Source organism: Triticum aestivum, chromosome 2D (genome assembly GCF_018294505.1).
Source record: "Triticum aestivum cultivar Chinese Spring chromosome 2D, IWGSC CS RefSeq v2.1, whole genome shotgun sequence".
Taxonomy (NCBI): domain Eukaryota; kingdom Viridiplantae; phylum Streptophyta; class Magnoliopsida; order Poales; family Poaceae; genus Triticum; species Triticum aestivum.
The window spans coordinates 478911702-478983790 of NC_057799.1; the positions used below are offsets into that span (position 1 = coordinate 478911702).

Sequence of the window (72089 nt, forward strand, 5' to 3'; positions counted from 1 at the left end):
TTAGGCACGAAAAATTTCATCTTGAGATTTTCCACATCATGAGCAATTCTATCAACACTTCTAGACAAATCATCAATCTTATTCAACTTTTCTTCTATGGAATTGTTGAAAACTTTTTGTGTGTTGATAAATTATTTAATATTATTCTCAATATCAGATGTGTTCCTATTATTATTTGTAAGATTTCTTCCCATAGGAATTACCATAATTATTTGAGGAATTACTAGGAAAGGCCTAGGATTAAAATTACCTCTATAAGCATTGTTATTGAAATTATTTCGAGAGATAAAATTCACATCTATGGCATCACTATTTTGCTCAATCAAAGTAGACAAAGGCATATCATTAAGATCAATAGGAGCACTTCTACTAGCAACCAAGTTCACAAGAGCATCAACTTTCACTTAAAGAAGAAATTTCTTCAACCGAATTAACCTTTTTACTAGTAGGAGCCCATTCGGTATGCCATTGCGAATAATTTTCCATGATATTATCAAGTAATTTGGTGGCTTAACCCAAAGTAATTTACATAAAAGTACCACCCGCGGCGGAATCTAAAAGATTACGAGAAACAAAATTTAACCCCGCATAAAAAATTTGTATGATCATCCAAATATTTAACCCATGAGTTGGGCAATTTCTTAGCATCATTTTCATCCTTTCCCAAGATTGTGCAACATGCTCATGTTCAAGTTGCTTGAAATTCATGATCTGGGTTCTAAGGGAAATAATTTTTGCAGGAGGAAAATACTTAGTGATAAAAGCATCTTTGCACTTATTCCAAGAACCGATACTATTGCGAGGCAAAGAAGAGAACCATTTTTTGTAGAATCACGCAAAGAAAACGGAAATAATTTCATCTTGACCACATCATTGTCGAGATCTTTTTTTTGCATATCGCATAATTCCATGAAGGTATTAAGATGGGATTCGACATCCTCATTAGGAGTGCCGGAAAATTGGTCTTTCATAACAAGATTAGCAAAGCAGTATTAATATCACAAGTCTTCGCACTAGTGGCGGGAGGAGCAAGCGCAGTGCCAATAAAATCATTGTTGTTGCTATTTGAGAAATCACATAAGTTGGTGTTCTCTTGAGTCATGATGACTACACAACAATATTGCACTCAAAAACAGATCCGGCAAGAAAACGGTGAACGGAAAAAGAGAGAGGCGAATAAAACGGCAAATTTTTGTGAAGTGGGGGAGAGGAAAACGAGAGGCAAATGGCAAATAATGTAAATTGCGAGGAGATAATATTTGTGATTAGGAACCTGGTTATGTTGAAGACCCTCCCCGGCAACGGCGCTAGAAATTCCTTTTGATGTCGCTTGAAGCTACGTCGGTATTTCCCCAAAAAGGAAGGGATGATGCAGCACAGCGGCGGTAGGTATTTCCCTCAGAACCAAGGTTATCGAACCAGTAGGAGAACCAAACAACACAACGTAAACAGCCCCTGCACACAAATAACAACACCTCGCAACCTGACGTGTTGAAGGGGTTGTCAATCCCTTTCGGGTAACGGTGCCAAAAATTGGCGTGCGGACGGGAATAAGTTGTAAATATTGATAGATCGAACACGGACAAAATAAATAACGATAAATTGCAGCAAGGCATTTTTGGGTTTTTGGTTTAATAGATCTGAAAATAAAAGCAAATAAAAGTATATCGCAAAGGCAAATAATATGAGAAAGAGACCTGGGGGCCGAAGGTTTCGCTAGTGGCTTCTCTCGAGAAAGATAGCAAACGGTGGGTGAACAAATTACTGTTGGGCAATTGATAGAACCTCAAATAATTATGACGATATCCAGGCAATCATCATTACATAGGAATCACGTCCAAGATTAGTAGACCGACTCCTGACTGCATCTACTACTATTACTCCACAGATCGACCGCTATCCAGCATGCATATCTACTGTATTAAGTTCATGGAAAAACGGAGTAATGCAATAAGAGCGATGACATGATGTAGACAAGATCCGTTTATCTATTGCATTAGATATAGATCCCATCTTTTTATCCTTAGTAGCAATGATACATACGTGTCGGTTCCCCTTCTATCACTGGGATCAAGCACCGTAAGATCGAACCCACTACCGGGCACCTATTCCCATTGCAAGATAAATAGATCAAGTTGGCCAAACAAAACCCAAATATCGGAGAAGAAATACGAGGCTGTAAGAGATCATGCATAAAAGAGATCAAAGAAACTCAAATACTTTCATGGATATAAAAACATATGACTGATCATAAACTCAAAGTTCATCGGATCCCAACAAACACACCGCAAAAGAGTTACATCATATGGATCTCCAAGAGACCATTGTATGGAGAATCGAGAGAGAGAGAGATGAAGCCATATAGCTACTAACTACGGACCCGAAGGTCTACAAAGAACTACTCACGCATCATCGGAGAGGCACCAATGGAGGTGGTGAACCCCATCTGAGATGGTGTCTAGATTGGATCTGGTGGTTCTGGACTCTACGGCGGCTGGATGAATATTTCGTCGAATCCCCTAGGGTTCTGGGATTTTTGGGGTATTTATAGAGCAAAGAGACGGTCCCGGGGGCACCCGAGGTGGGTACAACCAACTAGGGCGCGCCAGGGCCTGGCGCGCCCTGGTGGGTTGTGCCCCCTCGGGGCACCCCCTAGGTGCAACCAGGGCCCATTGCCTTCCTTCTGTCCCATAAAAAATCTCCGTAAAGTTTCGTGGCATTTGGACTCCGTTTGATATTGATTTTCTGGGATGTAAAAAACATGGAGCAACTGGCACTTGGCACTATGTCAATAGGTTAGTACCAAAAAATGATATAAAATGATTATAAAACATCCAAGATTGATAATAAAACAGCATGGAACAATCCAAAATTATAGATACGTTGGAGACGTATCAGCATCCCCAAGCTTAACTCCTACTCGTCCTCGAGTAGGTAAGTGATAAAAACAGAATTTTTGATGTGGAGTGTTGTTCATCAAGTCATATCATATTCTTTTGTTTATAGCATGGACATTTGGACTTTTATGTTATTCAAAGCAATAGTCCAGTTTTGACATAATAATTTAGATACTCAAGCATATAAACAAGCAACCATGTCTTTCAAAATATCAACGCTGAAATAAGTTATCCCTAGCCCATCATGCTCAAACATTGATCCATTCATGAAACACACTCGAATATTAACTACACCCAATGCTTGAGCACGATCATATTGCCTCCTAGTTGGTGCTTTTTATAAGAGAAGATGGAGACTCAAATTTCAAAATAAAAATTGCATACAGTAAAAGAAAGGCCCTTCGCAGAGGGAAGTAGGGATTTGTAGAGGTGCCAGAGCTCAAAGCGAAAAATTTGAGATAAAAACATTTTGGGAGGTGTATCCATCCCACCAACGAAAACGACTTAGAGTTCCAAACAGTTTCTATGCTAGATATGCCATAGGCGATTCCCAAACAGAAAATAAAATTTATTCCTTTTTCACCATAACTTTCACTTTCCATGGCTAGCCGTATCCACGGGTGCCCTCCATACCAACACTTCCCAAGGAATTTATTATTTGACAACATAAAGTAAATTCATTTTTGTTTTTGCATTTCGGGACTGGGCATCCCTAATACCATTGCCTTACTCTCGTGCAATGACAAGTGAATAAACACTCATCTTGAGAATAACACATCTAGCATGGAAAATATTAGCCACCCATTAGCGTTCTGTGAGCGAAACAAACACACAAAAGAGAAGTTTATTTTGAAAATTAGAGGTGGCACATGCAAATTTGCTTAGAACGGCAAAAGAATAATGCATATAGGTAGATATAGTGGACTCATGTGGCAAAACTGGTTTAAAGGATTTTGGATGCACAAGTAGAAGTCATACTTAGTGCAAAATGAAGGCTAGCAAAAGACTGGGAAGCGACCAACCAAGAAACCGATAATCTCATAAGCAAGCATTAAGCATAATTAACACCGAATAATGCACCACAAGTAGGATATAATTTTCATTGCATGATTATCGACTTTCGTGCATGCATAGGGAATCACGAACCTTAACACCAATATTCTTACTAAAGCATAATTACTCATCAACATAACTCACATATCACATCATCATATCTCAAAACTATTACTAAGAATCAAGTTTTTTTGTCCAATGATCTTCATGACATTTTTTTCTTTATCCTTCTTGGATATCTATCACTTTGCCACTAATTTTTATGTGTTGCTTTTCATAATCTCAACCAAATATAAGTGAAGATCATGAGCATAACAAATTTTCCTTCTCTCAAAATAATTTAAGTGAAGCAAGAGAGAATTTCTTCAAAATTTTACTAACTCTCAAATAAATCTAAGTGAAGCAAGAGAGTATTTCTTCAAAAATAACAAAGCACACCGTGCTCAAAAAGATATAAGTGAAGCACTAGAGCAAGTCCTAGCTCATAAAAGATTTAAGTGAAGCATAGAGAGCAATTCTAAAAAGTCATGACATAATTTGGCTCTCTCAAATAGGTGTGTCCAGCAAGGATTGATGACTTAAAACACAAAATAAAACAAGAAAAGACACATATCATACAAGACGCTCCAAGCAAAACACATATCATGTGACGAATAAAAATATAGTCTCGAGTGAAATACCGATAGTTGTTGGAAGAAAGCGGGGATGCCACTTGGGGGGCATCCCCAAGCTTAGTTGGTTGCTCATTCTTGGATAATAGCTTGGGATGCCAAGCATCCCCAAGCTTATGCTCTTACATCCTTCCTTCATCCATCGTAAGATAACCCAAAACTTGAAAACTTCAATCACACAAAACTCAACAAAAACCTTCATGGGATCCGTTAGTATAAGAATAATAAACCATCACTATAAGTGTTGTATCGAACCAATTCATATTTTGTTTTTGTATTATATCTACTATATTCCAACTTTTCTATTGCAAAAATTCATCAAAGAAAACCATAGAGCCATCAAAATAAGCACACAACACAAAGGAAACAGAATCTGTCAAAACAGAACAGTCTCTAGCAATCTGACTACTTAGAATACTTCGGTATCTCCAAAAATTCTGAAAAAATAGGGCGACCTGAGAAATTTGTATATTGATCTACTTCAATTGGAATGGCTATTTTAGCGCTCTCTGGTAAAATATGATAAATATTTTTGTGAGCGAAAACTTTCTGTTTTTTTCAGCAAGATCAAACAACTATTGCCCAAGAAGATCCTAAAGGCTTTACTTGGCACAAACACTAAATAAAACACAAAAAACACAATCATAACAGTAGCATAATTGTGCTAACACACAAGAACAGGAAGCAAAAAGCAAAAATAATTTTATTCATTGGGTTGCCTCCCAACAAGGGCTATAGTTTTACGCCCTTAGCTAGGCATAAAGCAAGGATCTAAGTTTTGTCATCTTTGGTTCGAGATCCATAAGATGCCCTCATAATTGATTCATAAGGTGGCTTAATTCTAGTTCTAGGAAAGTGTTCCATACCCTTCCTCAAAGGAAATTGGAACTTAATATTGCCTTATTTCATATCAATCACGGCATCGATAGTGCGTAAAAAGAGTCTACCAAGAATAATGGGACAAGACGGATTGCAATCAATATCAAGAATAATAAAATCTATGGGCGCATAATTCCTATTTGCAAGAATAAGAACATCATTAATCCTTCCCATAGGCTTTTTAATAGTGGAATCTGCCAAGTGCAAATTCAAGGAACATTCTTCAAGATTGGTAAGACCAAGCACATCACATAAAGATTTCGGAATTGTAGAAACACTAGCACCCAAGTCACACAAAGCAAAACACTCATAATTTTTATTCTTTACTTTGATAGTAGGTTCCCATTCATCATACAATTTTCTAGGGATTGAAACTAATAATTCCAATTTTTCTTCCAAAGCTTTCATCGTAGCATCAACAATATGTTTAGTAAAAGCTTTATTTTGTTCATAAGCATGGGGTGAATTTATCATGGATTGCAACAAATAAATACAATCAATCAAAGAGCAACTATCATAATTAAAGTCTTTGTAATCCAAAATAGTGGGTACATCACTAGCTAAAGTTTTGACCTCTCCAAACCCACTTTCATCAATTTTCTTAACAAGATTTTCACCCTCCGAAATATTGGGACGCCTTCTACCTAAAGTTGAATCTTCTCCGGTCCCTTTTTCATCATTCTTAACTTTACTAAACAAGGGATCAATAGCAGAGACACCAATCATTTTAAGATCTTCATCACTTTTGCAAGAATAATCACTAGAAAAAGCTTTTTCTAAAAATTCTCTTTTAGCTCTAAGCATAGCAGTTCTTTTCTTGCTTTCATACATAGAAACATAAAGAGCTTTAATTGATAGATCTACTTTAGGCACAAAAATTTTCATCTTGAGATTTTCCACATCATGAGCAATTCTATCAACACTTCTAGACAAATCATCAATCTTATTCAACTTTTCTTCTATGGATGTGTTGAAAACTTTTTGTGTGTTGATAAATTCTTTAATATTGTTCTCAAGATCAAAGGTGTTCCTATTATTATTGTAAGATTTATTTCCATATGAATTACCATACTTATTAGAGGAATTACTAGGAAAAGGCCTAGGACTAAAATTACCTCTATAAGCATTGTTATTGAAATTATTTTGAGAGATAAAATTCACATATATGGCATCAATCAAAGTAGAGAAAAGCATATCATTAAGATCAATAGGAGCACTTATACTAGCAACCAATTTCACAAGAGCATCAACTTTTTCACTCAAAGAAGAAATTTCCTCAACCGAATTAACTTTTTTACTAGTAGGAGCCCTTTCGGTATGCCATTGCGAATAATTTGCCATGATATTATCAAGCAATTTGGTGGTTTCACCCAAAGTAATTTCCATAAAAGTACCAACCGCGGCAGAATCTAAAAGATTACGAGAAACAAAATTCAACCCCGCATAAAAATTTCGTATGATCATCCAAAGATTTAACCCATGAGTTGGGCAATTCCTTAGCATCATTTTAATCCTTTCCCAAGATTGTGCAACATGCTCATGTTCAAGTTGCTTGAAATTCATGATCTGGGTTCTAAGGGAAATAATTTTTGCGGGAGGAAAATACTTAGTGATAAAAGCATCTTTGCACTTATTCCAAGAATCAATACTATTGCGAGGCAAAGAAGAGAACCAAATTTTTGCAGAATCACGCAAATAGAACGGAAATAATTTCATATTGACCACATCATTGTCCACATCTTTTTTATTTTGCATATCACATAATTCCACGAATGTATTAAGATGGGACGCGGCATCCTCATTAGGAGTACCGGAAAATTGGTCTTTCATAACAAGATTCAGCAAAGCAGTATTAATATCACAAGTCTCCGCACTAGTGGCGGGGAGGAGCAAGCGGAGTGCCAATAAAATCATTGTTGTTGGTATTCGAGAAATCACATAACTTGGTGTTCTCTTGAGTCATGATGACTACACAACAAGATTGCACTAAAAAACAGATCCGGCAAGAAAACAGCGAATGGAAAAAGAGAGGCCAATAAAACGGCAAATTTTTGTGAAGTTGGGGAGAGGAAAACGAGAGGCAAATGGCAAATAATGTAAATTGCGAGGAGATGAGATTTGTGATTAGGAACCTGGTTATGTTGAAGATCCTCCCCGACAACGGAATTCTTCTTGATGGCAGCTGGAACTACGTCGATACTTCCCCGGAGAGGGAGGGATGATGCAGCACAGCGGCGGTAGGTATTTCCCTTAGTTATGAAACCAAGGTATTGAACCAGTAGGAGAACCAAGCAACACAACGTAAACAGCCCCTGCACACAAATAACAACACCTCACAACCTGATGTGTTAAAGGGGTTGTCAATCCCTTTTGGGTAACGGCGCCAGAAATTGGTGCGTGACGGTAAAAAGGTTGTAATAGATTGGATAAATAGATCACGAATAAAATAAAGTGCAGCAAAGTATTTTTGTATTTTTGGTTTAATAGATCTGAAAATAAAAGCAAATAAAAGAGTAGATCGCAAGGCAAATATATGAGAAATAGGACCCGGGGGCCGTAGGTTTCACTAGTGGCATCTCTCGCGAAAAATAGCAAACGGTGGGTAAACGAATTACTGTTGGGCAATTGATAGAACTTCAAATAATTATGACGATATCCAGGCAATGATCATTACATAGGCATCACGTCCAAGATTAGTAGACTGACTCCTGCCTGCATCTACTACTATTACTCTCACACATCGACCGCTATCCAGCATGCATCTAGTGTATTAAGTTCATGGAGAAACGGAGTAATGCAATAAGAACGATGACATGATGTAGAAAAGATCCGTTTATCTATATGGCGGTAGATATAGATCTTGTCTTTTTATCCTTAGTAGCAACAATAAATACGTGTCGGTTCCCCTTCTGACACTGGGATCAAGCACAGTAAGATCGAACCCACTACCGGGCACCTCTTCCCATTGCAAGATAAATAGATCGAGTTGGCCAAACAAAACCCAAATATCGGAGAAGAAATACGAGGCTATAAGAGGTCATGCATAAAACAGATCAAAAGAACTCAAATACTTTCATGGATATAAAAACATAGATCTGATCATAAACTCAAAGTTCATCGGATCCCAACAAACACACCGCAAAAGAGTTACATCATATGGATCTCCAAGAGACCATTGTATGGAGAATCAAGAGAGAGAGAGGAAGCCATCTAGCTACTAACTACGAACCCGAAGGTCTACAAAGAACTACTCATGCATCATCAGAGAAGCGCCAAATGGAAGTGGTGAACCCCTCCGTGATGGTGTTTAGATTGGATCTGGTGTTTCTGGACTCTGTGGCGGCTGGATGAATATTTTGTTGACTCCCCTAGGGTTCTGGGATTTTTGGGGTATTTATAGAGCAAAGAGGCGGTCCGGGGGGCACCCGAGGTGGGCACAACCCACCAGGGCGCGCCAGGAGGCCCTGGCGCGCCCTGGTGGGTTGTGCCCCCCTCGGGGCACCCCCCAGGGGCAACCAGGGCCCATTGCCTTCCTTCTGGCCCATAAAAAATCTCCTAAGTTTCGTGGCATTTGGACTACGTTGATATTGATTTTCTGCGATGTAAAAAACATGGAAAAAATAGCAACTGGCACTTGGCACTATGTCAATAGGTTAGTACCAAAAATGGTATAAAATGATTATAAAACACCCAAGATTGATAATAAAACAACATGGAACAATCAAAAATTATAGATACGTTGGAGACGTATCAATAAGCATCGCAGCCCCAAACTTTAAGAAACGACAGCTTTGGTTTCTTGCCAAACCATAGTTCATACGGTGTCGTCTCAATGGATTTAGATGGTGCCCTATTTAACGTGAATGCAGTTGTCTCTAATGCATAACCCTCAAAACGATAACGGTAAATCGGTAAGAGAGATCATAGATCGCACCATATCTAATAAAGTACAGTTACGACGTTCGGACACACCATTACGTTGTGGTGTTCCATGTGGCGTGAGTTGTGAAACTATTCCACATTGTTTTAAATGAAGGCCAAACTCGTAACTCAAATATTCGCCTCCGTGATCTGATCGTATAAACTTTCTTTTCTTGTTACGATGATTCTTTACTTCACTCTGAAATTCTTTGAACTTTTCAAATGTTTCATACTTGTGTTTCATTAAGTGATATACCCATATCTGCTCAAATCATCTGTGAAGGTTTAGAAAATAATGATACACGCCGCGAGCCTCAACACTCATCAGACCGCATACATCGGTATGTATTATTTCCAATAAGTCAGTGCCTCGCTCCATTGTTTCGGAGAACGGAGTCTTAGTCATCTAGTCCATGAGGCATGGTTCACAAGTATCAAGTGATTCCAAAAATCCATCTGCATGGAGTTTCTTCATGCGCTTTACACCAATATGACCTAAACGGCAGTGCCACAGATATGTTGCACTATCATTTTCAACTTTGTATCTTTTGGCATCAATATTATGAATATGTGTATCACTACGACCGAGATTCAATAAACCATTCACCTTGGGTGTATGACCATAGAAGGTTTTATTCATGTAAACAGAACAACAATTATTCTCTGACTTAAATGAATAATCGTATTGCAATAAACATGATCTAATCATATTCAGGCTCAACACAAACACCAAATAACATTTATTTCAGGTTCAACACTATTCCCTAAGGTAGAGGGAGTGTGCGATGGTGATCGGATCAACCTTGGAATCACTTCCAACACACATCGTCACTTCGCTCTTAACTAGTCTCTGTTCATTCTACAACTCCTGTTTTGAGTTACTAATCTTAGCAACTAAACCGGTATCAAACACCCAGGGGCTACTATGAACACTAGTAAAGTACACATCAATAACTTGTATATCAAATATACCTTTGTTCACTTTGCCATCCTTCTTATCCGCCAAGTATTTGGGGTAGTTCCGCTTCTAGTGACCATTCCCTTTGCAGTAGAAGCACTTAGTTTCAGGCTTAGGTCTAGCTTTGGGCTTCTTCACGGGAGTGGCAACTTGCTTGCCATTCTTTTTGAAGTTCCCCTTCTTTCCCTTGCCCTTTTTCTTGAAAATAGTGCTCTTGTTAACCATCAACACTTGATGCTATTTCTTGATTTCTACCTTCGCTAATTTCAGCATCGTGAAGAGCTTGGGAATTGTTTTCGTCATCCCTTGCATATTATAGTTCATCACGAAGTTCTAGTAACTTGGTGATAGTGACTAGAGAACTCTGTCAATCACTATATTATCTGGAAGATTAACTCCCACTTGATTCAAGCGATTGTAGTACCCAGACATTCTGAGCACATGCTCACTAGCTGAGCTATTCTCATCCATCTTGTAGGCAAAGTACTTGTCAGATGTCTCATACCTCTTGACTTGGGCATGAGTCTGAAATACCAATTTCAGCTCTTGGAACATCTTATATGCTCCGTGGTGTTCCAAACGTTTTTGAAGTCCCGGTTCTAAGCCGTAAAGCATGGCGCACTAAACTATCAAGTAGTCATCATACCGAGCTTGCCAAACGTTCATAATGTCTGCATCTGCTCCTGCAAAAGGTCCGTCACCTAGCGGTGCATCAAGGACATAATTCTTCTATGTAGCAATGAGGATAATCCTCAGATCATGGATCCAGTCTGCATCATTGCAACTATCATCTTTCAACTTATTTTTCTCTAGGAACATATCAAAAATAAACGGGGAGCTATAACGTGAGCTATTGATCTACAACATAATTTGCAAATACTATCAGGACTAAGTTCATGATAAATTAAAGTTCAATTAATCATATTACTAAAGAACTCCCACTTAGATAGACATCCATCTAGTTATCTAAATGATCACGTGATCCATATCAACTAAACCATGTACGATCATCACGTGAGATGGAGTAGTTTCCAATGGTGAACATCACTATGTTGATCATATCTACTATACGATTCACGTTAGGCCTTTCGGTCTCAGTGTTCCGAGGCCATATCTGTATATGCTAGGCTCGTCAAGTTTAACCCGAGTATTCTGCACGTGCAAAACTGGCTTGCACCCGTTGTATGTGAACGTAGAGCTTATCACACCCGATCATCACGTGGTGTTTCGGTACGACGAACTGTAGCAACGGTGCATACTCAGGGAGAACACTTATACCTTGAAATTTAGTGAGGGATCATCTTATAATGCTACCACCGTACTAAACAAAATAAGATGCATAAAGGATAAACATCACATGCAATCAAAATATGTGACATGATATGGCCATCATCATCTTGTGCCTTTGATCTCCATCTCCAAAGCACCATCATGATCTCCATCGTCACCTACTTGACACCTTGATCTCCATCGTAGCGTTGTTGTCGTCTCGCCAACTATTGCTTCTACAACTATCGCTATCTCTTAGTGATAAAGTAAAGCAATTACATGGCTATTGCATTTCATACAATAAAGCGACAACCATAAGGCTCCTGCCAGTTGCCGATAACTTTTACAAGAACATGATCATCTCATACAACAATTTATATCTCATCACGTCTTGACCATATCACATCACAGCATGCCCTGCAAAAACAAGTTAGACGTTCTCTACTTTGTTGTTGCAAGTTTTACGTGGTTGCTACGGGCTTCTAGCAAGAACCGTTCTTACCTACGCATCAAAACCACAATGATTTTTCGTCAAGTGTGTTGTTTTAACTAAAGTTGGAGAAACAGACACCCGCTAGCCACCTGTGTGCGAAGCACCACAGTAGAACCAGTCTCATGAACGCGGTCATGTAATGCCGGTCCGGGACGCTTCATCCAACAATACCGCCGAATCAAAGTAAGACGTTGGTGGTAAGCAGTATGACTATTATCGCCCACAACTCTTTGTGTTCTACTCGTGCATATCATCTACGCATAGACCTGGCTCAGATGCCACTGTTAGGGAACGTAGCATGCAATTTCAAAAAAAATCCTACGATCACGCAAGATCTATCTAGGAGATGCATAGCAACGAGAGGGGGAGACTGTGTCCACGTACCCTCGTAGACCGAAAGCGGAAGTGTTATGTTAACGCGGTTGATGTAGTCGAACGTCTTCGCGATCCAACCGATCCAAGTACCGAACGTATGGCACCTCCGTGTTCAGCACACGTTCAGCACGATGACGTCCCTCGAGCTCTTGATCCAGTAGACGGTCGAGGGTGAGTTTCGTCAGCACGACAGCATGGTGACGGTGTTGATGATGTGATCCGCGCAGGGCTTTGCCTAAGCACTACGACAATATGACCGAGGTGGTAAACTATGGAGGGGGGCACCGCACACGGCTGAGGAACAATTGATGTGCTTTGGGTTGCCCCCCTGCCCCCGTATATAAAGGAGGAGGGGAGAAGGCGGCCAGAGTGGGGGGTCCAACTAGGAGTCCCAATCCTAGTTGGACTCCCTTTCCTTTTCCGGAGAAGGGAAAGAGGGAAGGGAGAGGAAGAGGAGAAGGAAAGGGGGGCGCGCCCCTCCCTAGTCCAATTCGTACACCCTATAGGGAGGGGGCGTGACCACCCATTGTGGGCTGCCTCCCCTCTCACCTATGGCCCATGCAGGCCCAATATTCCCCCAGGGGGTTCCGGTAACCTCCCGGTACTCCAAAAAATACCCGAACCTTTCCGAAACCATTCCGGTGTCCGAATACCTTCGTCCAATATATCAATCTTTACCTCTCGACCATTTCGAGACTCCTCGTCATGTCCGTGATCTCATCCGGGACTCCAAACAAACTTCGGTCATCAAAACACATAACTCATAATACAAATCGTCATCGAATGTTAAGCATGCGGACCCTACGGGTTCGAGAACTATGTAGACATGACCGAGACACATCTTCGGTCAATAACCAATGGCGGAACCTGGATACTCATATTGGCTCCTACATATTCTACGAAGATCTTTATCGGTCAAACCACATAAAAACATACGTTATTCCCTTTGTCATCGGTATGTTACTTGCCCGAGATTCGATCGTCGGTATCATCATACCTAGTTCAATCTCGTTACCGGCAAGTCTCTTTTCTCGTTCCGTAATGCATCATTCCGCAACTAACTCATTAGTCACATTGCTTGCAAGGCTTATTATGATGTGCATTACCGAGAGGGCCCAGAGATACCTCTCCGATACTCGAAGTGACAAATCCTAATCTCGATCTATGCCAACCCAACAAACACCTTCGGAGACACCTGTAGAGCATCTTTATAATCACCCAGTTACGTTGTGACATTTGATAGCACACAAGGTGTTCCTCCGGTATTCGGGAGTTGCATAATTTCATAGTCAAAGGAATATGTATAAGTCATGAAGAAAACAATAGCAATAAAACTCGATCATTATGCTAAGTTAACGGATGGGTCTTGTACATCACATCATTCTCCTGATGATGTGATTCGTTCATCAAATGACAACACATGTCTATGGTTAGGAAACTTAACCATCTTTGAATAATGAGCTAGTCTAGTAGAGGCTTACTAGGGACACTATGTTTTGTCTATGTATCCACACATGTATCAAGTTTTCGGTGAATACAATTCTAGCATGAATAATAAACATTTATCATGATATAAGGAAATATAAATAACAACTTTATTATTGCCTCTAGGGCATATTTCCTTCAACGGGGGCCGGCGCCACCACGCGCATTGGAGTGCGCCTCCGCCTAGGCAGTGAGGCCATCACAACCACGGGCGGCCGCCTCCTTCCCTTCGTCGGCCTCCGGCAGTGGCTCGCTGAGTGAGCGGCCGCACAAGAAGACGCAAGGGCTGCCTGGGGAAGGAGCTGACGCGGTGGGCGCGGCCATTGGGGATCTGGGGAAGAACTAAAGGAATTGAGGGGGAGGCTCGACCTCTGGGCGGCCACGGCGATGGCGGCTCCTGCCTCATCCGGGGGCGGGATGGGCTCTGCGCGGCAACAGCTACGGCGGCCTCTGCCCCAGCCGAGGGCGGGATGGGCGGCGGGCCTCTGCCCTAGTCGAGTTAGATGTGAAGATAAGGCAAGCGAAAAAAAAGCAAGGCATTTTTTCTTTTTTCTTTCAATGACAGGTGGACCCCACATGGCTCCACACATGATCACAGCTGTCATGGTTTTGTCACGGCAGATGTCCTAGAGAAAGGACTTAGTCATGGAGCCATCGCTACGGATTAGCTTAAAGGGGTTAAAGCGGACAAGGGACGCAAGAGAGTTTTATACTAGTTCGGCCCCTTACGATGAAGGTAAAAGCCTACGTCTAGTTATGATGGAATTGATGTGGTTTCGATGACCAGGGAGCGAATACGCTTGGCCTGAGTCTCGAGTTGTTGTCTGTCGTTCCTGAACCGCTGCCGGGTCGTCCCCTTATATACATGGGTTGACGCCCGTCGGTTTACAGAATCCCGAGGCCGGCTCATAATCGTGTCCGGCTCGGTCTCTGCTACTTCTATCTTACAACACAAGTTTACATATCAACGCCGGTTTATGTCTACAGGCTTTAAACCGGCTTTGGGCCCTGGGCCTTCATAAAGCGTCACCGTCTGTCTTCATGGACTTCGGATACAGATGAACTACTTATGGGGTTAACCCGGCCTCTCCTGGCCGGTTTACACCCAGTGGTAATATCCCCAACAACAGCGTTACCATCCGTCACCGTTACCTGCCAGGTGTTAAGTGGTGCCACATCAGCCTGACTGGTGGGCCCATCTGTCATAAACATGCTTAACCGAGACAAAACCGCCAATCAGTGGTTTTTGCAAAATGATTACAGAAGACGTGGTGCTTTTTGCAACAAAAGTGTAGCGTAGTGTTTTCTGCAAACCTAGCCTTCAAAGTGGTGGTTTTGTGCAATTTACTCAACTTGTTCCTCTCATGCTTGTCCGCCTGAACCATTAGCTCCTTTTGCTGCCGCATCATCGCCTCTATCTCCTCATGATCTTGTTTCTCATGCATGGTTTGTTTCTCTTGCTCCTCTTCCTCATACATCTGGTAGAGTTTCTTCATCAGATTCTCCAGAGGAACAGTAATGTCTATGAAATCAAGACAGGTATTGGCATATAGTGGCTCCTCCGTAAACTTCGAAGAGACATAGAACCACCGTTCTGTGAAGCTCAGGACCACGGTGATGGACTGGCACTGCAACGTAAAGAGAATGTCATGAAGTTTCACACCAAGCCCTTTTATTTTATTTTTTCATTTTTTTGAAAAGGAAATATATTAACATCACTCCCTTTTTTTGAAAAGGGGACGACGATAGTCGGACTGACAAACCCAGCCAGACCCATAGAGAACCTTGTCTGCATCCTCGCCCTTGAGACCATTCTCGGCGGCGTTATAGAAGAGCTTCTCCACCTCTTCGACCTTGTGGGCGATTCCGGCAGCGGGGTAGAGGGTCACATTGGCCTTCAGCCCGACAGCGACCGAGTTGGTTTCCTCCACATCCTCAGCCTTGATCCTGCTCCAGACGGCGAGGGAGGTGAACTCCCCGGCTGGTGGCAACATCCGGGCGTACTCACTCATCTAGACTGGAGTCGATCTCCAGGTCCAATCAATCGCGACAAACCTATACAACGTGTATGCGACAGTTCGAGGGCACAGCGAGACTGAGGGAAGCCTCGCATCAGGGCAGCTCCAGATGGGTCGGCCCAGGTGCGCTTGAGGGCACATCCTCGTTTTTTAATCTTTTTTCACATTTTTTGTTTTTGTTTTGTTTTTTTTACTTTTTTACACTCCCGAAAATTATAAAATAAATATTAAATATATATATTTTTTACATTATATTTTGGAAAATGTTAATATGCATTTAAAAATGTTAAATATGTATTATATGTTGACCATGTATACGAAAAATGTATACAATGTGTGAAAAAGTTGATGATGTATTTTAAAAAATGTTAATCAAGTGTTTGAAAAACAAGTTAACAAGTATTTCAAAAAGTTTAGTCAAGCATTTGACAAATGTTAAATATATATAGAAAAATTGTTGACCATATATTCAAAAAAGTTGAACCAGTACTTCAGAAAGGCTAAATGTGTATAGAAAAATTGTTGACCATGTAGTCAGAAAATGTTGAACTTATATTTTAAAATGCTAAATGTGTATAGAAAAAATGTTGACCATGTATTAACAAAAAGATAACCTTGCATTGAAATAATGTTAAATATGTATAGATTTTTTTACCATGTATTCAGAAAATGTTAAACTTGTATTTGAAAATGTTAATAAATCATTTGAGAAAAAATGTTAAATATGTATAAATATTGACCATGTATTCAGAAAATGTTAATCTAGTATTTGAAAATTTGTAATCAATCATCTGAAAAATGTAAAAAATGTTGGCCATGTGGTAAAAAAATGTTGGCCATGTAGTAAAAATGTTAAAATTGTATTTGAAGAACATATATTAGAAAAATGTATTAGATATATAACAAAAATGTATATTGGAAAACGGTGGAAACATGATAGAAACAAAAAAACATATGTAAAACGAGAAAGAAAGGAACAAAACCAAAGAATAAAAAAATAAAAACAAATAAAACCGAAGAAGATCAAAGAAAAAGAAAGAAAAGAAAAAGCAGTGAAAACTGAGAAATAAACAAAGAAAAAACTTTTTAAAAAAGGAAACCAGTGGAAACCTGGCGTCTTTCCTTCAAAAAGTACGCGCCCGAGCTACACTGTACGGACTTGAACAGTCTCATAGGATGTGGTATAATCGTTTCAAAGGTTTCCTTCACCAGAAGGGCTACATGAGCAATGAAGATGGCCCATGTATTTTTATACGGCGACCCTGAGATGGATTCTGTATAATCCCGATGTATGTGCACGATTTAAATAAAATCGGTATACCTGGGGATATTGAGGAAGCGAGTTCCTACCTGATGTCGGAATTCAAGATGAAGGATTTGGGTTTGACATGGCATATCCTTCTAAGAGCTTGATGATCAAGAGATCTTTATAGCAAGACAAGAACCCGTTCAGGCCTAAGGAAGGGCCAACTCTTTTAGAGCTTATGGCTGGTTGTGGAAATAAGCTTCTCTTTCCACGGCTTATTGTAAAAGCTCAAACTAAAATTTTATTTTAGAAGCCTACTAGTCAACCCTTAGTTAGTAGGCTTCTAAAATTATGTTTTAGATTGGGCTTCTAGAATAAGCTAGAAGGGGGTAACTTATTTCCGCAGCCGGCCATAAGCTCTAAAAGAACTTGCTCGAAGAGGGGGAGGAAATTCTGAGACCGGAATTTCCTTACCGGAGTGCTGTTGGAGCACTCATATACCTCTTAAACTGTACACGGCTTGACATTGTGTCCGTCGTCAATTTGCTTGCTAGTATAGTTATGAGCCTCTCATAAGACATTTGAAAGGCGTTAAGGACATTTCCCCTTACCTGCAAGGGATCACATATCTCGGTTTATTTTATAGAAGGAATCAAGACCTAGCTATTATAGGCTATGTTGATGCTAGATACCTATTGGACCTGCATACTTCTAAGTCGTAGACTGGATATGTTTTTCTTTGTGGTGCAACTGTGTTTTTCTGGAAATCGTCCAAGCTAAGTCTTGTATTGACTTCCACGAACCACTCGAAAATCATGGCACTGTATGAAGCATTACGAGAGTATGTATAGCTTTGGTAGATGATTGGCCACATTCAGCAGACGTGTGGGCTGAACACCGTACAGACCCCAAGCGTCATCTATGAATATAATGTTACTTGTGTTGCAAAAGTTCACATGGAATCAGTATGATGAGAGTTGGGGAGATGCAAGGTTCAGGGGAGAAATGCCACAGATTCGTCATTAAAATCTCGGTCCCGATGATCAAGTACTCGATTTGATGGTCGAGTGGATTGTACTTTTTTTTCTCTTGAGTGTATTTTTCTGATGTTTCTTACACTAGTTTTTTAAGGAGGTAATTCGTGCAATACAATAACGTATACTGTGCGCTCTTCCTTCATATTTTTCTCACTCGGTTCTTTGACGCTTTGAGACATGGATATACAAATAATTGCCCAAGTTAAAGTGTTGTGAAACCACGGGCCCATTATCGAGGATGGGGCCCAACTCGCCCCACCTCTTCTCCATTTCACCGAACGTTTCTTCACTGAACATAAAGTGGGCACTTATTCTTTCACCCTGCAGCTATATATAATGGAGGAGAACACCCTTTCCACATAATTGATCAATATATGCTCCGTAACCTTTGAGCCGGGCTCTCCTGCAGGGGTTGCCGAACAAATGCAACTTCTGAGAAAAAAAATATCTGAACCGTGAAACAGAACTGCGGGAGAAGACAAATGCCACGGCAAACCTGTGCAGTGACCTAAGCCATTGACTGACCGTGGCAGTACGAAGCACGCAGTGACCAGGGAGCAAGCCACCGTCATCTCCAGGCTCTCATCAGTACCCCCACACGACGTCCTAACCAGTAACCACCTACCAAAAACTCACCCCACTAACCCAAATAATTTACCACCGCCACCTCTCCCTAACCTTCTCACTTCTTTACTGCCGCAAAATCCTTCTCCTAAGCTTTTCTTCCCCCTCCCTCCATTTTTAAACCAGCCTTCCTCGTCATCTCGCCGCACACCCCAAGGGCCCAGAAGCCAAAAACCCAAGCAGAGCAAACTGCACACACAAGCGCTTCCACACAGAAGCAGCCGTGGCCATGGCCATGGCATTCTTCCTCCTTGCCGCGGCGGCGTCAGCGGCTGTCGCCGGAGCCTCCTGGAGCCCGCGGCCAGAGGGCGACCTCGTCACCGGGCTCCCTGGGCAACCAGAGGTCGGGTTCAAGCACTACGCCGGCTACGTCGACGTCGGAACGGGCGGCGACAAGGCGCTCTTCTACTGGTTCTTCGAGGCCGAGCAGGAGCCGGAGAAGAAGCCCCTCATGCTGTGGCTCAACGGAGGTACGCACGCACGTGTTCATCGCTAGCTCTGCAGATCTCTCGGTTGCTGCCCACTCGTGATTCCTGCTTTCGCTTTCAGTGTTCCATGACGAACATTTCGATAATTTTGGCCTACTCCCGTAGTGGTTACCGTCCGTGCCATGCGAAAAATGCAGGCGCGGAGTGCGGCCGTCGGTTGCAAATTCGCTAACCTACGCTAGTTTTTCGGCACGGCACAGTGAGCCTTTTTCAGTTTTCAGTTCCTAACTTGCTCATAACGTATTGCTAGTTTGCTACCAGTATGTTTCTAGCAACATGTAGTATAGACAAAGCAGTAGGTGCAATACGACGAATTCTAGGCAAAACCGTAGCCTTGGATCGATGTGCTCTTCCATTCTCCATCTTGTTCATCCAAATGTGTTGCTCATTTGGCAAGTCCTATTCGGAGAAGCTCGCTGCAGTTGCATTGCAGGGCCGCGTGGCCACCCTGTCTGTGGCGAAGGAAGAATGGCGCTTTCCGGCAATAAAAAGCTCAAAGGCAAATGCGCCAGAATCCATCCACAGGGAAGGCTAGGAGGCATGCACTCAGATTCAGAGCAGCAGGGAGGAGAGAGCATAGCATAGGCTCGCGGCGCAGAGGAAAAGAGGCTGCAAAAGATGGCAAAAGGAGAAAGGAAGGCTCTCGAGGCAGCGCTACAGGAGAGCAGATCCTGTTCCTGCCCTGCCCTGCAGGCCCGGAAGAAGCTTGCCCTGCGCCGACGGACAAAGCTCGAGGGCCATGGCTCTAGAGGAAAGATGGGCAAATGGGGCACCCACCTCCCCACCCCACCGTGGGACTGGGACCTGCATTAAACCGAAAACAAAAGATTGTACTCCTATCAGGAATGCCCTTGGATCCTTGCGGATTTACAAAGGTTAATAATTCCTGAGCCTCTGCTGCGGCGTGAGCATGTGTTTCTTCAGACTTCAGAGCTACTGCGAGAATATCTCGTAAGCGTTACGGCCTGATGTTACATCTTTGTCCTGGTATCCAGCACGCGCTAGTGTCATCATAGCTGCCAGGTGATAATCTTTTCTACGAGGATACTACTCAGGAGTCAGGAACGTGGATATGCATGGAGATTTTTTCCGTAGGATAAAAAAACAGTGAGAAAGAAAATGTCGAAAATCAGTCGGTTAGCTGACTGCTACTACTGCATGGAAGTGCGGGTCTTCGCCGCTTTGACTGGTAGGGTAGTCGGCAAATCAGCTGTCTCATCCCCCTGTCCTCGCCTTTGCGTCCGATTTCTCAGTAGGAACTGAACGGTAGTGTCATTTTCGCACAGCACCTAGACTAAACAATTCGACAGGCCATCCATCTAGCACTGGCCAGTGGATAAGACTGTCAATATAATGTGCAGAGCAGTCAATTGATCTGCAGTCGCGTCTTTACAACTGAATTATGTGACGGAACGAAAGATAAATAATAAATCCTTGCATGATAACTGTATATATACCGTGCCATGGCAGGGCCCGGGTGCTCGTCCATCGCCTACGGCGCGGCCCAGGAGCTGGGCCCGTTCCTGGTCAGGGGCTACGGCGCGAACCTCACCCGCAACGCCTACGCGTGGAACAAAGGCAAGCACAGTGCCACTTCTCGCTGAACTCCATGAAGAGAAACGTGTGATCGTGTACCTCCAAATTTCACACTCTGCCCGGTTTGATTTTCAGCCGTGAACCTGCTGTTCCTGGAGGCGCCGGTGGGCGTGGGGTTCTCCTACACCAACAAGACGGCGGACCTGGGCCGCCTCGGCGACCGCGTGACGGCGCAGGACTCGTACACCTTCCTCCTCAACTGGCTCGCCAAGTTCCCGGAGTTCAAGGGCCGCGACTTCTACATCGCCGGAGAGAGCTACGCCGGTATGTACTCTACCTTGTACGGGCCCTACGTCTGAAGGACCAGCAGCACTATCCTTCATTATATGTTACTCCATCAGTCTCATAATGTAAGAACGTTTTTGACACTAGTGTAGTGTTAAAAACGTTCTTATATTTTGGGACAGAGGGAGTATAAGCTAAGCTGCGTCGTAAACTGCGGGTAAAGATAATCTGTCGCTGAAGCTGCCGCGATCTGCTTTTTGCTGCAGGGCACTACGTCCCGCAGCTCGCAGATCTCATCTACGAGGGGAACAAAGCGGCGGGCAGAGGCAGCATCATCAACCTCAAAGGCTTCATGGTAAGCTCCACCCCGAAAGGGAAATCGGTCCCGTTTATCATGCTTGCAACCATGCTATTAGGACTGTTAAGTGGCAGGTGAAACAGCTTCTATACTCGCGTGCCTACGATCATAGTTAGTTAGTTAGTGGCATAGAAAGATAAAGAGGAAAAGGAAAAAAGAGCGTGAAAAGATTCAGTGCTGCGGAAAGAAGTTTATTCCAAAGATGGCCACGAGCGTGCCTACGGATCTCCACTACGTAGTATCTTTACCCGCTTTAGCTCGCGGCCAACTGCCAGTGTAACCGCGGTAATAATTCCACGCATGCATCGTGCGCCCCTGCGAAAGCGGACGAACGTATCTGCTTTTGTACTTGAGACTGCGACGATTTCACCTGCACCGTTGTCCGTGCCTCTTTTTTTCCATTCTTCTCTGGTGTGGATTATTACGCTAATTGATTCATGATTGGACTGGGTTGTCGCAGATTGGCAACGCGGTGCTGAACGACGAGACGGACCAGCTGGGCATGGTGGAGTACGCGTGGAGCCACGCCATCATCTCCGACGAGCTGCACTCGGCGGTGACGCGGGAGTGCGACTCCTTCAAGGAGGAGGCCGACGGCGGCAGGCCCGGGAAGGGCTGCTCGTCGGCCGTCCGCGCCTTCATGGGCGCCTTCGACGACATCGACATCTACAGCATCTACACGCCGACGTGCCTCTCCCCCTCCGCCGGCTCCGCCTCCGCCGCGCCGCGCCCGTCCAGGCTCGTCACCGCGCCCCGCCTCTTCTCCCAGCACGTACTACGTCCTACTCCCTCTCTCTCTCTCTGACATCTCTGGTAGTGCATACACTGTGTGCGAGAAAGAAAATAAGTGTCTTGTCGTGGCGGTGGTGCGTACGCAGGAGGCATGGCACATGATGAGGCGTGCGCCGGCGGGGTACGACCCGTGCACGGAGGCGTACGTGACCAGGTATTTCAACCGCCAGGACGTGCAGCGGGCGCTGCACGCCAACCGGACGGGCCTCAAGTACCCATACTCGCCTTGCAGGTTGGTGTTGGTACCCTAGTACCCTACCCTACCCACGCTCTCTCATGTCTTCTCTACCCTGCTCTCCTCTGCTCAACCCATCCCGGCAGCACGCAGTCAATACTGGCACGCTACGATCCTTCCAGCTCGTGGGCTGCACGGCAATGCACTCCTGCCAGTACAAATGGACCCCCATCCACCTGCTACCAGCCATGAAGTGTAATGGCGGACGCCCCGTCCCCAGATCTGATGTCGCAACTTGCACCTGCATTGTATTGCATTCATCCTTCCGTGTAACATAACACGCGTAGTACTGCCCATGCGGTTTACCATCTACCTAGTGCAAAGCTGCACGGTTTCAGTATACTTATAAGCTCTTACGGGATGTACGTAGCAGTCAGTAACCAGACCGGACGAATCGTTTGTTTGTTTGTGGCGCAGCGCGGTGATAAGCAAGTGGAACGACTCGCCGGCGACCGTACTCCCCGTCCTGAAGAAGCTCATGGCCGCCGGGCTGCGCGTCTGGGTCTACAGGTACCGAAATGAAACCTTGTGAAAATAAATACCTTGTGTCAAAAACTATGGCAATCTCCTCCTGAACTCACATGCGATATGTGATGCGACGCAGCGGCGACACGGACGGGAGGGTGCCGGTGACGTCGACGCGGTACAGCGTCAACGCGATGAAGCTGCGGGCGCGGGCGAGGAGCGGGTGGCGGGCGTGGTTCTACAGGCAGCAGGTAGCCGGGTGGGCGGTGGAGTACGAGGAGGGGCTGACGCTGGTGACGGTGCGCGGGGCGGGGCACCAGGTGCCGCTCTTCGCGCCCGACCGCTCGCTCGCCATGCTCTACCACTTCCTCCGGGGCCAGCCCCTGCCGGCCGCCGCTCCACGCTAGCGGAAGTGTGTCTGGTCCATTCTTCTGCTCAGCAAAGCTACGAGCAAGTGCTTCATCATTGGGTGGTAGCGTTGTACTATGCCTGTAACTGATGTGACGATATCAATGTGGGATTTTCATGGGAAGCTAAAACTGTATTTTTACCGGAACTGTGGAGCATGAGCATTGCCGTATATCAGTTTATTACCAGCCATAAGAACAACTCTAGCAGATCAGTAAAACCTCACCGGCCCTTATAACTCCGGGCGTTTTACAACGATCTGTTCGTTTCTCGGCCCGAGCAGATCCGATAAAAAAGGCATGTCACATAATTTTTTTGGGTGTGGCTAGGTCTCAGTCGAGTGACATAACGTATTATAAAGAAAAAAACTAATATATTTTTTTGCACGAATCTCAATGTAAGATCTCACGGATATAGCATCGACTGAGACTTAGCAAGACTGAAATTTTTTATAGGCAGCCCACATATTCTCCCCGTTTTACAACTCACATCCAGCATTTCCCCACCCACCGCCGCCGCAGTCCCACAAACTCCGACAACCAACCCTCCCTACTTTGGTGCCTGATTTCCGCGTGCACACACGCTTTTAGAGCAAACCCATGGCTGGCGGAAGTCGCGTACGTGGGGGGCCACAATGGCTCACCGCCGCACTAGCAGCCCCGGCATGACGCCGTGGCCGGCAGCTTCAGTCGGTCTCCGGTCGAGCCGGGGCGCTCGAAGCAGGCCAGAGAGCGCAGCGCCCTCTCCCGCAGCCGCGGCCGAAAGGCGTGGAGCAAGTTCGACGAGATTGGGGACATGCTTTGGCCCACCACAAAGGGTCTCCACGAGGCGGAGATCGAGCTCCAGGCCCCAAAGGAGGCAGTGGCGGCCTGTGAAGACGACGCCGACGCGCAGCTCATGGTGGTGAAGGAGGGGTACAAATACAACCTCGTGCGTGTCCTCTATAAGTCGGCGACCGAGTTCTACCTAAACATGAAGCCCTAAACTAGTTTAAGGAGATTTCAAGAAAACACGGTTTGGGCAAGATCATTGTTGAAGCTTGCGAAGTTGATCGTGCTGGTGAGGCTGTTTTGGAATATTTGTTACACATGCCAGACCAGGATTTATCTATTATGGGGTTTTAGAATATTCGGAAGATGATTGCCATTACGTCATGTTATTTGTGGTGCGAAAGGCGCAAACTAGTGCATAAAGAGAGCATTCAAGATGTCAAACTGCTTTCAATTGGGATACAAGCTCTTACGGCTAATTATGTTGTTGCTTCATCTCTAAAGCCTACCGTGAAAGGGACGGGGGTTGGATTCGCTCCCAGGGGGATTTGTGAAACAATGTATGACGTGGGCTGTTATGAGGAATGATGAAGGTAATTTTATTGCAGGAGGTTTTTGAAAAATAGTTCGTTGTGTGGATGTTCTAAAAACATAAACCTGGGCTCTTAGATTTGGCCTATCCCTAGCACAACGGGCGAGATGAAATCACCTCGTCATAAATTCTAATGATCTAGAGGTCATTGAAACCATGAATAATGACAGACAGTCAGTAGAAGTAGCGGTGGCAGTTTTTAATGATTGCTATTTTTTAGCTTGTGATTTTCCTATTTGTGTGTTTGAACATTGTAATAAAGAAGCAAATAAAGTTACGCACAAGCTTGATAGACTGGTTAGATTTTCCTCTACTGTTGATTGGTTTGAGGAGCCTATGAATGAAATTGTACCTTTCCTCACAAATGATGTATCTATTATATCGGTGAATAAAGTTCTTACTTAAAAAAGGTTTTATCTACTGTGTTTTTAAGTTTGTACTCCCTTCGTCCCACAATATAAAATCATTTTTAAGCTAAAATAACTTGAAAAACAATCTTATATTGTGGAGACAGAGGAGTATGTTTGAACTCCGGTGGACTAAATATGTAGTATGGTTTTACAGGATCTGGTCTGCCATACATTTTACAAGATCTGCTAGAGTTGCTCTAAACAATAACTTGTCACAGAAGCAGAACATGGTAACATTGAATACTGAGGCTGACATGCACATGCTCATACACACGGCAGCCGCAGCACCGTACTGGTTTTGTGGCACATCATATGGTCGGCCTCCCTTTGTAAAGAAATATAAGAGCGTTTTTAGTGATCTAACGCTCTTATATTTCTTTACGAAGGAAGTATCAAGAAGCTGGATATACCATAGGAAAATTCAGGATTTCGATCTAAGGAAAGCTCCAATAATGCTCAGGTTCGTTCCTAGTACCGGTATGATTTTCTCACTAAATTGCAACGACCACAATAACACAATAAGGCTGGGGAAATTCCTCAACATGGTAACATGACAATAGATCTTTACCCATCGCGTTAGTTGCTATCCGTACTACAAAGCCCTTGTCAACAGATAAAGCTATTATTGTTGCTTCATCTGGCCAACTAAGGCCCAGTTCTTTTGCCAGAATCTGGGGATTCTTCCGGAATCCGACCCCTACCCAGCTTCTACCAGAATCTTTGAGCCCCATTTCTTTTACAATCAAAATAACTGGGCCTAAATATTGTCTAGCCCGCCGAGGACTGAAATTGGGAGTAAAATCGACTACACCAGTTAACTGCAGAAATTCTGAACTGAAGGTTTTCTTCCTAAGGGAAGAAAACCAGTGAGAAATAAAAGTGACAGGCTCACAACACAGCAGCAGAAGCATAAGAGTCAGCAACGACGAACTAGCATAAAAACATGGAGAAGTTATAAACTTGTTAGGCACAGTTTGCTTGACATAACCACATTCTGATTATAACAATCAGAGAAATGAACAACACCCTCAATGAAGTGGTAAAGCCATCACAGAAGCAACACGTCTAGGCCTCGAGAGAAACAAGTCAGGTTTGGTGAGAGAAAAATAGTGAACCAGTGCGGTGATAATCAAAGACTACAATGGTAACATAAAATATCTCGAGACAGACACTAATACTTCAGATTTGACATAGTACAAAGAATGTAGAAGTCCTTGCACAACATCACAAGTCAAACAAAATGCATGTGCAAAGGATCAGGTATAGGAGGCTATCACAGAAGAATAGTGGATTATATAGCACCATCCTAGTTGTTATGAGAACAATGAGGCACATTTCAAAAAAAGAACAATTAGGCAGGGAAAGTGGATGACCTTGGTTAATACTTCTTCCACTGAACCAACTCACCTTTTCTGTTATATCAACATGAGAACACAATTCATTGTTCCAAATATCGGCCAGTTAATTGCTACTCGGTGGGTCACTGAATAGCTGATTAACTGGAAAATTCGCCATCCCTACTCAGCACCCGACCGATATGGTACCAGTTACCGATATCCTGAACAGTGACAATTTGTAACATCTAATCTACTCCCTCCGTAAAGAAATATAAGAGCGTTTAGATCACTGATCGCTCTTATATTTCTTAACGGAGGGAGTACAATTCACCGCAGAAATCAAGCAGAATATGTTTGCAACTCCAGACAATAAAACTTGGTTGAACTGAACATCATGCTGGTGGCTTACACAATTTTACTATTTTAGCTGCCAAAGATTATGCAGTCTATCCTTCCCACAACTGGTGGTGGCTTACATGATTTTACTATTTTATATATGCCAAAGATCATGTAGTCTACCGTTCCACAACTGGAAGTAGGATGAAGGTAAGTTCATGACGTGAGTTGTGAGATGACATTTTCTTTTGACAACGCAAGGCAGCAGCTCTGCTGATTTCATTAAGATAGAAAAAAAATACGGAGTGACCTGGTTTATAAGGGAAACTAGGCTGAAAACCACAAAGCCCGGTAAAAAACTGAGAAAGCAAAAGAACAAAAAGACAAGCAAAACTAGGACGCGAGAGCTTAGGGATAGGGACTAGAGGAACACATGCACACAAGACATCAAGGAATATCACCTAATCCAAACACAAGAGTGCCAAGGCCCAAGACGATCAGATGAAGCTCAAGAGCAACCGATCTAACCAGCACACACTCAAAGAGACTCAGCCAAACCAAGCCTGGCCAAACACAAACTTTTAGATCTAACAGGAGTGCTGCAAATGTGTCATCCAGCTACACGGCATAATTTCTGTAAACTTATAAGGTAATCAAATATTTTGTTGTTCGAAATTTAGGTATGCCTTCAAGGTCCAAACTATGATGCATATGAAGAGTCTCTAAGCATATTTGTGCCATGTGTATATCAAGCATAAATGAGCCAAAGACTGCTGCCAGCCAGGCCAGGAAGCCTCTCATTAGATGATTTATGTCTTGTAGAAAGTGCTACTTAAGAACTGCTAAGAGGTTCTATTATGATTGGATGAACAGATGTACAGTAAACCATCTACAGACCCATGGACCTATATTAAACTCTAATGAACCATTCAAAATTAGCATTATGTTCTGATGAGCCTAAATTTCTCATACCAGATGGTCCATGCTACAGACTTGAATAAATATAAGCTATACTCAAAGCTCAAACAGACAAGGTACTGCTTACATATTATTCCAATACTGGACAATTTCGCAGGAATGTGGTCAATACAAGACACCTATTAAGGAAATAATGGATCCTCAAACTTTATTGCCAGTATAACATACATATATGCTGCATAAGGATGGCACCAGGAGAATGCTAGAAATCTCTGCATATAACAGATGTGATACAAAAATATGGCCAACTGACTACTGTGTACTCCCTCGTTCCATAAATCTTGTCGTGGTTTGAACTAAAACCATGACGAGAATTATGTAACGGAGGGAGTATTAGTTAACTTATGGTTCAATTCATGTAGTTTGACCTATCAAATGCAAAAGCAGTTTGTTACAATGGGTTTGTTTTCAGTGATAGGCTCCATGTTCTTCTATTATAGTAATATAAAGGTAAAGGTACTATTACAGATTAATTCCCTTGAAAGATAGTGGTCATCAGTGATATATTACTAGTAGTATTGAATTAAACAATAAAGTTGTTTCTTTACGGAAGACAAACTGGACAGCATTGATTGTATGAAATTCCAACTGATGGATGACTCTTGGAATGAAATCAAATAATCAAGGAGGCACAACTAAAATTATGGTATCAACTCATTAAATGAAATCACATACATCAACAAGGCGCAACTAAAATTATCGAACACAGGATACAAGAATCAGTAATTAGAAATTTGTTTTATACCATTCCCAACTTGCTCCAATAGGCCAACGAAAAATGTGCCTACTGTTGTAAATATGCCGCGTTTATCCTTTATGTTGGGCTACCCTGATTTCAGACAAACATAACATCAACTGTGATATGGCTATAAGTAAGCAAGCAAGGATTGCATCCATCATCAGCAGCAGATTAATGCAAGTAGCAAAACATCAGCTTAGCTAGTGATAAACCGTCTGCCGCAGAATAACAAGTTGTAACCTTATGTAAGAATTAAGCATTGAATGTTGAAATCCAACGAGACAGCTACAGGAACGCAAAAAGGATTGCACCTTGCAACCACCCATCAAGCTGGAGACGGCTCCTCCGTTCCCTTGTTTTCCCCTCCTCCGCTGTTCTTCGGTGGCTCGCTGCTCACGGCATCAGAAACGAGTGAAATAGGGCGGTGCTCGATGACCTCATCGATGAGCCCCCAGGCGTGCGCCTCCACCGGATCCATAAACATGTCCCTCTCCATACACTCCTCTATGCGGTCGATGGCCTGGCCCGTATGCTTGGCGTAGATCTTGTTGAGGCGGTCGCGCACCTTGAGGATCTCCTTGGCCTGGATCGCAATGTCGGAGGCCTGCCCGGAGGCGCCGCCCGACGGCTGGTGGATCATAACCCGGGCGTTCGGCAGCGCGCGGCGCTCGCCGGGCGCGCCCGCGGCGAGCAGCAGCGAGCCCATGGAGGCGGCCTGGCCGATGCAGAGCGTGGTGACCGGGGAGCGGATGTACTGCATGGTGTCGTAGATCGCGAGGCCCGCGGTGACGACCCCGCCGGGGGAGTTGATGTAGAGGTGGATCGGCTTGGCGGGGTTCTCGGACTCGAGGAAGAGCAGCTGGGCGACGACGAGCGAGGCCGTGTCGTCGGCGATGGGCCCGTGGATGCAGACGATGCGCTCCTTGAGGAGGCGCGAGAAGATGTCGTAGGCGCGCTCCCCGCGGGAGGTGTGCTCGATCACCATGGGGACCAGCCCGTACTCGCGGCGCGGGGCGTGGCCTGCCGCCGGGGAGGGCGAGAAGAAGGCCCGCGGGGCGGCGGCGGAGGCGAGGCGGCGCAGCATGGCGGCGGCGCTAGGGTTTGGGGCCGGGTTTAGGGGATTGGGTCTGGGATTGGGTCCCGGCGCGGCGAGGTGAGACCGAGACGGCGGGGTGGGGAGAGGTGAGGTCGGGGTTAGAGTCAGACGAGTGGGGCCGTGGGGAAGCATGGTGGGGTCGGGAGGGGGTGGGTTCGTGGGGACGCCATTGGTGGGGGTGGCTTGTAGGTGAGAGTGAGGCTACAAAGGCTGCGAGGATGGGGGAGCAACAGGTAGGTAGTGGTGGGTTGCGATGTGTGGGGGAAAGGGTGAGGTTGTTCCTTCTTATCTGTTCAACTTGGGCCGGGCTGAACTCTTATGGACCCTTACCAGAAAGCTTGCGAAGGCGAAAGGAGATGTCTCATTTTTTTTAAGCCAGGATGTGGCGATGCTTAAAAAACTGTGGCTAGCTCTCATCATGAGACCCCCTCAAAAAACAGCTCTCATCATGAGAATTTACCAAGTCTCTTATTATCCGTAGCCTTATTTTGGATGATTTGTCGTTATTTGAGATGAAATAAAGCTAGTCATGATGGCATTTCCTCAAAATAAAAAACAAGTCTCATATGATTCTTAAAAAAACTAAGCCTCGTCTAAATCTTACACTGCTTTTTTAGGAAAAACTCTTACAATTTGTCTAATTCACATCTAGATGTTTTTTAAGGATGTCACATCTAAGCTCCCACAGATATATAATGCAGCAACAAGAAACAAAAAAAACTAGGACAAAAAAATAGACCACAAACAGAGTGGACATCAGCTTAGATGTAAATGTGTCCTAGACAGACCCAAACTCTTACACTACTTGATTTTATGTGAAGATATGTGTGGGTTTTTTCTTTTTTTTAATTGATCAAATAGTATAAGTGTTAGATGTAACTATAGTAATTCGGATGAGAATTAGCAAATTCATTTTCCTTATAGAAAAAAACACCCTATTCGTTGATCTAAAAATAATCCACACAACCACTCTCAACCTTAGAGGCCGCCGCCAAGTTTCTCCCCCACGCTGCCGCATCGGCCTCCCTCCTCTTCCCTGTCTGGTAGCCTCAGAGGTGGCAAGAAAAGTGGGGACTCGTCCGTCTGTTTTATTTTTTTCTCTCCTTATATTTTGTTCCCCAGTGACATCGGCGAGGTAGTGGCGGCGATGACATGTCAATAAGGTCACTTCGATCTCTACTTACCTCGATGATATTCAATCCGGCATCGGCGAAGGGCCTGCGAGAGTTTGTGTTCCTGAATATGTTGGTCTCTTGAGATCTAAGACCTCTTCCAATGCAAAGGTGCTTAGATGAGGTGCTAAGAGCATTAAATACCTTAGCAACTCAACTCCCCAATGCATAGGTGCTTACTTGTTGTTGCTAAGCACACTTTATTTAATGAGTTAGCACCTAAAGTCTTTCATGCATTGGTCAAATTGTTTCATTTAAGCACTTCGCCTAGGTTCTCGCGCCTGGCATTGGTTTTTCCTGGGGTCACCAAAGTACTCTCTCCCCTCCTTAAATGTTGTGCCATGTCATTTTTTTGCTTATGTGGCATGCTTAGCACCTGTCCACGGTGGAGCACTGGGAAGGGCCTTAGCAGTTGGTGTGTCCTTCAAGGAGAGCAATCAGCTGGGCATTGGTGCAAAGACTTCAACATCTTCTTTTGTGTTGTTTTGTGGCATGGTTTGATTTCTCAAACCCTCTGGACCGATGGTAATGGATTGCAAACTTGTTAGGGGGGAGTGATGCTCCAACCTGATGCTTCTTCAGCGACTTCTAGAACTCATCTCAAGGGGCGAGTGATTATTGCACTCTTTAAAGTCTAGTATGGCGAAGATAAGAATCCTCAGATCTAGAGAGTGGGAGGCGAATTTACCAAATTTACGGGTGCAGGGAGGGACAAGAGGCCACGACTGACAGGAGCTAACTTGCGGCAGCAACAATTCCACCACAGCGGCGGTGGCACACAAACAATGGAGCAATAGCCAACACCATGGCCATCCTCAACTTCAGAATATCCATCAGAGTCAAGAGCCCAAAAGCAGTTACCAGCCTGTGACGCGATCGACGAGGGGACAGATCAAAGGTAAAGCAAACCGTGGACGACAGGGAAGAAGGGCGAGGCGAAGGGGGGCGGGGGGCTCAAGAGAACCAGCACAGGGGGGCTTCCGGAGAGAGGGGGAGGAAACTGGTACAAGATACACATGAGCACGGTAATGTCCAATTAACTGATTTCGCAAAAACGCAGGCAATCATGAATTTCTCAAAAACAATTTCCAAACAGAACTGAATTTCTCTGATAGATTGAAATACAAAAGTCAAAAAGGCTACTCCGGATTGAGTTTCTCAAAACTATGCACATGTGAGGCTTAATGTACCCAAAAAAACCCGGATCAAATCCAATAGAATGTCTGAAAATCTTGCAGCGGCCTTGGCTAATAGATTGAGATCCAAAATCTAAAAGGGAGCTTATAGGCGCCGGCGTGCCGGCCGAACTGTTGGGCCAGTCAAACCCCAGCCGCCCGATACATCCCTTCCCAACCGTCTGATTGCTTTGTTTTAAAAGTCAAACACGCAGAAAAAAACACGCACAGGAAATACAGAAAAAGGGCAGCATGCGCACATGCCAGATCCATGCGCTCGCAGGCCGCCCGCGATAGTCCTCGTCTTCCCGTGCCTGCTTGCCACCATTGCCACCGCGCCCGTCACCCGCGCTCGCCTGCCGCTTGCCTGCCGCTCGTGCCTGGCACTTGCCTCGACTACCTCTGCTCGTCATGGTTGCAACTCGAACATAAGAGGGTTCCAGCGCGCTGTTATCATGGTTGGAGCATCCCCGACGTCCCTGTCTCCGGCTCGCCACCGTTGACAACTTGCACCGCCATGTCTAGCAAAAAAGCAACAAAAACCTCCATTGTTGGTTTGAAGCAAAAAGATTTGCCGGTTCCAGCAAAAAAATAATGATGGTTCCAGCAAAAATCTCAACAGCACAAAAACTTCGGTAGTCGATTTGTAGCAAACAATTAGCTAGTTCCAGCAAAAAGAAACGTTGGTTCCAACAAAAAATCATGCCGCTTCGAGCAAGAATGTTTGCTAGTTCCAGCAAATTACATGACATTGTGATGCATGTTGGATGTAGCAATTGAGAACATTGGTTGTAGCAAAAACTCAAACGGTGGTAGCAAAGAAATTGATGCACTGGTTCCCCCAAAAAAAACATGGTAGCAAAATAATTGATTGGTTCCAGCAAAAACCGAAGTTGGTTGTAGCAAAAATGTAAAGTGGTTGTACCAAAAACAAATGACATGGTAGCAAAAATTTGGGTTGGTTCCATCAAAAAGAAACGAACATGGTGGTAGCAAAAAAATTGATTGGTTCTAGCAAAAACTGAAGATGGTGGTAGCAAAATTGAAAACTGGTTGTACCAAAAAGCAAATGACATGGCAACAAAATTTTGAGTTGGTTCCAAAAAAATTACATGGTGGTAGCAAAATCTTACACTGGTTCCAGCAAAAAGCAAGGGCGTTGGCAGCAAAAAATGGGGCTGCTTCCATGCAAAGAAAATGATGGATCTCCATCACTTGTCGCCGTGGTTGCAACGCCCCAACACCGGCCGCCGCGGCTCTCCACCACTCCTCGCCGCCATTGGCAGCACCGGTGGGTGTTGGTTTGTAGCGCTGGTCGCTGGTGGGGGGGTGAGGGGGCGGGGTGGGGGCAGCCATAGTGGGGGAGGCGTGGTGGCCATGGCTGGCGGCACAACCAGTCACCGGTGGGGGAGACGCGAGCATCTACAGAGAGGAAGAAAAGGGGGGAGCGGAGGTTGCGCTAGAGGAGATGCACGAGCGAAGAATGAGTGGATGGTGTTGTCCTTGAAGAGATAAGGTAATACGGGAGATGGTCGTTCGGTGGTGGGCCTACGTGCAGACAAAGCGAGACACGGAGGGAGTGGTGCGACCGGCTCAACGATTCGGCGGCACGCCGTGTGGAAAGGTTTTCCAGTCTAAAAGGACCACACTTCAAATCTACAGTTTACCTTTTTTGCGGGTGTCAAATTTACACTTGTGTAACTAGCTAGGATATCTTGTACTACTGCGTACATTTGCGAATCCCTATGGACACCGCTGGGCACTGCTCTTTCTTGGTTAGCACGACGAAGAGCGGGCTTGCATGGCACATGTCGACGCCGAACAAGCGGAAGGAGCGCTCCTTGAAGGCCCAGATCTCGACAATGTCATTCTCCTTGAAGCAGCACCAAATGATGAAGTCCAGGTACCCTTCCCCCTTGATGATGTTGCCGTGGCTGCTCTCCCACCGCGTCAGCTGTAGCTGCTTGGTGCCGGCGTGGACGTTGCACACGACAACGGGAAGCCCGCCGTGCTTCTTCCCCTGCTTCTTCCTTCTCTTGACCCCCCTGCTGCAGCTCCTCTTCGCCCAGCCGCAGCCTTGGCAGCCTAGGGGCTTCCTCGGTGCCCTCACGCAGTATCCTGGCGGCGTCGAGCTCCTCGGGGGAGAGGATCGGGCGGAGGCTGCGCAGCACGCCCGCTGTCGGGAGCCGGAACCGGTTCTGCTGCGGGTCGAGGTCGGTGGCGGTCAGGGCCTTCTCGTCGACGAAGGTCACCGTCAGGTCGAGCCGGAGGTCGAAGTGGACGCGTATCCACGACGGCTCGGCTCGGGGAGCGACGGCGGAGAGCGGGACGATGATTATGGGCGCGGCGTCGACAGGCAGCGCCAAGAACGGGACTAGAGAGCGGGAGAGGGAGAGGCTGGCCGCGTTGGCCCGCTACTCCGCGGCAGTAGGGTCGTACACAGCCAGGGTGAGCGCGTGCGGTCTCTTGCGGCCGGCGTAGCGCGGCGCACCCCGTGCCTTGGTAGGGGTGATTATGGAAAGGTTATAGGTGGTTTAGTCAGGGACAGGGGACAACATGGTGGGCGTTCGATCGACTGCACGCAGGCAGGCAGGCTAGTTCGCTAGGGCTGTTGTTGCAATGGGTGGGCAATGGGATGGTTCATGCCCATGATTATATAGATGGATGCTCTATTGCTCACCAGAACCAAGCCGGCCGCCACGTGGGAGAGGGATATGCCTGTGCTCCGGACTCGCTCTCCTCCTGGCCAAAGAACACCGGGCTTTCACCGGATTGGGCGCATTAAATGTTGCCAATCCGAGTTGCGCTTGTCACCGTGTCCCCCTCTGGTGCCTTGAGAGCTGCCCCCTCCCCCGTCTCACGCGGCGGCGCGCCACCTCCTTGCGAATCCGAGTAGGATCATGGAGAGCCAGAGCCCCTGGAAATTCCTATTTGCCGCTCGTTGCGGCAAGTAGTCGACGCAACGCACAGGGGCAGATCTGACGAGCGTTCGGATGGGCCGGCCCGTTCAACGTTTGTGCGAATCTGGTTTTGGGAATCTTCTAGGTGGTTCCCAGCCGTTTTTTCTGGTTTTGAGAACCTTCTAGAAGGTTCCTAAACAAGTTTTTTTATTTCCTTTTTGTTTCTTTTCTTTTTCTATTTTCTCCTTTTTCATTTAACATTTTAATTTTCTTTTTCTGTTTTCTTTTCTTTTCTTTGCTCTTTGTTTTTTCTTTTATCATGTTTCTTTTGTTTGAGAATTTCAAATATTTATTCAGAATTTTATAACATATTCTTGTTTTCAAAATCTGCTCTCAGTTTCAGAAAATGTTCACAAATTTCATAAAATGTTCCCATTTTCAAATTATCTTCATAATTTCAAAAAATGTTTGTGTTTCAGAAAGACTTCCAGGAATTTCAAAAAAACTTATTCTTTTAACTTTTTTTCAAAATTTAAAAAAAATGTGGTAATTTCACAAAAAATCTCGTTTTCAAATATTTGTTACGTTCATGTTTTGAAAAACTGTTCTAGAATTTCATAAAATGTTTCTATTTTCAAATTTTGTTCAAAATTTCAAAAAAAGTTCGTGTTCCAAAGAGACTTTCAGGAATTTCAAAAAAAATATTGTTTAATTTGAGTTCACAATTTCGGAAATTTTGGAAAATGTTTGTTTTGTCACTTCCATATACTAGTGGGAAATTTCATTATAGAACTTGGCTTGTATATTCCAATGATGAGCTTCCTCAAAATGCCCTAGGTCTTCGTGAGCAAGCGAGTTGGATGCACACCCACTTAGTTTTATTTTGTTGAGCTTTCATATACTTATAGCTCTAGTGCATCCGTTGCATGGCAATCCCTACTCACTCACATTGATATCTATTGATGGGCATCTCCATAGCCCGTTGATACGCCTAGTTGATGTGAGATTATCTTCTCCTTTTTGTCTTCTCCACAACCACCATTCTATTTCACATATAGTGCTATGTCCATGGATCACGCTCATGTATTGCGTGAAGATTGAAAAAGTTTGAGAATGTCAAAAGTATGAAACAATTGCTTGGCTTGTCATCGGGGTTGTGCATAATTTAAATATTTTATGTGGTGAAGATAGAGCATAGCCAAACTATATGATTTTGTAGGGATTAACTTTCTTTGGCCATGTTATTTTGAGAAGACATAATTGCTTAGTTAGTATGCTTGAAGTATTATTATTTTTATGTCAATATGAACTTTTGTCTTGAATCTTTTGGATCTGAATATTCATACCACAATTAAGAAGAATTACATTGAAATTATGCCAAGTAGCACTCCGCATCAAAAATTCTGTCTTTATCATTTACCTACTCGAGGACGAGCAGGAATTAAGCTTGGGGATGCTTGATACGTCTCCAACGTATCTATAATTTTTGATTGCTCCATGCTATATTATATTCTGTTTTGGACATTATTGGGATTTATTATTCACTTTTATATTATTTTTGGGACTAACCTATTAACCGGAGGCCCAGTCCAGAATTGCTGTTTTTTGCCTATTTCAGAGTTTCGCAAAAAAGGAATATCAAAGGGAGTCCAAACGGAATGAAACCTTCGGGAACGTGATTTTTACAACAAACATGATCCCGGAGACTTGGACCCTACGTCAAGAAACAAACCAGGAGGCCACGAGGTAGGGGGCGCGCCCTCCACCCTCGTGGGTCCCCTGTTGCTCCACCGACGTACTCCTTCCTCCTATATATACCTACGTACCCCCAAACGATCAGATACGGAGCCAAAAACCTAATTTTACCGCCGCAACCTTCTGTACCCACGAGATCCCATCTTGGGGCATGTTCCGGAGCTCCGCCAGAGGGGGCATCCATCACGGAGGGCTTCTACATCAACCCCATAGCCTCTCCGATGAAGTGTGAGTAGTTTACCTCAGACCTTCGGGTCCATAGTTATTAGCTAGATGGCTTCTTCTCTCTTTTTGGATCTCAATACAATGTTCTCCCCCTCTCTCGTGGAGATCTATTCAATGTAATCTTCTTTTGTGGTGTGTTTGTTGAGACCGATGAATTGTGAGTTTATGATCAAGTTTATCTATGAACTATTTGAATCTTCTCTGAATTCTTTTATGTATGATTGGTTATCTTTGCAAGTCTCTTCGAATTATCAGTTTGGTTTGGCCTACTACATTGATCTTTCTTGCAATGGGAGAAGTGCTTAGCTTTGGGTTCAATCTAGGGGCAGCAAGGCACGTATAGTATTTTTTCCATCGAGGATAACAAGATGGGGTTTTTATCATATTGCATGAATTTATCCCTCTACATCAGGTCATCTTGCTTAAGGCGTTACTCTGTTCTTATGAACTTAATACTCTAGATGCATGCTGGATAGCGGTCGATGTGTGGAGTAATAGTAGTAGATGCAGGCAGGAGTCGGTCTACTTGTCTCGGACGTGATGCCTATATACATGATCATACCTAGATATTCTCATAACTCTGCTCAATTCTGTCAATTGCTCAAGAGTAATTTGTTCACCCGCCTTACAATACTTATGCTCATGAGAGAAGCCACTAGTGAAACCTATGGCCCCCGGGTCTATCTTCATCATATTAATCTTCCAACACTTAGTTATTTCTGTTGCTTTTTTTACTTTGCTTTTATTTTACTTTTCATCTCTATAATAAAAATACCAAAAATATTATCCTATCATATCTATCAGATCTCACTCTCGTAAGTGACCGTGTAGGGATTGACAACCCCTTATCGCGTTGGTTGCGAGGATTTATTTGTTTTGTGTAGGTGCGAGGGACTCGCGCGTAGCCTCCTACTGGATTGATACTTTGCTTCTCAAAAACTGAGGGAAATACTTACGCTACTTTGCTGCATCACCCTTTCCTCTTCAAGGAAAAACCAACACAGTGCTCAAGAGGTAGCAAGAAGGATTTCCGGGGCCGTTGCCGGGGAGGTCTACGCAAAAGTCAACATACCAAGTACCCATCACAAACCCTTATCTCCCGCATTACATTATTTGCCATTTGCCTCTCGTTTTCCTCTCCCCCACTTCACCCTTGCTGTTTTATTCGCCCTCTCTTTTCCGTTTGCCTCTTTTTGCCCGTCTCTTGTTTGCTCGTGTGTTGGATTGCTTGCTTGTCACGATGGCTCAAGATAATACCAAATTATGTGACTTTACCAATACCAACAATAATGATTTCCTTAGCACTCCGATTGCTCCTCTTACCGATACTGAATCTTGTGAAATCAATGTTGCTTTGTTGAATCTTGTTATGAAAGATCAATTTGCCGGCCTTCCTAGTGAAGATGCAGCTACTCATCTAAATAGCTTCGTTGATTTGTGTGATATGCAAAAGAAGAAAGATGTTGATAATGATATTGTTAAATTGAAGCTATTTCCTTTTTCGCTTAGAGATCGTGCTAAAGCTTGGTTTTCGTCTTTGCCTAAAAATAGTATTGATTCTTGGAATAAGTGCAAAGATGCTTTTATCTCTAAATATTTTCCTCCCACTAAGATTATCTCCCTTAGAAACGATATTATGAATTTTAAGCAACTTGATCATGAACATGTTGCACAAGCTTGGGAGAGGATGAAATTAATGATACGTAATTGCCCTACTCATGGTTTGAACTTGTGGATGATTATACAAAAAATTTATGCCGGATTGAATTTTGCTTCTAGAAATATTTTAGATTCGGCCGCGGGAGGCACTTTTATGGAAATCACTTTAGGAGAAGCTACTAAACTCCTAGATAATATTATGGTTAATTATTCTAAATGGCACACTGAAAGATATACTAATAAAAAAGTGCATGCGATAGAAGAGATTAATGTTTTGAGTGGAAAGATGGATGAACTTATGAAATTATTTGCTACTAAGAGTGTTTCTTCTGATCCTAATGATATGCCTTTGTCTACTTTGATTGAGAATAATAATGAATCTATGGATGTGAATTTTGTTGGTAGGAATAATTTTGGTAACAACGCGTATAGAGGAAACTTTAATCCTAGGCCTTATCCTAGCAATTCCTCTAATAATTATGGTAATTCCTACAACAATTCTTATGGAAATTTTAATAAGATGCCTTCTGAATTTGAGACTAGTGTTAAGGAATTTATGAATTCGCAAAAGAATTTCAATGCCTTGCTTGAAGAAAAATTGCTTAAAGTTGATGAATTGGCTAGGAACGTTGATAGAATTTATCTTGATGTTGATTCTTTGAAACTTAGATCTATTCCTCCTAAGCATGATATCAATGAGTCTCTCAAAGCCATGAGAATTTCCATTGATGAGTGCAAAGAAAGAACCGCTAGGATGCGTGCTAAGAAAGATTGCTTTATAAAAGCATGTTCTTCTAATTTTTATGAAAACAAAGATGAAGATCTAAAAGTTATTGATGTGTCCCCTATTAAATCTTTGTTTTGAAATATGAATCTTGATAATGATGGGACTGAATATGATCCACCTTTACCTAGAAGGCGTTCCAAAAATTTGGAGTTTTTAGATCTTGATGCTAAAATTGATAAAAGTGGGGTTGATAAACCCACTATTTTGGATTTCAAGGAATTTAATTATGATAATTGCTCTTTGATAGATTGTATTTCCTTGTTGCAATCCGTGCTAAATTCTCCTCATGCTTATAGTCAGAATAAAGCTTTTACTAAACATATCGTTGATGCTTTGATGCAATCTTATGAAGAAAAACTTGAGTTGCAAGTTTCTATCCCTAGAAAGCTCTATGATGAGTGGGAACCTACTATTAAAATTAAGATTAAAGATCGTGAATGCTATGCTTTGTGTGATTTGGGTGCTAGTGTTTCCACGATTCCAAAAACATTGTGCGATTTGCTAGGTTTCCATGATTTTGATGATTGCTCTTTAAACTTGCACCTTGCGGATTTCACTATTAAGAAACCTATGGGAAGAATTAATGATGTTCTTATTGTTGCAAATAGGAACTATGTGCCCGTAGATTTTATCGTTCTTGACATAGATTGCAATCCTTCATGTCCTATTATTCTTGGTAGACCTTTCCTTAGAACGATTGGTGCAATTATTGATATGAAGGAAGGGAATATTAGATTCCAATTTCCATTAAAGAAAGGCATGGAGCACTTCCCTAGGAAGAAAATAAAACTACCATATGAATCTATTATGAGAGCCACTTATGGATTGCCTACCAAAGATGGCAATACCTAGATCTATCCTTACTTTTATGCCTAGCTAGGGGCGTTAAACGATAGCGCTTGTTGGGAGGCAACCCAATTTTATTTTTTGTTTTTTGTTTTTTGCTTCTGTTTTGGAATAAATATTTGATCTAGCCTCTGGTTAGATGTGTTTTTATGTTTTAATTAGTGTTTGTGCCAAGTTAAACCTATAGGAACTTCTTGGATGATAGTTATTTGATCTTGCTGTAATTTCCAGAAACTTTCTGTTCACGAAAACAATTGTTACAAATCACCAGAACGTGATAAAATACTGATTCCAATTGCTGCTGATCAATAAACAAATTGCCTAGGTCGCCCTATTTTGGATGATTTTTTGGAGTTCCAGAAGTTTGCGTTAGTTACAGATTACTACAGACTGTTATGTTTTTGACAGATTCTGTTTTTCGTGTGTTGTTTGCTTATTTTGATGAATCTAGGGCTAGTAAAATAGTTTATAAACCATAGAGAAGTTGGAATACAGTAGGTTTAACACCAATATAAATAAAGAATGAGTTCATTACAGTACCTTGAAGTGGTCTTTTGTTTTCTTTCGCTAACGAAGCTCACGAGATTTTCTGTTAAGTTTCGTGTTGTGAAGTTTTCAAGTTTTGGGTGAAAGATTTGATGGATTATGGAACAATGAGTGGCAAGAGCCTAAGCTTGGGGGTGCCCATGGCACCCCCAAGATAATCTAAGGACACCAAAAAGCCAAAGCTTGGGGATGCCCCGGAAGGCATCCCCTCTTTCGTCTACTTCCATCGGTAACTTTACTTGGAGCTATATTTTTATTCACCACATGATATGTGTTTTGCTTGGAGTGTCTTGTATGATTTGAGTCTTTGCTTGTTAGTTTACCACAATCGTCCTTTCTGTACACACCTTTTGAGAGAGTCACACATGATTCGGAAATTATTAGAATACTCTATGTGCTTCACTTATATATTTTTTGAGTTATATAGTTTTTGCTCTAGTGCTTCACTTATATATTTTAGAGCACGGTGGTGGATTTGTTTTATAGAAACTATTGATCTCTCATGCTTCACTTAGATTATTTTGAGAGTCTTAAATAGCATGGTAATTTGCTTAAATAATCTTAATATGCTAGGTATTCAAGATAGTAAAAAATTCTTATGTGTGTGTTGAATACAATGAGAAGTTTGATACTTGGTAATTGTTTTGAGATATGGAGGTAGTAATATTAGAGTCATGCTAGTTGGGTAGTTGTGAATTTGAGAAATACTTGTGTTAAAGTTTGTGATTCCCGTAGCATGCACGTATGGTGAACCGTTATGTGATGAAGTCGGAGCATAATTTATTTATTGATTGTCTTCCTTATGAGTGGCGGTCGGGGACGAGCAATGGTCTTTTCCTACCAATCTATCCCCCTAGGAGCATGCGCATAGTACTTTGCTTTGATAACTTGTAGATTTTTGCAATAAGTATGTGAGTTCTTTATGACTAATGTTGAGTCCATGGATTATACGCACTTTCTTCCTTCCACCATTGCTAGCCTCTCTAATACCGCGCACTTTTCGCCGGTATCATACACCCACCACATGCCTTCCTCAAAACAGCCACCATACCTACCTATCATGGCATTCCCATAGCCATTCCGAGATATATTGCCATGCAACTTTCCACCATTCCGTTTATTATGACACGCTCCATCATTGTCGTATTGCTTTGCATGATCATGTAGTTGACATTGTATTTGTGGCAAAGCCACCATTCATAATTCTTTCATACATGTCACTCTTGATTCATTGCATATCCCGGTACACCGCCGGAGGCATTCATATAGAGTCATATCTTGTTCTAAGTATTGAGTTGTAATTGTTGAGTTGTAAGAAAATAAAAGTGTGATGATCATCATTTTTAGAGCATTGTCCCAAGTGAGGAAAGGATGATGGAGACTATGATTCCCCCACAAGTCGGGATGAGACTCCGGACTAAAAAAAAGAGGCCATAAAAAAAGAGAAAAGGCCCAAATAAAAAAAATGAGAGAAAAAGAGAGAAGGGACAATGTTACTATCCTTTTACCACACTTGTGCTTCAAAGTAGCACCATGATCTTCATGATAGAGAGTATCTCGTTTTGTCACTTCCATATACTAGTGGGAAATTTCATTATAGAACTTGGCTTGTATGTTCCAATGATGGGCTTCCTCAAAATGCCCTAGGTCTTCGTGAGCAAGCGAGTTGGATGCACACCCACTTAGTTTCTTTTGTTGAGCTTTCATATACTTATAGCTCTAGTGCATCCGTTGCATGGCAATCCCTACTCACTCACATTGATATCTATTGATGGGCATCTCCATAGCCCGTTGATACGCCTAGTTGATGTGAGACTATCTTCTCCTTTTTGTCTTCTCCACAACCACCATTCTATTCCACATATAGTGCTATGTCCATGGCTCACGCTCATGTATTGTGTGAAGATTGAAAAAGTTTGAGAATGTCAAAAGTATGAAACAATTGCTTGGCCTGTCATCGGGGTTGTGCATGATTTAAATATTTTGTGTGGTGAAGATAGAGCATAGCCAGACTATATGATTTTGTAGGGATAACTTTCTTTGGCCATGTTATTTTGAGAAGACATAATTGCTTAGTAGTATGCTTGAAGTATTATTATTTTTATGTCAATATGAACTTTTGTCTTGAACCTTTCAGATCTGAATATTCATACCACAATTAAGAAGAATTACATTGAAATTATGCCAAGTAGCACTCCGCATCAAAAATTCTGTTTTTATCATTTACCTACTCGAGGACGAGCAGGAATTAAGCTTGGGGATGCTTGATACGTCTCCAACGTATCTATAATTTTTGATTGCTCCATGCTATATTATATTCTGTTTTGGACATTATTGGGCTTTATTATTCACTTTTATATTATTTTTGGGACTAACCTATTAACCGGAGGCCCAGCCCAGAATTGCTTTTTTTGCCTATTTCAGAGTTTCGCAAAAAAGGAATATCAAATGGAGTCCAAACGGAATGAAACCTTCGGGAACGTGATTTTTACAACAAACATGATCCGGGAGACTTGGACCCTACGTCAAGAAACAAACCAGGAGGCCACGAGGTAGGGGGCGCGCCTACCCCCCAGGGCGCGCCCTCCACCCTCATGGGTCCCCTGTTGCTCCACCGACGTACTCCTTCCTCCTATATATACCTACGTACCCCCAAACGATCAGATACGGAACCAAAAACCTAATTCCACCGCTGCAACCTTCTGTACCCACGAGATCCCATCTTGGGGCCTGTTCCGGAGCTCCGCCGGAGGGGGCATCCATCACGGAGGGCTTCTACATCAACCCCATAGCTTCTCCGATGAAGTGTGAGTAGTTTACCTCAGACCTTCGGGTCCATAGTTATTAGCTAGATGGCTTCTTCTCTCTTTTTGGATCTCAATACAATGTTCTCCCCCTCTCTCGTGGAGATCTATTCGATGTAATCTTCTTTTGCGGTGTGTTTGTTGAGACCGATGAATTGTGGGTTTATGATCAAGTTTATCTATGAACAATATTTGAATCTTCTCTGAATTCTTTTATGTATGATTGGTTATCTTTGCAAGTCTCTTCGAATTATCAGTATGGTTTGGCCTACTACATTGATCTTTCTTGTAATGGGAGAAGTGCTTAGCTTTGGGTTCAATCTAGGGGCAGCAAGGCACGTATAGTATTTTTTTCCATCGAGGATAACAAGATGGTTTTTTTATCATATTGTATGAATTTATCCCTCTACATCATGTCATCTTGCTTAAGGCGTTACTATGTTCTTATGAACTTAATACTCTAGATGCATGCTGGATAGCGGTCGATGTGTGGAGTAATAGTAGTAGATGCAGGCAGGAGTCGGTCTACTTGTCTCGGACATGATGCCTATATACATGATCATACCTAGATATTCTCATAACTCTGCTCAATTCTGTCAATTGCTCAAGAGTAATTTGTTCACCCGCCTTACAATACTTATGCTCATGAGAGAAGCCACTAGTGAAACCTATGGCCCCCGGGTCTATCTTCATCATATTAATCTTCCAACACTTAGTTATTTCCGTTGCTTTTTTACTTTGCTTTTATTTTACTTTGCATCTCTATAATAAAAATACCAAAAATATTATCCTATCATATCTATCAGATCTCACTCTCGTAAGTGACCGTGTAGGGATTGACAACCCCTTATCGCGTTGGTTGCGAGGATTTATTTGTTTTGTGTAGGTGTGAGGGACTCGCGCGTAGCCTCCTACTGGATTGATACCTTGGTTCTCAAAAACTGAGGGAAATACTTACGCTACTTTGCTGCATCACCCTTTCCTCTTCAAGGGAAAACCAACGCAGTGCTCAAGAGGTAGCAATGGGGGGATCGAATCCTAGCGTAGCCAACTTGTTTTTGTCGGGGTGTTTTTTTAGGTCGCGCGCGGTACAAGAAACACGGGTGGCTTTCGCGTCAATGGGCCAGCCTAGTCGAGCATCACGCGTGTGTGTCGAGCTTCTGTTTGACGCAGAATGCGTCGTACAGGAGTAGCCAACTTGTTTTTGTCAGGGTGTTTTTTTAGGTCGCGCGCGGTACAGGAAACACAGGTGGCTTTCGCGTCAATGGGCCGGCCCAGTCGAGCATCGCGCGTGTGTCGAGCTTCTGTTTGACGCAGAATGCGTCGTACAGGAGGTCCTAGAGCCCCTAGCTGAAGGAAGCTCGCTAGCGTCAAAAGGCAACTTAGAAAACAAACATAAATAACTCTATTTGTTAGGAGCTAAAGGGGGGCTTAGCCCCCACCCTTGGCACTAAAGGGCTTTACAAATTGGGACTAAAGGCTGATTATGCACTAGTGCAACGATATTCCCCACTTGGGTAACTACTGCCTTCTTTCGAAAATAGAATGCCCATTAGTTTTAGACAAAGTCATGCTATGTGCCAGATTTACAATGAACAAGATACGGTTTCGTTTACCAGAATCTGGAATAGGAAGCACCAGATTTTTAGTAATCGCAATTTCACCATGTTCATTTTTATAACTTCATTTGTTAGGAGCTAATATGACTGAATATGAGCACTTCACGGTTTAATGAAAAGTATCTTGTAGCGCGGGGTAACATCTTGCATTTCCTATTGTTAATTTGAACAGACACATATGGGAATGGCTTTGTGGCGGGTCATGACCACCTGGAGGCTAGCGCGCTTCAGGCTCTAGAGCACGAGTTGCTCTCCGATTACTGCTATGTGCCCATGTTCGATGAATAGGCGAAAGTGAGGCTTTGACGAGTTTCTTCGCATGTACCGCCTCACATGAGAGTGAGTTGCAATGGAGAAAGTAGTACCATGCATCATGCATACTATTGCTAGTTACGCTAGGCAACATGATAGTGAATCCTGGCCACTTCAGAGTGTTTGTAGGCAACTTAGAAAACAATCATAAATAACTTCATTTGTTAGGAGCTAAGGGGGGAGGCTTAGCCCCCATCCTTGGCACTAAAGGCCCTTACGAACCGGGACTGAAGGCTGATTATGCACTAGTGCAAAGATATTGCCCACTTGGGTAACTACTGCCTTCTTTCAAAAATAGAATGTCCATTAGTTTTAGTCGAAGTCATGCTATGCGCCAGATTTACAATGAACAATACACGGTTTTGTTTACCAGAATCAGGAATATGACGCACCAGATTTTTAGTAATCGCAATTTCGCCATGTTCATTTTTATAGTTTCATTTGTTAGGAGCTAATATGACTGAATATGAGCACTTCGTGCTTTAATGAAAAGTATCTTGTAGCGCGGGGTAACATCTTGCCTTTCCTATTTTTAATTTGAACAGACACATATGGGAATGGCTTCGTGGCGGGTGATGACCACCTGGAGGCTAGCGCACTTCAGGCTCTGGAGCACGAGTTGCTCTCCGATGACTGCTATGTGCCCACGTTCGATGAAGATCAACTGCAAGCTATCATGCACGACTTAGTGGACGGTGAATAGGCGAAAGTGAGGCTTTGATGAGTTTCTTCGCATGTACTGCCTCACGTGAGAGTGAGTTGCAATGGAGAAAGTAGTGCCATGCAGCATGCATACTATTGCTAGTTATGCTAGGCAACATGATGGTGAATCGTGGCCACTTTAGAGTGTTTGTGGGCAACTTAGAAAACAATCATAAATAACTTCATTTGTTAGGAGCTAGGGGGCCTAGCCCCCACCCTTAGCACTAAAGGCCCTTACGAACCGGGACTAAAGGCTGATTATGCACTAGTGCAAAGATATTCCCCACTTGGGTAACTACTGCCTTCTTTCAAAAATAGAATGCCCGTTAGTTTTAGTCAAAGTCATGCTATGCGCCAGATTTACAATGAACAAGACATGGTTTCGTTTACCAGAATCTGGAATACGGCGCACCAGATTTTTAGTAATCGCAATTTTGTCATGTTGATTTTTATAGCTTCAATTGTTAGGAGCTAATATGACTGAGTATGAGCACTTCGCGCTTTAATGAAAAGTATCTATTAGCGCGGGGTAACATCTTGCCTTTCCTATTGTTAATTTGAACATACACATATGGGAATGGCTTCGTGGCGGGTCATGACCACCTGGAGGCTAGCGCGCTTCAGGCTCTGGAGCACGACTTGCTCTCCAATGACTGCTATGTGCCCATGTTCGATGAAGATCAACTGCAAGCTATCATTCACGACTTAGTGGATGATGAATAGGCGAAAGTGAGGCTTTGACGAGCTTCTTCGCATGTACTGCCTCACGTGAGAGTGAGTTACAATGGAGAAAGTAGTGCCATGAACATGCATATATACCCAAGCCACTATAACACGAAAAGTTTACGCAATCATGTTTACCCACTTGGGTGAATGTGACTTCTTGTTTAGTTGTGCGTTTGACGCGTGTATTATTTTGGGTTTTTGCCGTGTAGAAACGTGCGGTGGATGTAGGCTGTTGCTTCAAATTTTCTTAACTGGTGTAGGGTTCGTTTTGGTGTGCGTAGTGATATCGGTTGTTGTGGGCCAGTTCGGCCAGTTGACTTTGTTGCATTGGATTTCTCCCGTTACGTTTCTATGTGGGCTTCGATCGGTGCGTGCATCTATGCATGCATTTTGTTGGCCCATGTTCGGTTGTGCGTGCTTTCATTGGTCGGTGTTGATAACCCACAAGTATAGGGGATTGCAACAGTTTTCGAGGGTAGAGTATTCAACCCAAATTTATTGATTCGACACAAGGGGAGCTAAAGAATATTCTCAGGTATTAGCAACTGAGTTGTCAATTCATCCACACTTGGATAACTTAATATCTGCAGCAAAGTATTTAGTAGCAAAGTAATATGGAAGTAATGGTAATGATAGCAAAAGTAATATTCTTGGGTTTTGTAGTGATTGTGACAGTAGCAACGGAAAAGTAAATAAGCGAAGAACAATATGTGAAAAGCTCGTAGGCATTGGATCGGTGATGGAGAATTATGCCGGATGCGGTTCATCATGTAACAATCATAACATAGGGTGACATAGAACTAGCTAGCTCCAATTCATCAATGTAATGTAGGCATGTATTCCGAATATAGTCATACGTGCTTATGGAAAAGAACTTGCATGACATCTTTTGTCCTACCCTCCCATGGCAGCGGGGTCCTAGCGGAAACTAAGGGATATTAAGGCCTCCTTTTAATAGAGTACCGGACCAAAGCATTAACACATAGTGAATACATGAACTCCTCAAACTATGGTCATCACCGGGAGTGGTCCCGATTATTGTCACTTCGGGGTTGCCGGATCATAACACATAGTAGGTGACTATAGACTTGCAAGATAGGATCAAGAACTCACATATATTCATGAAAACATAATAGGTTCAGATCTGAAATCATGGCACTAGGGCCCTAGTGACAAGCATTAAGCATAGCAAAGTCATAGCAACATCAGTCTCAGAACATAGTGGATACTAGGGATCAAACCCTAACAAAACTAACTCGATTACATGATAAATCTCATCCAACCCATCACCGTCCAGCAAGCCTACAATGGAATTACTCACGCACGGTGGTGAGCGTCATGAAATTGGTGATGGAGGATGGTTGATGATGACGACAGCGACGGATTCCCCTCTCCGGAGCCCCGAACGGACTCCAGATCAGCCCTCCCGAGAGGTTTTAGGGCTTGGCGGTGGCTCCGTATCGTAAAACGCGATGAATCCTTCTCTCTGATTTTTTCTCCCCGAACACGAATATATGGAGTTGGAGTTGAGGTCGGTGGAGCATCAGGGGGCCCACGAGGCAGGGGGCGCGCCCCCCACCCTCATGGACAGGTGGAGCCCCCCCTAACATGGATTCTTCTTCCAGTATTTTTAATATTTTCCAAAAATAAGTTCCGGGGAGTTTCAGGTCATTCCGAGAACTTTTGTTTCTGCACATAAATAACACCATGGCAATTTTGCTGAAAACAGCGTCAGTCCGGGTTAGTTCCATTCAAATCATGCAAGTTAGAGTCCAAAACAAGGGCAAAAGTATTTGGAAAAGTAGATACGACGGAGACGTATCAACTGCCCCAAGCTTAAACCTTTGCTTGTCCTCAAGCAATTCAGTTGATAAACTGAAAGTGATAAAGAAATTTTTTTACAAACTCTGTTTGCTCTTGTTGTTGTAAATATGTAAAGCCAGCATTCAAGTTTTCAGCAAAGATTATGAACTAACCACATTCACAATAACTCTTAGGTCTCATGTTTACTCATGTCAATGGCATAATCAACTAGCGAGCAATAATAATAAATCTCGGATGACAACACTTTCTCAAAACAATCATGATATTATATAATAAGATGGTATCTCGCTCGCCCATTCTGAGACCGCAAAACATAAATGCAGAGCACCTTTAAAGATCAAGGACTGACTAGACATTGTAATTCATGGTAAAAGAGATCCAATCATAGTCATACCCAATATAAATTAATAGTAATGGATGCAAATGACAGTTGTGCTCTCCAGCTAGTGCTTTTTAATAAGAGGGTGATGACTCAACATAAAAGTAAATAGATAGGCCCTTCGCAGAGGGAAGCAGGGATTTGTAGAGGTGCGAGAGCTCGGTTTGAAATAGAGATGAATAATATTTTGAGCGGCATACTTTCATTGTCAACATAACAACCAAGAGATGGCGTTATCTTCCATGCTACACACATTATAGGCGGTTCCCAAACAGAATGGTAAAGTTTATACTCCCCCTCCACCAACAAGCATCAATCCATGGCTTGCCCGAAACAACGAGTGCCTCCAACTAACAACAGTCCCGGGGGAGTTTTGTTTGCAATTATTTTGATTTGATTTGCATAAAGCATGGGACTGGGCATCCCGGTGACCAGCCATTTTCTCGTGAGTGAGGAGCGGAGTCCACTCCTCTTGAGAATAACCCGCCTAACATGGAAGATACAGACAACCCTAGTTGATACATGAGCTATTCGAGCATACAAAACAGAATTTCATTTGAAGGTTTAGAGTTTGGCACATACAAATTTACTTGGAACGGCAGGTAGATACCGCATATAGGAAGGTATAGTGGACTCATATGGCATAACTTTGGGGTTTAAGGGATTGGATGCACAAGCAGTATCCCCGCTTAGTACAAGTGAAGGCTAGCAAAAGACTGGGAAGCGACCAACTAGAGAGCGACAACAGCCATGAACATGTATTAAACTTAATAAACATTAAGTGCAAGCATGAGTAGGATATAATCCACCATGAACATAAATATCGTGAAGGCTATGTTGATTTGTTTCAACTACATGTGTGAACATGTGCCAAGTCGAGTCACTTAAATCATACAAAGGAGGATACCACCCCACTATACCACATCACAACCATTTTAATAGCATGTTGGCACGCAAGGTAAACCATTATAACTCATAGCTAATCAAGCATGGCACGAGCAACTATGATCTCTAATTGTCATTGCAAACATGTTCATCCATAATAGGCTGAATCATGAACGATGAACTAATCATATTTACAAAAACAAGAGAGGTCGAGTTCATACCAGCTTCTGTCATCTCAATCAGTCCATCATATATCGTCATAATTGCCTTTCACTTGCACGACCGAACGATGTGAAAATAATAAGAGTGCACATGCATTGGACTAAGCTGGAATCTGCGAGCATTCGATAAACAGGAGAAGACAAGGCAATATGGGCTCTTGGTAAAATCAACAATAATGCATATAAGAGCCACTTCGACAATTTAATTATGGTCTTATCCTATCGACCCCCAAAGAAAAGAAAAGAAATAAAACTATTTACACGGGAAAGCTCCCAACAAGCAAAAGAAGAACGGGAAATCTTTTTGGGTTTTCTTTTTAATTATTATTACGACAGCAAGAAAGGTAAACTAACTAAAAGCTACAACTAATTTTTTTTTTGCTTTTCTTAAGGTTTATCAAACACAGAAGAAGAACGCAAGAAAAAGGAAATAATCTAGCATGGATAATACAATGAAAGAGTATGAGCACCGACAACTAGCAATGAGTGTGTGAACATGAATGTAATGTCGGTGAGAAATACGTACTCCCCCAAGCTTAGGCTTTTGGCCTAAGTTGGTTTATTGCCACGGATGGCCTGGCGGATATCCAAAGTTATAACCAGGGTCGTACTGAGATGAAGAAGACTCTAATTGCCACTGATTGGCAATCATCTCCATATCCCACTGGTAATTAGACTGTCGTGGAGGTTCAAATTGTGGTTCCGGCTCCGGCTCTGTGGCTGATGTAGGGTTCTGGTAGGCATGAATGGCTGCCAGCGGAACGAGATACGGACCTGCAGATAAATCAAACAAGGAAGGAGCAGGCAAGGTAATAGTCTCAGGGTGATGTTTATCAAAGAACAATTTGTATTTAAGTGCCCCTTCCCTATTCTTAACAATAAAGTCATGCGCTACCATACTCTTATAATCTAAATAAACACTGGGCAACAATTTTTCTTCTTTTTCATAGTGCCTAATAGGTATGTTATAGTGTGCAGCAAGGCGTGCAGCGTAAATACCTCCAAAGATGGGGCCCTTTGTACGGTTCAGACTTAACCGTTTAGCAATAATACCGCCCATACTAATAGAGTCATCACAAAATAAACCATGGAACAAAATAATAATATCAGGAACACTAAGGTTTCCACAGTTTCCGCGACCAATTAAGCAACGACTAGCAAATATGGCAAAGTAGCGTAAAACCGGAAAATGTATGCTAGTGATTCTTGCATCGGAAACCTTCCTAGTTTCCCCTACAGTAATAGTTTCAATAAACCCATCCACATCTTTACGATGTGGTTCCTCTAAACCACCCTCGAAAGGTATTTTGCAAACCCTGCAAAATTCATCTAGTGGCATCTTCTTGACCACATCATATAAATGAAACTCTACTGAAGGAGGTGATTCCTTAGGATAATAGTAGAAGTTTTGCACAAAAGTATTGGTGAGTAAGAGATACTGTTCGCGTTGGTCGCGGAGGAAGTCGGTGAGGCCTGCATTCTCAGCCAATTCATAAAAATCATCATAAATCCCGGCTGCTCTCAAGAAATCATCACAAGGCCATTCACACGGCCGAACCTCTGTGGTGCGAGGCAAATTATATTTGGGCCTCTCCGCTTCCTCACTTGCTTTTCCTTCGAGCTTCGGCTCGATGAGCCCCTCAAAAATCTCTTCATTATTTTCTGAAAAATTCTGAAATTTTTAGTAACTTCAAACAAAAGTGAACCAAGCTCAACAAAATTGATAGCAACTACTCCTACAAGTGCCTAGAGCCTATATCATGCATTAGAACTACTTGGAACCATATAAATTTGACATGCAAGCTCAAGAACATGGTCACCTAGGGAGCACAAATTTGCAATGAATAAAGCACTAGAACAAAAACTAATTGGACCAATGGAGGAGTCACATACCAAGGAACAATCCCCCAAAGCAGTTTTGTGAGAGGTGCTTTGAGCAAGGAGATCGAAAATCGCAGCAATATGAGCTAGAACTCGTGCTTGAGCTGGATGGTGATTTTTTTGGGAGGAAGAAGGAGTGTGTGGGTGCAGGAATAAGTGGAGGGGAGCCACCGTGGGCCCACGAGGCAGGGGGCGCGCCCTGGACCCTCGTGGCCAGGTGCTTGCTCCCCCTGCTGTGTTCTCAGTGCCAGATATTCTCAAATATTCCAGAAAAAATCATATTAAATTGGCAGGGCATTTGGAGAACTTTTATTTTCGGGGTATTTTTATATTGCACAGATAAATCAGAAAATAGACAGAAAAATACTATTTTTACTTTATTTCAACTAAATAACAGAAAGTAGAGAGAGGGTACAGAAGGTTGTGCTTTCTAGTTTCATCCATCTCATGCTCATCAAAAGGAATCCACTAACAAGGTTGATCAAGTCTTGTTAACAAACTCATTCCGACTAACATGGAACCGGAGAAATTTCGAATAACACTATGTTACCTCAACGGGGATATGCACATACCCAATAGTAAGAATATCGTATTTCTTCTTGACAGTAGGTAGAGGAAATTCAAAACCTCCAAAAATAATTGATGGAATTTTTCCAATAGAATTTATACTATGAACTTGAGGTTGTTTCCTCGGAAAGTGTACCGTATGCTCATTACCATTAACATGAAAAGTGACATTGCCTTTGTTGCAATCAATAACAGCCCCTGCAGTATTCAAAAAAGGTCTTCCAAGAATAATAGACATACTATCGTCCTCGGGAATATCAAGAATAACAAGTCCGTTAAAATAGTAACATTTGCAACCACAACAGGCACATCCTCACAAATACCGACAACTATAGCAATTGATTTATCAGCCATTTGCAAGGATATTTCAGTAGGTGTCAACTTATTCAAATCAAGTCTACGATATAAAGAGAGAGGCATAACACTAACACGAGCTCCAAGATCACATAAAGAAGTTTTAACATAGTTTCTTTTAATGGAGCATGGTATAGTTGGTACTCCTGGATCTCCTAGTTTCTTAGGTATTCCACCCTTGAAAGTGTAATTAGCAAGCATGGTGGAAATTTCAGCTTCCGGTATCTTTATTTTATTAGTGACAATTTCTTTCATATACTTAGCATAAGGATTCATTTTGAGCATATCAGTTAATCGCATACGCAAAAAGATAGGTCTAATCATTTCAGTAAAGCACTCAAAATCCTCATCATCCTTTTTCTTGGATGGTTTAGGAGGAAAAGGCATGGGTTTCTGAACCCTTGGCTCTCTTTCTTTACCGTGTTTCCTAGCAACAAAGTCTCTCTTATCATAACGTTGATTCTTTGATTGTGGGTTATCAAGATCAACAGCAGGTTCAATTTCTACATCATGGTCATTGCTAGGTTGAGCATCATCATGAACATTAACATTAACATTATCACTAGGTTCATGTTCGTTACCAGATTGTGTTTCAGCATCAGAAATAGAAATATCATTTGGATTTTCAGGTGTTTCAGCAATAGGTTCACTAGAAGCATGCAAAGTCCTATCATTTTTCTTTTTCTTCTTTTTAGAAGAACTAGGTGCATCTATATTATTTCTCTGATAATCTTGCTCAATTCTCTTAGGATGGCCTTCAGGATACAAAGGTTCCTGAGTCATTTTACCAGTTCTAGTAGCCACTCTAACATCATAATCATTATTCTTACTATTTAATTCATTGAGCAAATCATTTTGAGCTTTAAGTACTTGTTCTACTTGAGTGGTAACCATAGAAGCATGTTTACTAATGAGTTTAAGTTCACCTTTAACTCTAGACATATAATCACCCAAGTGTTCAATCATTTAAGCATTTTGTTTTAATTGTCTACCAAAATAAGCATTAAAATCTTCTTGCCTAACCATAAAGTTATCAAACTCATCCAAACATTGGCTAGCAAACTTGGTAGGAGGGATTTCAGCTTTATCATATCTATAGAGAGAATTTACCTTTACTACCTATGTCGGGTTATCAAGACCATGTGTTTCTTCAATAGGTAATGGAGGAAGATCATATATTTCTTCAACAGGCGGTAAATTAAGACCATGTATTTCTTCAATAGGAGGTAAATTCTTAACATCTTCAGCTTTTATACCTTTTTCCTTCATAGATTTCTTTGCCTCTTGCATATCTTCAGGACTGAGAAATAGAACACCCCTCTTCTTCGGAGTTGGTTTAGGAATAGGCTCAGGAATTGGCTCAGGAAGTGTCCAATTATTTTCATTTGTCAACATATTATTCAATAAAATTTCAGCTTCATCTGGTGTTCTTTCCCTGAAAACAGAACCAGCACAACTATCCAAGTGGTCTTTGGAAGCATCGGTTAGTCCATTATAAAAGATATCAAGTATTTCATTTTTCTTAAGAGGATGATCTGGCAAAGCATTAAGTAATTGGAGAAGCCCCCCCAAGCTTGTGGGAGACTCTCTTCTTCAATTTGCACAAAATTATATATTTCCTTTAAAGCAGCTTGTTTCTTATGAGCAGGGAAATATTTAGCAGAGAAGTAATAAATCATATCCTGGGGACTACGCACACAACCAGGATCAAGAGAATTAAACCATATCTTAGCATCACCCTTTAATGAGAACGTAAATATTTTAAGGATATAAAGGTAGCGAGTTCTCTCATCATTAGTGAACAGGGTGGCTATATCATTTAATTTAGTAAGATGTGCCACAACAGTTTCAGATTCATAGCCATAAAAAGGATCAGATTCAACCAAAGTAATTATATAAGGATCAACAGAGAATTCATAATCCTTATCAGTAACACAGATAGGTGAAGTAGCAAAAGCAGGGTCAGATTTCATTCTAGCATTAAGAGATTGCTGCTTCCATTTAGCTAATAACTTCTTAAGATCATATCTATCATTGCAAGCTAAAATAGCTCTGGCAGCTTCTTCATCCATAACATAACCCTCAGGAACAACAGGTAATTCATATTTATTAGGGGGAGAGTCTTCATCGTCACTATCATCAATATTATCAGTTTCAATAATTTCATTCTCTCTAGCCCTAGCAAGTTGTTCATCAAGAAATTCACCAAGTGGCACAGTAGTATCAAGCATAGAAGTAGTTTCATCATAAGTATCATGCATAGCAGAAGTGGCATCATCAATAACATGCGACACATCAGAATGAATAGCAGAAGCAGGTTTAGGTGTCGCAAGCTTACTCAAAACAGAAGGTGAATCAAGTGCAGAGCTAGATGGCAGTTCCTTACCTCCCCTCATAGTTGAGGGATACATTTTTGTTTTCTCGTCTTTCAAGTTCTTCATAGTGACCAGCAGATATAAATCCCAAGTGACTCAAAGAATAGAGCTATGCTCCCCGGCAACGGCGCCAGAAAATAGTCTTGATAACCCACAAGTATAGGGGATCGCAACAGTTTTCGAGGGTAGAGTATTCAACCCAAATTTATTGATTCGACACAAGGGGAACCAAAGAATATTCTTAAGTATTAGCAACTGAGTTGTCAATTCATCCACACCTGGATAACTTAATATCTGCAACAAAGTATTTAGTAGCAAAGTAATATGGAAGTAATGGTAACGATAGCAAAAGTAATATTTTTGGGTTTTGTAGTGATTGTGACAGTAGCAACAGAAAAGTAAATAAGCGAAGAACAATATGTGAAAAGCTCGTAGGCATTGGATCGGTGATGGAGAATTATGCCGGATGCGGTTCATCATGTAACAATCATAACATAGGGTGACATAGAACTAGCTCCAATTCATCAATGTAATGTAGGCATGTATTCCGAATATAGTCATACGTGCTTATGGAAAAGAACTTGCATGACATCTTTTGTCCTACCCTCCCGTGGAAGCGGGGTCCTAGCGGAAACTAAGGGATATTAAGGCCTCCTTTTAATAGAGTACCGGACCAAAGCATTAACACATAGTGAATACATGAACTCCTCAAACTACGGTCATCACCGGGAGTGGTCCCGATTATTGTCACTTCGGGGTTGCCGGATCATAACACATAGTAGGTAACTATAGACTTGCAAGATAGGATCAAGAACTCACATATATTCATGAAAACATAAATAGGTTCAGATCTGAAATCATGGCACTCGGGCCCTAGTGACAAGCATTAAGCATAGCAAAGTCATAACAACATCAATCTCACAACATAGTGGATACTAGGGATCAAACCCTAACAAAACTAACTCGATTACATGATAAATCTCATCCAACCCATCACCGTCCAGCAAGCCTACGATGGAATTACTCACGCACGGCGGTGAGCATCATAAAATTGGTGATGGAGGATGGTTGATGATGACGACGGCGACGGATTCCCCTCTTCGGAGCCCCGAACGGACTCCAGATCAGCCCTCCCGAGAGGTTTTAGGGCTTGGCGGCGGCTCCGTATCGTAAAACGCGATGAATCCTTCTCTCTGATTTTTTTCTCCCCGAACACGAATATATGGAGTTGGAGTTGAGGTCGGTGGAGCGTCAGGGGGCCCACGAGGCAGGGGCGCCCAGGGGGCAGGCGCGCCACCCCCCTCGTGGACAGGTGGAGGCCCCCCTGACGTGGATTCTTCTTCCAGTATTTTTAATATTTTCCAAAAATAAGTTCCGTGGAGTTTCAGGTCATTCCGAGAACTTTTGTTTCTGCACATAAATAACACCATGGCAATTCTGCTGAAAACATCGTCAGTCCGGGTTAGTTCCATTCAAATCATGCAAGTTAGAGTCCAAAACAAGGGCAAAAGTGTTTGGAAAAGTAGATACGACGGAGACGTATCAGGTATCGTCGCACTGTGACAAGATGAGATGCGGTGCCGCTTCGACCGTCGTATCCGTATTCTCTCGGTGTTTCTTCTTGGCGCCGTTGCTGCCGTTTGTTCCGGAGTTCTCGCGAGGTCTATTCTTTATATTTCACCGCTTGCCGTAGTCACCTTTTTTCTTCCCCTTTTCTGTAGACACGTGTATGCGTGCGTGTTGCCTCGCTCGATCTCTTCAGATATTTGTGTCGAGAAGTATCGAGTCTAATCTCCGCCACCGCTTCGCCGCCCATTGCGCGTATAAAAGGACCCCGGCGGGCTCTCTCCTCATCCTCTCACCATCCCCATCTGGCCCTCCTCTCCGCGGAAGCCATGCGGAGACCACGACTACGGAGGTGAGCCCATCCAACCTGCCGGTGCCCCGCGCGCGCCACCGGATCCCTCCTCAGTGTCGTCGTTCGAGGCACCACCGCGGTGCCATCCCGTTTCTGCCGCCACGGCCATCTCCACGACGTTGTGGAAGACCTCCTCTCGGAGCTCCACGTTGAAGGCTAGGACGAGCTGCCGCTGCCTGGTTCCCCCGTGTGCGCCGCCCGCATCCCGTTCACTGCCGTAGCGCTGGAATCGGCGTGCTTCGCTGCCCTCCACCACACTCCTGGTTGCCACCATACCACCGACGACGATCCCATGGTGGTGACGACGTGCAGCCTATCCCTATTGCGTGCCCGATGCCGACGTTGATGGTCGCCGCCAGGACGCATCCAATCGGCAGGCGGTGCAGGAGACAGCCAGCGGTGGCTGAAGTTGGAGGCGGGAGGCGGGAAGAGTAGAGATGCCGCCTCTCAATTACAATATTTTTTGCACGGTGAGGCTCTCGATCAGGCTCTATCGCCTCCGTGCTCGATTTCTCTCTCGTTTGGTGGATAGTAGCAAAGAGAAAGAAGAAGAAGAAGAAGGAAGCGTGTGAGAGCCCAGACGGACAGCGCCAGCCAGAGGACCGTGGTCGTGGCGACCGGTAGCCTTGCCTGAAGCGGAGCGCCTGGGATTCTTCTTCTGCTCGCTGGCCAGCTGCAGCCTGAAATGGTGCCCTCCTCTCCCTGTCGGTTCCCACCTCCTTTCATCGGGCGCGGTGTGTTGGACATGTTACATGTGCGGACGCCGGTCGGCGGCTAAGAAGCTCTTATGCGCGGCAGGACAGGTGTCGTGTGCCCTTTGACCACGCAAATAAGAGCGCAACCCAGTGGGAGGCAAGTCAGTGGGAGATGGACAGGGACGGGCCTGCGTGCCTGTGTTTTTCCTCCCAGGGACGAGGTACGCCGCGGTGCAGTCATGCATGCTTCACCCCTTCTGACCCATCTCGACGGAGCAACACTGTAGTACCAGCAAGTCACGACGAGAACGGCAACGCCTTCGCGTGCGGGCAGTGCACTTTCAAGGTCCAATTGCAGTTCGCCGGAGACGCCATCACCGAGTGTACGTGCTCTCCGTCAACAAGAGCACGAACAGCAGCACGTACACTAGGCCGCTTTGCTGTTCGTCCTTCAAGGTTAGCTGCAGGATTATCCAGCAAAAACCAGTCATGTAATCACGGGCTACTTCCATCTGAAGGGCAGACTGTTGTTTGCGGGCCGTGCTCTCTCTCTCTCTCTCTCTCTCTCTCTCTCTCTTTGCTTTTTGATGTATTTCTTTGGTACGTGTTTCATGCATGCAGCTGACGTGCTACTCTGTTTGACTTCTTCTGTTTGAAGTATGAGAGAAATCAAATTCCTATGTACTATGAGCCTTCCAATTTGCACAAATTATCTATGCATCTTTTGATGTACTTGAGGTGCAGGAATCTACAAGCAAGTTTGATAATGGAGAGAGAAGTATTAGTTAATAACATGCGGAGCTCAATCTAATGAATCAGAAACTTAGCGTTGAAGCAAGAAAAGGCGTTGGAGCGGGAGGGAGATCAACTGCGCTTTCAGGTGGCATTATTATTATTCGAGTCAAAGTGTGGACATGATACAAATTTAGTGTTTATGGTTTTTGCAGATTGAGCTTTTGCGGTATCATGAATTTTCACTATTTTGATGATGTGGTGAACACACGAGGCACAATCGTATTTATTTTGGTATTAGGATTATTTTTGAACGAATGAAAACAGATATGCAAAGAATTTTTCTGCATATATTGTTTGGAAGATGATTTAGGCTACCCATCCTGATCTGATGAGCATGGAATCTATGATTGAACTAAGCGGACATAAATTACAGATAGTTTGGTGCTCCCTTTCTCTGCATTTTTGTGGCTCTCTATATTATTTTTGTATTAAGCTGATATACACAACTCTGTTAAGCTACTTTAGGACATGACAAGATACATCTTTCAAATTTCATGCCAGACTTTATTCTTTTGCGTTGGTAATTCAATTTATTTTCTTAACTGGGCTGCTTACATAATGGTGAAATGGTGCATTAATTTATGTTTCACATTTTATTTTATCCATGCAAAACTCCATGTATTATTGCGATTTGATTTGGGGAGGTTTTTCTCTATCATCAATTCGCAAACTTAAGTGAAAAAATTATATTGATTCCAGTTTAAGTTGATCCAATCTCTATATTGAGAAGCTATCACGAGGTTGACCTTAAATGGTTGTCTTGAAATAGTCCTTAGTAATTACCTTCGTATCCGGTCCCATTAAACAAACCAAGTAAGCATATCTATTTGCATGCCCCTGCAAACGAGAAAGAGATGATGTAAAACTAGAAACCAATCAATAGTAAAGAAATTAACACACGACTCTTCCTTTAAACTACCCGGATGATATTCATTCACCCCTAGATAATTTTTACATAAAGCCGATGGTTTTTGACATAATCAACTAGACTAAATTAATGTCGGAGCCCGTCTCCCATGTCCGACAGGCCATGAGCCTGAAAAACGAAGCCTCGCCTCCACCTCCGCCTCCGCTGCCTACAAGCGGTTAATTGGTCAACGATGATGAGCCCGCCAAGCTTGGCTTCAACGCGAGTGGAAGAGCGGTGGCCTTCCTGGAACCCAAGCAACGGCGACCTCCCATGCTCTACTCATCCTAGCTGTCGGCGGTGCCCACAGACGTGTCGGCTTCATGGACATGGCGGCGAGGCGCGGGCATGGCGGAGCTGGCGATGTCATCCTCGTCCTCGCTCTTGCCGTAGACTTCATCCGCTGCCTCATCGATCTCCTTGTAGGCGGCTTCTAACTCTGTCTGATGAAGGCGGTACCATCAGCGGTCGTGACAAATGTCGTGTCTGCCACGGACACACGGTGAACTAGATGCAGAATGAAGTCGGACTCCATTCGCCTTCCTTTGTCTCGTCCGAACTGATTGTTGGTTGGGAGCCTGATTGCTTGTATCTGCGTTGGTATTTCTCCGAAAAGAAGAGGATGATGCAATACAACAATGGTAAGTATTTCCCTCAGTTATGAAACCAAGGTTATCAATACAGTAGGAGAACCAAGCAACACTATGTAAACAACACCTGCACACAAATAAAAATACTTGCAACCCAACGCGTAAGAGGGGTTGTCAATCCCTCCTCGGTATTGAGATAGATTAAATTGTATTAGATTGGATAAATTGATCTGACAAAAACATAAAATAAAGTAAATAAATAAAAAGTGTAGCAAGGTATTTTTTTGGGTTTTTGGAATAATAGATCTGAAAACAATATGATAGGAAATAGACCCGGGGGCCATTGATTTCACTAGTGGCTTCTCGAGAAAATAGCATACGGTGGGTAAACAAATTACCGTTTGGCAACTGATAGAAAAGCAAATAATTATGACGATATCCAAGGCAATGATCATGTATATAGGCATCACGTCTAAGATTAGTAGATCGAAACGATTATGCATCTACTACTATTACTCCACACATCGACCGCTATCCAGCATACATCTAGTGTATTAAGTTCATGGAGAAACGGAGTAATGCAATAAGAATGTGTTGACACATGAACACGTCACCATGTACCCTCGACGCCGGGGGTGATGCACCGCAGCTCACGTCGAAGGAGACCCGACCGACAGCACGACACGCAGGACAGTCGGCGGGCGCTTTTGAAGACCCGAAACCCCACACGCCCGGGAGGGACCCCGTCAGGGAGTGCGGCGGCTATGGGCTGCCCTAGGTCGATTCGCTCGCCCCTAGATCCTCGTGGATCGTTGCCCTTCAACGCGAAGAACGAACAAAGAACGAGAAAGAAAGATACAAGGGTAGGGGATAAAGATAGATGAACACAAAATTGTAATAGATTGATTGGTTCGATTGGTGTTGTTCAATCGGCCGTCACCCCAACATATATAAGAGGCGGCTGGACTTCCCGTACAAGTAAAGGATTCATCTAGGCTTTCCTTACAAAAAATTACATCAATTCACGTCCTAGAGTCCTAGTTCTATTCCAACTCGGATTCAATCTGAATCTGGCCCAACTTCTGTCTTCCTCCTTGCGCGGGCCGTAGAGCCTCCATATGACCTCCGATCGAGACGACCCAAATATGAAATTTGTGCGTCTCGACGAGACGAACAACTCTTGTGTTGATAACTTTTCCAAACAAGACCATCTTGAATACTTTACGAGGTCATCTTTACCTTCCAGTCGGACTCGGTCTTGTAGCAGACTGGATTGTCCGAGTCTCGTAGTAAATTTACATGCCATATACTATGTCTGATGATGATGACTCCAAAACAAAAGTTTATCATTTTGATGATACGCACAACTTCCGTATTGAACACTTCTCCATCCGAGGTCATCTTGATAAACTTTCGGGCACATGTTTAGTTTCACTCGGATTCGAGCTCATCCACTCGGATTAGAGTCATTCACTCGGATCGTCCGACTGGACTTTTTCACTCGGATGTTAGAATCTTTCACTCGGAAGACAATTTTCACTCGGATGACTATATTTTCACTCGTAAGGCAATCTCTTTACTCGATCGGCAAGTTTTCATTCCGACGGTAAATAAGTTCACTCGGACGGAAAACTTTCACTCGACCGGTAAGTTTTCATTCGGATGGTAAGCTTTCACTCGATCGGTAAGTTTTCACTTGGATGGTAAGCTTTTCACCCGGATTTTCCGACTGAAAACATAGCCTGATCTTGATTTGTCTCTTCAGGCCTCATACGACCTCGAATTGAGACGAATTATATATGAAAATCGACCGGCTCGACGAGACGAAACTTTTCCGTGTTGAAGGTTTTTCGATTCAAGGCTGTATTGAGGGCAGAATTGCTCACGCATTGCATCAGACACTCATCAACATGTGTCTGGTGTCAAGCGTAATATTTTGGTCTCTGGACGGTCTAGACCGTATTGACTGTAACTTTTGCATATGAACTCGGATTAAGATGATTTATATATGAAAATCAATTGCCTCGACGAGACGAAGACAATTCCTTTAGAGTGCTCCTTCATCCGAGGTAGTCCTGAATGCGTAACTGGCCGAAAAGCACTCAGAACACTAAATTCTGCCACTCGGAGTACAGTTTCGGCCCCTAAGATGAGGTCGGATGTCGATGACTTAAACATGAAAGTTGTTCCATTCGACTACGCAAAACTTTCTCATGTTGAAAACATCTTCATTTAGGGCCATATTATTTGCATTTGTATCATGCCAAAATCTGGTGTCAACAGAACGATGACATGATGTAGACAAGATCTATTCATGTAGGAATAGACTCCATCTTTTTATCCTTAATGGCAACGATACATGCGTGTCACTTCTCCTTCTATCACTGAGATTGAGCACCGCAAGATCGAACCCATCAGAAAGCACCTCAGTTTCGGAGGAGAAATACAAGGCTGTAATAATCATGCATATAAGAGATTAAAGAAGACTCAAATAATATTCATAGATAGATTTGATCATAAACTTACAATTCACCGGATCCCAGCAAACACACCGCAGTAAGTCATTACATCAAATAGATCTCCAAGAACATCAAGGAGAACATTGTATTGAAAATCAAAAAGAGAGAAGAAGCCATCTAGCTACTGCCTACGGACCCATAGGTCTGTGGTAAACTACTCACGCATCATTGGAGGAGCACCAATGAGGATGATGACCCCTCCGTGATCGTGTCCCTCTCTGGCAAGGTTCTGTAACTTGCGGCGGCTGGAATTGTTTTTCGTCGACTCCCCTAGGGTTTCTGAAAAATTTGGATTTTTATAGAGCTGAGTGGTGGTGGAGAGGGGGCCTATGGGCCCCACTACCCACCAGGGCGCGCCTTGGTGGCTTGTGGGCCCCATGGGCCTCCTCTCCGGTACTTCCTTGGCTCCCAAGTTGTCTTCTGGGCAGAAAAAAATCTCCAAATAGTTTCGTGGCATTTGGACTTCGTTTGGTACTGATATTCTGTGAAGTAAAAAAACAAGCAAAAAACAACTGGCACTGGGCACTATGTCAATAGGTTAGTCCCAAAAAATGATATAAAGTTGCTACAAAATCAATATAAAACATTCAAGAATGGTAATATAACAGCATGGAACAATAAAAAATTATAGATATGTTGGAGACGTATCAGAACCCAGCCTGGCTAGTATAAGATCAATTGTTGCCGTGCTGAAAGGATCGACATTACAGAGGCGATTGCCTTGTATTTGTTTGAGACACGATGTCGGTAAAAATTATCCAGACGTGAATGAATATCATCCATGTAATGCTGGTTAGGGGGGGGGGCTCAAATCAATATACAGACAAGCAACCCGAAAGAACCATCTCCAATGACAAATCCCCATGTTGCACATTAGGTGATTATTAAGAAACCAGCATGAGGTACTCACAAAATTGACATGTTAATCGATAAAAGCATAAACCGTACAGCTACAAGATGAGGCACCACAAACGTAGGCTCTTGCTCACAAACTTGATATGAAGGCTACAACATACACATGAACACACGGCAATGTTCAATTAACTGATTTCATAAAACTGCATGCAATCATGTATTTGTCAAAAACAATTTTCAAACACAGCTGAATTTCTCTGTTAGATTGACATAAAAAGGTCAAAAGGGCTACTCCGGATTGAATTTCTCAAAACTATGTAGTAGCACATGTGACGCTTGATGTAGTACCAAAAATAAATAAATAACCCAATAGAATGTCTCAAAAATCTTGCAGTGGCCTTGGCTAATAGATTGAGATCCAAAATCTAAAAGAACCATACGTCAAATCTACACTTGTGTAACTAGCTACATCGTACACTTGACCATCTCTATGGACGCTGCCGGGTGCTGCTCTTTCTTGGTTAGCACAACGCAGAGCGGGCTTGCATGGCACATGTCGACGCCGAACAAGCAGAAGTAGCGCTCCTTGAAGGCCCAGATCTCGACGATGTCATTCTCCTTGAAGCAGCACCGAGTGATGAAGTCCATGTACCCTTCCCCCTTGATGATGTTGCCGTGGCTGCTCTCCCACCGCGTCAGCTGCAGCTGCTTGGTGGCGGCGTGGACATTGCACACGACGACGGGAAGCCCGCCGTGCTTCTTCCCCTGCTTCTTCTTTCTCTTGACCCTCCCCTGCTGCAGCTCCTCTTCGGTCGGCGGCAGCCTTGGCGGCCTCGGCACTTCCTTGGCGTCCTCACGAGGTATCCTGGCGGCGTCGAGCTCATCCAGGGAGAGGATTGGGCGGAGGCTGCGCAGCACGCCCGCTGTCGGGAGCCGAAACCGGTTCTGCTGCGGGTCGAGGTCGGTGGCGGTCACGGCCTTCTCGTCTATGAAGGTCACCGTTAGGTCGAGCCGGAGGTCGAAGTGGGCGCGTATCCAAGCCGGCTCGGCTCGGGGAGCGACGGCGGAGAGCGGGACGGCGTTTATGTTGGGAATATGAGCAATTTACCGAATGATTTTATTAACAAAAATACTAGATATAGCATGACCAGAATAGTAGTGATAAAACAAGCCATGCGATTTGACAAAGAGAAGGTAAACAACATCTTCATATATGAACTGTAACTAAACATATGTAGAGCAGACAGTATAGCAAGTTGCATATATGAAATAGAGTCTAACATATCTAGGGCAAATACTAGAACAAGGAACTGTAGCAGGACCTCTAATAGAAAGGAGAAAAACACGTACAGGACAACAGCAACAGAAGCGTTGGACTTGGGGTCGGTGTCCTCGCCTGCCATATCGTCGAGGAAGTCGTGGACGTCGGGGAAGAAGTCGTCGTCGGGGAAGTAGTCGTCGGCGACCGGATCGTCCGTGATGAAGCAGCCACTAGTCGCGCTGAGCGCTCCCCAAAAACCTTATCACCCTTCTCCCGTACAGGACTCAAAAGATACAGTTTCGGAGGCCTACTGTCCCGACGTGCGGTGCATGCCGCAAGCCGGGATGAGGAAGACAGCAGCAGCTCAGAGATGGAACCGATGGCGAGGGAAGGAGTAGTTCTGGTGCGTCTCTCTGGGAGGAGCGACCTCCCTTTTATAGGCACAAGAGAAGGAGGCGACAGGGCAGCGACGGGAGGCGAAACGCAGAGAGCCAGCAGCCGAAGAGCTGCACCGTTCGCATTCGAACTCCACTTTCGCAAAAATCTTTTCAGCTTCCGTGTGACCTTTCGTATACCCGTAGTGCGTGGCAAAAATTTAGACATCGGCTCGGCGGGGCGGGGCGGGGCGGGGCGGGGCGGGGCGGGGCGGGGCGGGCGGCGGAGGAGGAGCGCGCGTGGATGTCCCTCTTGTTCTCATGCTCATACAAGTGGGGAAAGAACCTCCCTTATAAGGAGGTCCAACTCCCACTCAACTAGCAATGTGGGACTAAACTTTAGTAGTATCCCTTGCCTTGCACAAATGGGCTAAGTGGGCCTCTAGGATTTATTAGGAATTTCTAAAACTGCTATTGGGCTAGGCCCAAAATAGACAAAATTCCAGCAATCCCCCACCAGATCCCAGAGGCACACAAAAATTGCCTTTGGTTCCAAAACACTGTTTTATATACCGGTACTACAGTGGAGACTGTTAAGTTGAACTTCCACCTAGAACTCTATGGTACACTAGTAAGCAACTTGAACAGTGGACTGGGCCTTGAACTGCAAGTTTTCTGCGAATTTAGCTTCACATAAAGCCTTGACCGATACATGGCTACCGTGGGTCTTCCCCGCGGGTGGAGCTTATGCGTCATACTCCGAGACCTTTCATGAGTTTACTAGAGAGAGCCCTACTCTCATAGATTGCGACGTTTGACAATCAGACTCATATAGGTGTGTTCTTCAAAAGATGTTCTGCAGGACAACATCTCTGCTTAAATGAGCCACTTAGAACACATTAAGATATACATCAACCTGCCATGCAGTTTTAGGAGAGTATTGCATCTTCATGGAGTGGTATTGTTAATAGTAAGGATACTCTCCTCTCAGTTGACCAACAGCTTGTCTTCCACATCTAATTCACGGGATCTTCGATCACAAAGAATAGATTACCACTGTGAACAACTCATATTGTGGGTCTCATACCCATCTCCCTCGATGCATTATCTATCACATTACGTGATAGACCCTTAGTAAAAGGATCTGCCAGATTTTTAGACGTTTGGATATAATCCAATGCAATAACTCCGGAGTTTCTCATTTTTCTGACAGACTTTAACCTTCTCTGAACCTGTCTTGATGACTTCATGTTATCCTTTAAGCTGCTCACTTTCGTGATAACAGTTTGATTGTCGCAGTTCATAAGGACACCCGGTACAGGTTTCTCAACGACCGGCAAGTCATTCAAGAGCCGACGAAGCCAATCTGCTTCGACCGTAGCTGTATCTAGTGCTGTGAGTTCTGCTTCCATTGTTGACCTTGTTAAGATGGTCTGCTTGCAAGACTTCCAAGAAACAGCGCCACCTCCATGAGTGAATACATATCCGCTCGTGGCCTTTATCTCATCAGCATCTGAGATCCAGTTTGAGTCAGTATACCCTTCAAGCACCTTTGGGTGCCCGGTGTAGTGAATTCCATAATTTGCAGTGCATTTCAAATAACGCAAAACTCTCTCTAGAGCTTTCCAATGCACATCTCCTGGTTTTGAGACAAACCGACTCAGTTTGCTAACAGCAAAAGAGATGTCAGGTCTTGTAGCACTTGCTAAGTACATAAGCGAGCCAATAATATGAGAATATTTCAATTGATCTCTAGCAATTCTTCGATTCTTTCGAAGTAACACACTTGCATCATAAGGTGTTGGAGAGGACTTGCAGTCACTATAGCCAAAGCGACTCAAGATCTTTTCCACATAGTGAGATTGAAGCAATGTAATCCCACCATCATCGTCTCTCAACAACTTGATGTTCAGAATGACATCAGCCACTCCTAAATCCTTCATCTCAAAGCAGCGAGATAGGAAATTCTTGACCTCCTTAATAACATTCAGATTTGTTCTGAAAATCAGTATGTCATCAACATACAAGCAAAGGATAACTCCCTCACCCCCACCATGGCGATAGTACACACATTTGTCAGCTTCATTCACAACAAATCCTGCAGCTGTTAAAGTTCTTTCAAACTTCTCATGCCACTGTTTGGGTGCTTGCTTAAGTCCATACAAAGACTTCAGCAACTTGCACACTTTTCCTTCCTGACCATCTAGTACAAACCCATCTGGTTGTTCCATATAAATTTCCTCGTCCAACTCTCCATTTAGGAAAGCAGTCTTAACATCCATTTGATGAACGAGAAGACCACGCGAGGCAGCTAGTGAAAGTAGAACTCGAATAGTGGTCAGTCGAGCCACAGGTGAGTAAGTATCAAAGAAGGCTTCACCTTCCTTTTGGGTATAACCCTTAGCCACGAGCCGAGCCTTGTACTTTTCAATAGTACCATCAGGCCTAAGCTTCTTCTTGAATACCCATTTGCATCCTATAGGTTTGCACCCATAAGGACGATCAATTATCTCCCAAGTTTCATTCGCCAAGATGGAATCCATCTCGCTACGAACCGCTTCCTTCCAGTAGTCAGCATCTTCAGATGCATAGGCCTTTGAAATAGAACTGGGAGTGTCATCTATGAGATACACAAGAAAATCATCACCAAAGGACTTTGCAGTTCTCTGTCTCTTGCTCCTAGTAGGAACTTCATTGTTCTCCTCCACAGGACTTTCAAAGTGTTCCATCGAAATGGCAGGTTCGATAATTGTAACTGGTTCCTGATTCGATGAACTAGGCATCTCCTAATTAGATGAGGTAGCCATATCCTTCATGGGAAAGATATCTTCAAAGAAAGTCGCATCATTCGACTCCATGATCGTACCGACATGCATGTCAGGTACCTCAGATTTTACAACCAAGAATCTATAGCCAATGCTATGAAAAGCATATCCCAGGAAAACACAATCCACAGTCTTTGGTCCAAGCTTCCGCTTCTTTGGAATTGGAACATTGACTTTCGCCAAACACCCCATGTTTGTAGATAAGAGAGTTTTAACCTTTTCTTCTCCCATTCCTCGAATGAAGTTATCTCTTTGTTCTTTGTGGGAACTCGGTTTAGGACATGACATGCCGTCAATATCGCCTCCCCCCACCATGCCTTGGAGAGACCCGATGTGTCTAACATGGCGTTAACCAAATCAGTTAGAGTACGGTTCTTTCTTTCGGCCACCACATTTGACTGAGGTGAATAGGGAGGCGTCCTCTCATGGATTATACCATGTTCCGCACAAAAAGCATCAAATTCATTGGAAAAATACTCTCCACCACGGTCGGACCTAAGCCTCTCGATTTTTCGATCAAGTTGGTTTTCCGCTTCAGCTTTATAGATCTTGAAAAAGTTCAAAGCCTCATCCTTAGATTTCAGAAGATACACACGACAGTATCTAGTGGAGTCATCAATTAACGTCATGAAATATTTCTTTCCACCTTTTGTAAAATACCATTCATTTCACATAGATCTGAATGTATGAGCTCTAGTGGTGCAAGATTTATCGTTTCCGCAGTCGTGTGAGACTTACGAGGTTGCTTAGCTTGCACACACACTTGACACTTAGATCCCTTGACAGTGGTGAACTAGGGATTAAGTTCAACTTCGCTAGTCGCGACATGCAACCAAAGTTAACATGACAAAGACGTGAATGCCACACATTTGATTCACTATTATTGCAAATATGATTAACAACTTTATTGCAAACGTCTGATAAGGATAAACGAAACAGGCCTCCTGACTCATAACCTTTACAACAAAGGTTCCATACTTGGATATTACAAATTTATTCGACTCAAAGACAAGCTTGTAGCCATCTCTACACAGAAGAGATCCGCTAGCAAGATTTTTATTGACGGAGGGGACATAATGCACGTTCTTCAGCCGCACGATCTTCCCCAAAGTAAACTTCAGATCGACCGTGCCAACACCATGAACAGAAGCACTTGAACCGTTGCCCATCAGCACGGTTGAAGTCCCTGCGGTCTGATAAGAGGAAAACATGGAAATATCACCGCATACATGCACATTAGCACCCGTGTCAATCAACCAATCAGGAGAATGACATACTGAAAGAATAGTGGGAAATATACCATACCCATCATCCTTCATGTCAGTGTCTCCAATGACAACATTAGCGGTCTTGTCGCCTTTCCCAGGGTGACGCTTGTCATAGCAATTAGGGCAACTAGGAGCCCAATGATCAGGATCGCCACACACATGACAAGCACCTTTCTTCTCGTCATTCTTCTTCTTGAAGTTCGTGTGCTGCACAGCCTTGTTCTTCCCATCAAACTTTGCTTTACCATCACACTTGCCCTTGTTCTTGAACTTGTGGGGCTGGAAGTTCTTCTTTTGTACCAGATTGGCACTAGATCCTCCCTCAATACCTCGAGCACGTGTATCCTTTGCTCTAGCCTTTTCTTCCACATCAACAGTGCCAATGAGATCCGGGACGGAAAACTCCTGTCTCTTATGCTTCAGTAAGGTAGCAAAGTTCCTCCACGAAGGAGGAAGCTTAGTGATGATACCTCCGGCAACAAACTTGTCCGGTAGCATACAACTGAAGTGCTCAAGTTCTCTAGCAAATGACTGTATCTCATGAGCTTGCTCAACCACGGAGCGCTCTTTAGTCATCCTGTAATCATAGAATTGCTCCATGATGTACAGCTCAGTGCCAGCATCCGAGACCCCAAACTTGGCCTCGAGTGCATCCCACATATCTTTTCCATTATCAATTGACACATAAGCATCAACTATGTTCTCACCAAGAACACTCAAGAGAGCAGCCTTAAACATAGTATCCATTTTCTGAAAAGCTTGTCCCTGTTGAGCATCAAGCTCTCCTTCAGGTTTGCCGAGAGTGGCGTCATAGCAACTCATGGTTTGAAACCATAAGACTGCTCTCACGCGCCACCTCTTATAGTGGATACCCTCAAACATAGGAGGTCTCATGGAAGCAGCAAAACCACTCGGGGTAAATTGCCTATAATAAGGTTTTTGGATTGTTGGAAATATGAGCAATTTACCGAATGATTTTATTAACAGAAATACTAGATAAAGCATGACCAGAATAGTAGTGATAAAACAAGCCATGCGATTTGACAAAGAGAAGGTAAACAACATCTTCATATATGAACTGTAACTAAACATATGTAGAGCAGACAGTATAGCAAGTTGCATATATGAAATAGAGTCTAACATATCTAGGGCAAATACTAGAACAAGGAACTGTAGCAGGACCTCTAATAGAAAGGAGAAAAACACATACGGGACAGCAGCAGCAGAAGCGCTGGACTTGGGGTCGGTGTCCTCGCCTGCCATGTCGTCGAGGAGGTCGTGGACGTCGGGGAAGAAGTCGTCATCAGGGAATTAGTCGTCGGCGACCGGATCGTTCGTGATGAAGCAGCCAGTAGTCGCGCTGAGCGCTCCCCAAAAACCTTATCACCCTTCTTCCGTACAGGACTCAAAAGGTGCGGTTTCGGAGGCCTACTGTCCCGACGTGCGGTGCACGCCGCAAGCCGAGATGAGGAAGACAACAGCAGCTCAGAGATGGAACCGATGGCGAGGGAAGGAGTAGTTCTGGTGCGTCTCTCTTGGAGAAGCGACCTTCCTTTTATAGGCGCAAGAGAAGGAGGCGAGAGGGCAACGACGGGAGGCGAAACGAAGAGACGGAGATGAAGCGAACAGCCAACAGCCGAAGAGCTGCACCGTTCGCATTCAAACTCCACTTTCGCAAAAATCTTTTCAGCTTCCGTGTGACCTTTCGTATACCCGTAGTGCGTGGCAAAAATTTAGACATCGGCTCGGCTCATTCCCGCAACGCGCGGCGCGGCGCGGCGCGGCGCGTCGTGACGAGGCGGGCGGCGGAGGAGGAGCGCGCGTGGATGTCCCTCTTGTTCTCATGCTCATACAAGTGGGGAAAGAACCTCCCTTATAAGGAGGTCCAACTCCCACTCAACTAGCAATGTGGGACTAAAATTTAGTAGTATCCCTTGCCTTGCACAAATGGGCTAAGTGAGCCTCTAGGATTTATTAGGAATATCTGAAACTGCTATTGGGCTAGGCCCAAAATAGACAAAATTCCAGCAGTTTATGGGTGCGGCGTCGACGGGCGGCGCCAAGAACGGGACCAGAGCGCCGGAGAGGGAGAGGCTGGCCGCGTTGGCCCGCTGCTCCGCGGCGGCGGGGTCGTACACGGCCAGGGTGAGCGCGTGCAGTCTCTTGCGGCCGGCGCAGCGCGGCGCACCCCCTGCCTTGGTAGGGATGATCATGGAAAGGTTACAGCTGGTTTGGTCAGGGACATGGGACGACATGGTGGGCGTTCGATCGACTGCTCGATCTCTCGGCGTACCCGGCGGCGGCGGCAGGCAGGCTAGTGGGATGGGATGGTTCATGCCCCAGATTATATAGATGGATGCTCTATTGCTCACCGGAGCCGAGTCGGCCGCTGCGTGGGATGTGCTTGTGCCGGCTCCGCTCCGGACTCGCTCTCCTCCTGGACGGAGAACACCAGGCTTTCACCGGACTGGGCGCATTAAATGTTGCCAATCCGAGTTGGGCTCGTCACCGTGTCCCCCTCTGGTGCCTGGCGAGCTGCTCCTCCTCCCATCTCACGCGGCGGCGCGCCACCTCCTTGCGAATCCGAGTAGGATCAAGGAGAGCCAGAGCCCCTAGT

The 72089-nt window shown here is 43.7% G+C and overlaps 2 protein-coding genes and 1 long non-coding RNA gene across 3 annotated transcripts; 1 reads left to right on the forward strand and 2 right to left on the reverse strand.

Annotated features, from left to right (window-relative positions):
- Positions 1–19021: 19021 nt before the first annotated feature.
- Positions 19022–23665, forward strand: LOC123053948 (serine carboxypeptidase-like 35). The gene is made up of 8 exons (XM_044477575.1): positions 19022–19396; positions 20885–20992; positions 21086–21274; positions 21502–21590; positions 22054–22365; positions 22472–22617; positions 23038–23130; positions 23225–23665. Exons 1-8 carry the CDS (start codon positions 19156–19158, stop codon positions 23490–23492), a joined length of 1446 nt encoding a protein of 481 aa, XP_044333510.1. The 5' UTR covers positions 19022–19155; the 3' UTR covers positions 23493–23665.
- Positions 23666–28830: 5165 nt separating this feature from the next.
- LOC123053949 (ATP-dependent Clp protease proteolytic subunit) lies at positions 28831–29925 on the reverse strand. Its single transcript, XM_044477576.1, has one exon. The coding sequence runs from the start codon at positions 29881–29883 to the stop codon at positions 28981–28983; it is 903 nt and encodes a 300-aa protein (XP_044333511.1). The 5' UTR covers positions 29884–29925; the 3' UTR covers positions 28831–28980.
- Positions 29926–32140: 2215 nt separating this feature from the next.
- LOC123049634 (uncharacterized) lies at positions 32141–33456 on the reverse strand. The gene is made up of 2 exons (XR_006423622.1): positions 33232–33456; positions 32141–32619 (listed from the first exon to the last, which is right to left on the reverse strand). It is a non-coding gene; the product is annotated as an uncharacterized lncRNA (long non-coding RNA).
- Positions 33457–72089: the final 38633 nt, after the last annotated feature.

Excerpts from the sequence above, each read along its gene's own strand:
- LOC123053948 (XM_044477575.1), top strand. The coding sequence starts at position 19,156 with ATGGCCATGGCATTCTTCCTCCTTGCCGCGGCGGCGTCAGCGGCTGTC. Across the intron at positions 22,618-23,037 it reads TACCCATACTCGCCTTGCAG|CGCGGTGATAAGCAAGTGGA; the intron begins GTTGGTGTTGGT and ends TTTGTGGCGCAG. Across the intron at positions 23,131-23,224 it reads CTGCGCGTCTGGGTCTACAG|CGGCGACACGGACGGGAGGG; the intron begins GTACCGAAATGA and ends GATGCGACGCAG.
- LOC123053949 (XM_044477576.1), bottom strand. The coding sequence starts at position 29,883 with ATGCTTCCCCACGGCCCCACTCGTCTGACTCTAACCCCGACCTCACCT.